The 69,739-nt window shown below is 39.4% G+C and overlaps 1 protein-coding gene across 2 annotated transcripts; it reads left to right on the forward strand.

Moving 5' to 3' along the window:
- Positions 1-501: 501 nt before the first annotated feature.
- LOC129555975 (cytochrome P450 2C18-like) lies at positions 502-32,913 on the forward strand. 2 transcript variants are annotated; one of them, XM_055425936.2, is made up of 9 exons: positions 502-791; positions 9,113-9,275; positions 9,449-9,598; positions 12,406-12,566; positions 15,057-15,233; positions 20,074-20,215; positions 22,639-22,826; positions 29,389-29,530; positions 31,263-32,913. In XM_055425936.2, the coding sequence occupies exons 1-9, from the start codon at positions 624-626 to the stop codon at positions 31,442-31,444; spliced, it is 1,473 nt and encodes a 490-aa protein (XP_055281911.2). In that variant the 5' UTR covers positions 502-623; the 3' UTR covers positions 31,445-32,913. The 2 variants fall into 2 exon arrangements, with proteins under 2 accessions (XP_055281911.2, XP_055281912.2); XM_055425937.2 differs by having other exon boundaries at positions 31,334-32,913.
- The last annotated feature ends 36,826 nt before the right edge of the window (positions 32,914-69,739 follow it).

Raw genomic sequence — 69,739 nt, forward strand, 5'->3', positions numbered from 1 at the left:
TAAATTTTTTTTCTTCTAGTGATATTTTTGAGGGGAGGACGAGGAGAATTTAATGGTAAAATGTGTAAATTTACTTTTAGCTAAGAACTTTACATGTTTAGACCTTCAAGATGTATGAGTTATATTACCTGGTTTATGTTTAAGAAGCTATAATGTTAGTAAAATATTTCAAAAGGCTTTCATTTTCAAGGACAAATATATTAGTATTTGATAAAGCATTAAAGGATAAGCATCTTGTAATATACAAGGTTTGCCCTCAAAGTCATAAATTCTCAACTGGTTACTAATCCAGAAAGTTGAGCAACTTTTTGATTAAATCATTTATTAGTTCACTAGTCGTCAGCCCCCTGGAGTGTTTAAAGAAAAGTCACCAGGTTGTTCTACCCCCGACTTGTTAAACTGGAATGCTCAGATGGGTCATTAAAAAAAAAAAACGGCAAGAGCAAAACAAACAGCACCGTATTTAATCTTTATCGCAGGGCTAAAGTCCCTTCAAAAGAGAGATTAAAGTAGACCTAGCTGTTCACTTTCTGAGTTGGAGGAACAAGTTGAATTAGCAGGGACTGTTATAAAAGCTTTAGCTTTCAGCCTCACAGTAGTCTGAGTAAGAAGAGAAGGTGTCAATGGATCTGGCTGTGGTCCTGGTGCTCTGTCTCTCCTGTCTGCTTCTCATCTCACTCTGGAAACAGAGCTCTGGGAAAGGGAAGCTCCCGCCGGGCCCCACTCCTCTCCCGATTCTTGGAAATATCCTACAGTTAGATGTTAAGGACATTGGCAAATCCTTAAGCAATGTAAGTAGGTTTTATGTTCCTCCAGTGGCTTGCAAAGGGTAAGTAAGTGAACGTCTACTTTAAAATATATATATTTAAATACATTACAATATCTTAAAATTACTAAAATATGTCATTTTAAAGCAAATACTCCCGTGGAGTATTACTTTTTGTCTGTCATTGTCAAGAAGAGTGGAAAGCATTTCTTGAGTAGAGAAACATTTAGGTCTCTGTATTTGTCTGTCATTGTCAAGAAGAGTGGAAAGCATTTCTTGAGTAGAGAAACATTTAGGTCTCTGTATAACTGAATCAAAATGATAATGTGGCAAACGATTGGAGTATTGCTTCTCTTCTTTGTTTCACCACATTTGCTATGACTTTTGGCTGAAGGTAAATGAAAGGGAAGTGTTTTGTGATTAGAGATGTCATTCAAGAAGTCATCTATTATATAAACTGCGTGTTTTGTTCAGAATAACCATGAAAATTTAACTTCTGTGAAGAAGCAAACTATGCGTGATGTTAAGGAAATAGCTTGGGATCAGGACAAGTATGAGTGAATGAAAGAAAAATGTCATTATTCAGAGCCAGCTGGGTGGTAACAAAATCCTTTTGGAGTCTACACAAAGCTGCTGTCTGCAAGACATGATGCTAGATGAAAGTAATTGTTCTTCCATGAGCTGCTGCATGTCCTGGCACTGACTCTGTGATGCTTGCTTACTTCCTGTCAGTAATAGCAGCGGATCTTAAATTGGGCTGGGCATTTGAGTCATTGAGGGTGGTTTTTCAAAATGTAGATTTCTAGTATATATTACTGCTGAGTCAGAATTCCCAGGGGATGAGCTTTACAAGTGATCTGGAAGCACTCAGTTGTATATTGGTTCTGAGGTAGGCATAGGGGTTACCGATGATTGTCTTAGGCACTTGGGGTCGACTAAGCAGTGTTGAAATTTGGGTCTTCTCTTTAGTAAAAATTTCTCCAAAGAAGACATACAGATGGCCACAGACACATGAAAAGATGCTCAGCATCACTATAAGAGAAATGCAAATCAAAACTACATAATAAATAATAAAATAATAAAAAGTCTACAAAATAACAAATGTTGGAGAGGATGTACAGAAAAGAGAACATTCCTACACTGTTGGTAGGAGTGTAAACTAATGCAGCCACTATGGAAAACAGTATGGAGGGTTCTCAGAAAACTAAAAATAGAACTACCATATGATCCAGCAAATCACTCCTGGACATACACCCAGAAAAACTATAGTTCAAAAAGATACATGCACCCCTATGTTCATAGCAGCACTATTCACAATAGCCAAAGCATGAAAACAACCTAAATGTCCATTGACAGAAGAATGGATAAAGAAGATATGCTACATATATACAATGGAACACTACTCAGCCATAAAAAAGAAGAAATTAAGGCCATTTGCTGGGGCTTCCCTGGTGGCTCAGAGGTTAAAGTGTCTGCCTACAATGCGGGAGACCTGAGTTTGATCCCTAGGTTGGGAAGATCCCCTGGAGAAGGAAATGGCAACCCACTCCAGTATTCTTGCCTGGAGAATCCCATGGACAGAGGAGCCTGGTGGGCTATAGTCAATGGGGTCGCAAAGAGTCGGACATGACTGAGCGACTTAACTAAGGCCATTTGCTACAGCAACATGGATGGGTCTAGAGATTATACTAAGTAAAATAAGTCAGAAAGAGAAAGACAAATACCATATAATTTCACTTATATGTGGAATCTAAAATGTGGCACAAATGAACCTATCTTCAAAACAGAAACAAGACTCATAGACATAGAGAGGAGACTTGCTGCCAAGGGAGGGGGCTGGTAAGGGAAGGATGGACTGGGCGTTTGGGATTGGCAGATGCAAACTATTATATGTAGAATGGATATACAACAAGGTCCTACTGTGTAGTCCAAGGAACTACATCCAATCTCCTGGGATAAATCACAATGTAAAAGAATACTAAAAAATATATATATGTGTAAAACTGAGTCACTCTGCTGTACAGCAAAGATTGGTACAACACTGTAAATCAACTATACTTCAATTAAAAAAAAGATATTTGGGTCATCTATTAACTGTAAGACACCAGAAATAAATAGGAGAGTCTCTGAGCCTTAATCTTTTTATCTATAAAGCAAGGTAAATAAACCTAGCTCATTGTATTGATATGATAATGAGGAATAATCTGAGTACCAATTGCTCAGGCCATGGCCTGGCACATCAAAGATGATATAATAATCACCATCATATTTTGTCTTTTATAACATTTTAATGAAGTACAGTTGATTTACAATATTGCATTAGTTTCAGATATACAGAAAACTCTTGCATTTTTTTGCAGTTTATATTCCATTATACATTATTACAAAATATTTTTAAATGAAAACAATGGTGGACCTTTTTATTTTAAGAAAAACATCTGGACACACATACACATATTCCTAAAGGTTTTCACGGGGTTGGGACTAAGGTTTAGAACATACACATTTTATTAAAATTCCCCAGGTGGTTCTTGACATGAATTACATAATAAATTTAAGATAAATTGTATATTGTAGATATTAAAAATTTTAAAGTTATGACATTTATGAAGGACTACTGGCAAGACAATATGACTGTGTCTGCTACATTTAGCTAAAGATACCCATTCACTAAGAAACAATAGGCTCAGCAACTGATCTCAAACAGAAAAAAACGGATTCAGTCTGATGTGGTAAAACTTTGAATCTGTCAGTAAGTAGTACCATCTTCATAGAATACCTGCTTCCAAAATGTTTGTTAGCACACTTTGAAATTACTCTGCCATCATTAAACAGAAATTTTGAAATTATAGCCATCCATGACTTACTTCCAATGAATATTCATTGGAAGGACTGATGCTGAAGCTGAAGCTCCAATACTTTGGCCACCTTGCGAAGAGCCAGCTCATTGGAAAAGACCCTAATGCTGCGAAAGATTAAGAGCAGGAGGAGAAGGGGACACAGAGGATGAGGTGGTTGGATGGCATCACCAACTCAATGGACATGAGTTTGAGCAAACTCCAGGAGATAGTGATGAATAGGGAAGGCTGGCGTGCTGCAGTCCATGTGGTCACAAAGAGTCGGACATGATTAAGCAACTGAAAAACAGCAAATGACTTAGTTCAGGTAGGTCAGATGACTACCATTCTATTCTAACTTTCTGAATTTGTAAGGGGGAAAAGCCTTGTAATGTACCTCTCTCTAGTATATCAAATAAATTTCAAATTGAAAACGTGACTTACTATGGTAACACATGTGTTACTACTACAAACCTTGTACAAAGAAAAACAGAGGCAAGATAGGTATGGAAAGAGAAAAACCTTCTTTTGTTGGCCCTCAAACTGAGTGAAGTTCTGAAATGCAGTGATGATCTCTGCATTTATAATAGATGTCTGTATGTTCTTACTATGTAAATAAAATGGCTGGTATGAAGCTACATTAAAGTTTGTTAACAAATGAATTCTTTCTAACTTTAACCCCAGAGGAAAGTCTGGATAAACTATATAACATTTAAATATGCTTTGGAATATAGCAATACAGCTTATACTATATGAAAGTTTTGACTTTTTTCCTGTTAGAATTTTGTAATTGACTCAAGTACTATTACATCTCCATTTCTGCATATGAAGATAGTGACTTGCTCCATGTAATTCCCAGGTAGTAAAACACCTAGAATTTGAACTCTAAAGCCATGCTTTGGTGCCTGTAAGATTTTCTAGAACAAATCTGATTGTAAACCATTTTGCGTTTATATTTCACTAGATCCTTAAGGGAAAAAGGGGTGCTTACCTTGATTTTTCAGATTTTAGAAATGTTTCCAGAGGATCAACTTGTCTAGTGAATGTAGAGCTTAATTTAACTAAAGTCTTGATTCCAAATCCTTTAAATCTGACCTAAAAATTCTTATCCCTTTTTATCTTTCAATATATGCATATGATTGTCCTCTATTCTATCTTGTTGGCTACTTTTCAGTTCATCTCAAATTGCAATCTGCCTGGGGACAGAATCTGAAACTTTAAATGTTTATAAATTTATAAAGCATTGCTACCTTTTTTACTAAGCAAAAAGAAAAAAAAAGTTAGGAGTACATTTAATTCTATGGAACCCAGGAAAGGGACTGGAAAACTGAATAAGAAACTTCCTGAAAAGTCAAGTACTGATTTTTGTTCTCTTCTTTGAAAGGAAACTATTAATATTTCTACCATAATTTCTAATGCCAACTATGGCTTCCTTTAACATTTCTCCTGTTTTAAGGAGAGCTATATTAGCTTCCTACGGAGAAGGCAATGGCAAGCCACTCCAGTACTCTTGCCTAGAAAATCCCATGGATGGAGGAGCCTGGTGGGCTGCAGTCCATGGGGTCGCTAAGGGTCGGATACGACTGAACGACTTCACTTTCACTTTTCACTTTCACACATTGGAGAAGGAGGTGGCAACCCACTCCGGTGTTCTTGCCTGGAGAATACCAGGGACGGGGGAGTCTGGTGGGCTTCCGTCTATGGGGTCGCACAGAGTCGGACACAACTGAACTGACTCAGCAACAGCAGCAGCATATTAGCTTCCTAAACAACAAAAAAATCCAGTGAGATATACACCTGATGTAAAAGTACCATAGTTTCTTATACTGCCTCTTTTTCATTGTTCTTGTCTTCAAAAAGAGAAAGAAGGACAGGACAGGAAAAATAGCAATTAGTTTTTAATGTAAAGTAATTGTTAAAAGAGATTAGCCCTGGAAATCATACTTCTCTGTGGTAGCCCTTAACGTTTAAGGATCAGGAAATAAAATATCCCACTATTACACGAACAGAACCAACTTATATAAATAATGAAATTACTCACCTGTAAGGCCTAGAGTATACTCCCTTCTCTATGGTTTGATTTACATAAGCGAAGAATGTAAGTTCTCTGTCTTGAGAATGAATGAAGGATACCTTTGTTTGAGCCACTGAAAGGATTTTTCTTAATGGCTGAAGCCATTTTATAATGTAGAAATCCCTTTTTCCTATTTTGAGTAACGAAAGTCCATTCTTGAGAATATGGTGTCCAACAACTAAAACAATCTGAGGATTTGTTACTTGTCTGTGATGTAAACTGACTCACCCTTCCGTTACCATCCGCTGCCCTGGGGGACCCTTTGGTAGGAGTTTGCTTTACAGCATGCAGGGACTTGCCCAGTGACTCAGTGGTAAAGAATCCACCTGCAATGAAGGAGTTGCAGGAGATGCCAGTTCGATCCCTGTGTGGGGAAGATCTCCTGGAGGAGGGCATGGCAATCCACTCTAGTATTCTTGCTGGGATAATACCCTGGACAGAGGAGCCTGGTGGGCTGCAGCCCATAGGGTCGCAAAGAGTCAGACACGCCTGAAGTAACTAAGTACAGAGCATGTATCTAGGACGCTTGTTCCTAGAAGTGGCTGCCCACTGCCTCTAGGAAGTCTACCAGGTGATGCTTCTGGTGCCAGGCCGAGTTGTCTGCCACAGCATAGCTGCTGGTGGTCCATTAGTGAGGAGCTGCTGGTGATCAGCCACCCGGGATGGGATTCCAGACGCAGGACGAGCATGTTGCTTTGCACTTGATCCACTTCCAGCGCCTCGTGCTCAGTAGTACCGCCGCTCAGGTGTCCCAGGCTCCTACTGGCGCCTTCTGCCAGTGTGATCGCTTTGTGGCCCAATCGGTGATGGGCACCGACATCTTCGTGGTGGCCTGTTACAAGTTCAGTTCAGTTCGGTTCAGTTCAGTCACTCAGTTGTGTCCAACTCTTTGCAACCCCATGAATCACAGCACGCCAGGCCTCCCTGTCCATCACCAACTCCCGGAGTTCACCCAAACTCACGTCCATCGAGTCGGTAATGCCATCCAGCCATCTCATCCTCTGTCATCCCCTTCTCCTCCTGCCCCCAATCCCTCCCAGCATCAGAGTCTTTTCCAGTGAGTCAACTCTTCGCATGAGGTGGCCAAAGTATTGGAGATTCTGTACAAGTTACTGAATGTAATTCCCTGTGCTGTAAGGTAAACCTTGTTGCTTTTCTGTCTCATGTATAGTAGTATGTATCTGTTAATCTTGTACCCCTAATTTGTCCCTCACCCACTTTGGTTACCCACAAACTTGTTTTATGTGTCTGTGAGTCTGTTTACAATTTGTATATAGATTAATTTGTATATTTTAAGGTTCTCTATATAAGCGATATCATGTAGAATTTCTCTTTTTCTGACTTAGTTCACTAAGCTTATTCTCTAGGCCTATCCATGTTGCTGCAACATTTTGTTGTTTTTTTAATGGCTTAGTAATATTCCATTGTATGTATATGCCACATATACTTAAGCCATTTATCTGTTAATGGGCACTTGGGTTGCTTCTATGTCTTGGCTATTGTAAGTAGTGCTGCTGTTAACATTGGGATACATTATCTTTTTGAATTAGAGTTTTCACATTTTTTTTCTGGGTATATACCCAAGAGTGAAATTACTGGATTATATGGTAGTTTTATTTTTATTTTTTAAAGGAATTTCCACGCTGTTCTCCTTAGTGACTATACCAATTTACATTCCCACCAACAGTGTAAGAGGCTTCCCTTTCCTCCACACCTTCTTCAGCATTTAGTACTTGTAGACATTTTGATGATAACCACAATGGTACCACATTGTGGTTTCGACACTTCTCTAATTGTTAGTGATTTTTTTTTAATTGTTAGTGATTTTAAGTATCTTTTCACTGCACGTTGCCCATCTGTATGTCTTCTTCGGAGAAAGGTCTATTTCTTTAGGTCTTCTGCTTTATTATGCTGAGATATGTTCCCTCTATACCCACTTTAGTGAGAGTGCTTTTTTTTTCTTCTCATGAATGGATGTTGAATTATCATACTTATAAATCACAAAGAAAGGCAATGCCAAAGAATGCTCAAACTACTACGTAATTGCACTCATCTCACACACTGGTAAAGTCATGCTCAAAATTCTCCAAGCCAGGCTTCAAGCCGTACATGAACTGTGAACTTCCAGATGTTCAAGATGGATTTAGAAACGGCAAAGGAACCAGAGATCAAATTGCCAACATCCACCAGATCATGGAAAAAGCAAGAATTCCAGAAAAACGTCTACTTCTGCTTTATTGACTATGACAAAGCCATTGACTGTGTGGATCACAATAAACTGTGGAAAATTCTTCAAGAGATGGGAATACCAGATCACCTGACCTGCCTCTTGAGAAATCTGTATGCAGGTCAAGAAGCAACAGTTAGAACTGGACATGGAACAACCGACTGGTTCCAAATCAGGAAAGGAGTATGTATATATTGTAACCCTGTTTATTTAACTTATATGCAGAATTCGTCATGAGAAGCACTGGACTAGATGAAGCACAAGGTGAAATCAAGGTTGCTGGGAGAAATGTCAATAACCTCAGATATGCAGATGACACCACCCTTATGGCAGAAAGCGAAGAAGAGCTAAAGAGCCTTTTGATGAAAGTGAAAGAGGAGAGTGAAAAAATTGGTTTAAAACTCAACATTCAGAAAACTAAGATTGTGGCATCTGGTCCCATCACTTCATGGGAAATAGATGGGGAAACAGTGCAAACAGTGACAGACTTTATTTTTTTGGGCTCCAAAATCACTGCAGATGGTGACTGCAGCCATGAAATTAAAAGATGCTTGCTCCTTGGAAGAAAAGTCATGACCAACCTAGACAGCATATTAAAAAACAATGACATTACTTTGCCAACAAAGGTCTGTCTAGTCAAGGCTCTGGTTTTTCCAGTGGTCATGTATGGATATGACAGTTAGACTATAAAGAAAGCTGAGGGCTAAAGAACTGATGCTTTTGAACTGTGATGTTGGAGAAGACTCTTGAGAGTCCTTTGGACTGCAAGGAGATCCAACCAGTCCATCCTAAAAGAGATCAGTCCTGAATATTTGTTGGAAACTCCAATACTTTGGCCACCTGATGCGAAGAACTGATTCATTGGAATATACCCTGATGGGAAAAGATTGAAGTAGAGAGGCAAAGGGGACGACAGAGGATGAGATGGTTGGATGGCATCACGGACTCAATGGACATGAGTTTGAGTAAACTCCGGGAGTTGGTGATGGACAGGGAGGCCTGGCCTGCTGCAGTCCATGGGGTTGCAAAGAGTTGGACACGACAGCGACTGAACTGATACTGATGTATAAGATCCAGAAAAGTTTGTAGTTATGTGTGGGAGAATAAATTATCTACAATATGATGATAATAACAGTCTTAATCATGAGCAAAATAGACCAAATCGTGACTTCTTTTGCTAATATTTGCATTTTCTTTCCATTTCCCAGCTCTCAAACACCTATGGCCCTGTGTTCACAGTGTATTTTGGCTTGAGGCCCACTGTTGTGTTGCATGGATATAAAGCAGTGAAAGAAGCCCTAATTGATCGAGGAGAAGAGTTTTCTGGAAGAGGCAATCTCCCAGTGTCTCAAAGAGTTAATAAAGGATATGGTAGGTGTGCATGTGCACGTGTCCAACATTGGTAATGGGGGTGGGGAGACTGGAAAAGAGGAATTTGAAGAGTCCCCTCAGCAGAGCTTGGTCCATCTCTGAGGCTGCCAAGTGTCAGCTCATTCCTCCTCCTCTAGGGCCTCCCTCCTAGTTTCTTTTTCCCTTCCTGGTAGGAATCCTCTTTAGCAATGGAAAGAGATGGAAGGAGATCCGACGCTTCTCCCTCATGACCTTGAGGAATTTTGGGATGGGGAAGAGGAGCATTGAGGATCGTGTTCAAGAGGAAGCCCACTGCCTGGTGGAGGAGTTGAGAAAAACCAATGGTGGGTGATTCTATGCTCTATAAGTCTGATCTTAACAGACTCCTGTCTTCTCCAGTGATGCCCGTGGAAATATTTCAGGGGCGGCCGCATCTTTCATATGGTTCATGGTTTTCAACCCTCCCATGGAGAAGAGAGAGAGAGAGGAGAGAGCCAAGAGGGCTTTTGTGTATCTATGTTTATTGTGTGTGTACACCCATGATGGTCCATATAGTGTGGATTAAAGGTCATTTAATCCTATTCTGTTTTGAAATTTTTGTTTTCGGATCATTAGGTCATGAAAGGAGGAGGTTTTGAGTCTCATTTTTCTGTGTGTGTGTGTGCGTTAGAGAGCAATTTTTCCCCCCATAGTGTCAATGTGGGTTATCTATTCCAGAACATTTCATCAGGGAATACTTATCAAGTGGACACGGTGGGAATGAATTCATCATGCCCCCCTGGAGGGTATGTGCTTTCACTTAATTGGCCTGTATTTGTATGGTCAACCTTACTCAGATGTCTGAGGGTTTCTTCAGACACTCATTGCCTAGAGTTCTAGCCAGTAATGATACTTTTCTATGGTTTTAATTACTTAGGTATCCTTCAGTGCAGGCCTCATCCATTGTGATTTCCTTGTAAACAACTGTTTTAAAATTATCAGCTTGGAGTTATTTAATGTTGCTTCTAGTTACAGTATTGTTTTATGAATTCTAAGAAATAGATGCTATAGAATAATCCTAAAATTTACATAAATACGAGGTTGTAAAATGATTTATTTAGATTTCAGCCTGCCTTCCCTATTAGTTGCTTCCAACTTTAACTTTCCCTTTACATTTATCTCCCCTCCCTTACTGGTAAAGAATCTGCCTGCAGTGTTGGAGACCCGGGTTCGATCCCTGGGTTCGGAAGAGCCCCTGGAGAAGGGAAAGGCTACCCACTCCAGTATTCTGGCCTAGAGAATTCCACGGACTGTATAGTCCATGGAGTTGCAAAAAGTCAGACATGACTGAGAGACTTTCACTTTCCCTTTCCCATGTTTTGTATTTTCTACATTTTATGATACCTTGACATCTTGGGAGGCCTTGCAGACCTGGGGAGCAACTGCCTCTCCCAGGATTAGTTAATCCTGAGATAGAGCATCACATCTTTTCTATGAGTGTGCCTCTGATTTTCAAGCCAACCATCCAGAGCCCACACCCTCTGGATACCTACTTTATGAAACCCTCACACACCAAGCCAATATTCTCCCTGCCCTAAATCAACCCAAGGCATTATGGGACAACCAGGGACCATCCCTACTGCCTAGCTGCTGCTGCTGCTAAGTCACTCCAGTCGTGTCCGACTATGTGTGACCCCATAGACGGCAGCCCACCAGGCTCCTCTGTCCCTGGGATTCTCCAGGCAAGAACGCTGGAGTGGGTTACCATTTCCTCCTCCAGTGTGTGAAAGTGAAAAGTGAAAGTGAAGCTGGTCAGTCATGTCTGACTCTTTGAGACCCCATGGACTGTAGCCTACCAGTCTCCTCCATCCATTGGATTCTCCAGGCAAGAGTACCGGAGTGGGTCGCCATTGCCTTCTCCCTATTGCCTAGAGCCCTCTGAAATTACCCAAACTATCCAATCCTAACGTTAGTTAGCATACTGACCCCACCTTGCTCATTTCTTCCATGAAAACCCTGTGAAAGCTCTGCTCCATGCTCTCTCCTGACCACTCTTGGTGCTTCCCCATGTGGCCCTGTGTGGGTACCCCCTCTTGGGAACAAACTATCTTCTCTATGGCTATCATCTCCTGATTTGTTGACCTCATCATGTGAATAAAATTAAAACTCCAAGTACATTTTAAAACAATTGGATTTGGGATTAGAACCCTTAGGGTAATTTTTCACCCCTACTGCTAGCTGTACTGATTTATGAAGTGCTTGTCACAATGAATCTTATTTTCAGTCTGGATTCCAAATTATCTGCTTTGTAAGTCTTCCTCTCCAGTGACGTGATGGGAATGATTAAAATTCAGATTTTAGTTGTGACACACAAGGACATTTTCACTTTAACCTTTCTTGTTTGCTTTGTGATTGAAGTTTGAAATGAATTCTTACTTTTATTTTAGGCAAACAAATCTTACAATTTGCAGTTTATTTGTATTATTTTTTCTTCTTATACAGTGTGGATGACTTTTACTTTTGCTCATTTTTCCATCAAATAGCTGAATTTTTCCATAATCTTTATCTCTTCCTTTCCTGATCCTATCAGTCATTCCTTCAACTATTTATTATATATAAAAGGTTCCCAGGTTCCTAAATATTTTTTCCTTCTTACATCAGTGCTCAATTTTCTAGCTTACCAGACAGATGTGATTCTGTACTGATAGATAACTTGAATTGTTTTTTACCGGATCTTTAAATTTTTTTTTCCATTCTTCAAAATAACCAGCAATTTGACTCAAGGCAGTGAAGTAAATGGAGATTTTGGAAACAAGTTATTAAACAAACTAGGATGGGGGAGTTCCTTGTTGGCCGAATGGTTAGGATTCTGGGCTCTCTCTGCCATGGGCCCAGGTTCACTTTGTAGTTGGTGAGCTGAAATCCCTCAAACTGTGCAGCCCAGCTAAGAAGTTAAAAACAAACAAACAAAAAGTCTGTTAAACAAGCAAGGATGGAATGGTCAATTCATGTTAAAGGCAATAGTGATGTATTTTAAGCATGCTTAAATTTTTGCTGATAAAGGAATTTCTATGTAGATGTTGATTCAGAGATTCTAAAATTATCTATTATCCACAGCAAAGTTTTATATTTATTTTTTAACAGTGTTTTATAAATCTTTTCCATTCTTTAGGGTCACCCTGTGATCCCACTTTCATCCTGGGCTGTGCTCCCTGTAATGTGATCTGCTCCATTATTTTCCAAAATCGGTTTGATTATACAGATCAGAATTTTCTTAACTTGCTAGACAAATTTAATGAAAATCTCCGGATTATGAGCTCCCCATGGATACAGGTGAGGTCAGGCTCCTTTTTTCCTGAGAAGTCATCTGTGTTCTTTTCTCTAACAAGTTCAGAATTCAGTATGGACCAAGCTGTGAAGAGAATGCTTGAAAACTGAACTTTTTGGATATTACAATGTGGCAGCTGGGAATCAGATTTTCCCCTCTTTGTTTTGTTTTTTAGTTTGATATAGTTTCTGTTTGTTTGTTTGACTTTTACAAGTTGTAGCTATTCATTTATTTAGTGACTTTTCTAAACTGTTTTGGCACAATCTCTTTTTTTTTTTTGTCTAGTGTGGTTGCTGAAATTTCTGTTCCTTTAGCTTATGTTCAGCTAGTGTTTGGATAGAGTTTTTTTATTTTTGGGTTTTTTTTTGCTTTTCTTTTTTAAAAATGGAATAAAATATTCTTTAAATTCTATAGTGCTTTACAGTTTTCAGAAGTTTCACACACAAGGTTTCGTATAATCCCATAAACCCCCCCTTTCCCCGCACTACCCTTGTATTGCCCCTCTCCTCTCCCTCTATAGCTTGTTTCCATTTCTGAGAGTCTGTGGATAGCAATGTCATTGAATGTGAGGATCCTAAGAAAAGAAAGGTGAGACAAAGAGATGGAGATGGAGATAGAGAGGAAGGGAGGAAAGAAAAAAGGGAGAAAGGGAGGAAACAAAGGGAAGGAAATGACTCTTCTAGATTTGTCCTTGCATGCTTAGTTGCTCAGTCATGTCCGACTCTGTGATCCCATGGACTGTACTTGCGAGGCTGCTTTGTCCATGGGATTTCTCAGGCTTTTCCCCGTATCCTGGCTTTTCCCAGGGTTTTCCCAGTACCCCAGGGATACTGTGGTGGGTTGCCATTTCCATCTCCAGGGGATCTTCCTGACCCAGGACTGAACTTTTGCATTGGCAGGTGGGTTCTGTTACCACTGAGCCACCTGGGAATCCCTTAGCCAGGTTATTTTCAATTCTGTCTTGGTCTTCGCTTATTACTTGCACTCAGCCTAGAGATCAGCCAGAAGTGAAAACTTAGTCTCTTCTTAGGTCTTTTCTTAGTAGGTGTCCTGCCCTGGGCATGTGTATAGCTTTCTAAATTCCTCAGTATACATGGGTGCTTTTGAATGTCCTAATTTCTTAAAGGCACTCCCTCGCCAGCTGTTCTTTCTGGAGTTTGGTGCTCTGTTGTGTGCCTTAACTGTAATCTTTTGCTCCAGGCAACTGTGGGTTTTTCATTAATCTGGCCAGGTCTTTGAGATATCCCTACTGTGTTTCCACCCTAAGTTCCAAGTCAGATGAAACAAAAACAAGTGCCTGTGTCAGTGCCTCAGGTGGCCCCAGACAGGTTAGAACACAGACACGCAGTTCTTTGTTAGTGAGGTCTGCTCTGGTACCAACAGTATAAGGAACCAGGCTCCCATACCACAAGCTGCCCTTGTTAAGACCACTGCCAAGGAAGGAGGTGGGACAAGGGGAAAAAACAATAACAGATCTTTTCTGCTGTTTTTAAGTTGTCTTTTCCTTGATTCAACATTTATGTGATTGCTGTTAACCTTGGTGCTCTAGGGTTCTGACAAATTGATTCTGATAGTTTTTGCTTAATTTTCTGACACTTTTAAAAGAGGGATAGGCCTTTTGAGTTGTCTGCTGAATCATTTTTGCTGATGTTATTCTAAGTGAATGTTCGAACGTAACAGTCCTGCCTTAGTGTCATAAAGTAAACATCTGGGAAAGGTGGCTGTGCCTTTATTTCACAAAGAAAAGAAATGCCTGAATATAAAGCTGGAATTCAAGACTCTTGACTCCCTGGCCAGTGGTTTTTTCCACTACTCCACCAAAACCCAGTTTCCATAAACTACTTGGTGACTGCACAGAAGCATGCCCACAGCGCTCAATGAACGTCCAGGCCCTTACTAGAAGGTTTCCATTGTGCCCAGGCTTGTCCTCCAATCACACTTAGTGATTTCCTCATCACATTACTTAGCAGAAATATCCTACTTTAGGAAGAAAGAGAATATCTCTTTCAAAGAGGAAGAAAGTTTGTGAACAGAGATGCCACCGGGAACACTGACCAGGGCAGGGGTGTTTGATGCTTTAGTTGGTATCCTAGCTGACCAGGTGATTGGGCTTGGAATGATAAAACTTCCAAACTTCCTTAACCTCTGTCTTCATCTATAAAATGTGCATCATAGTAATTCATCTTACTCTGTTTTTCAGGGTTGTAAAGAAGAATTAATTTAGAAAAAGAATTGACATGAAAATGCTTTAATAACATAATGTTGTTGTATGAATATAGGAAATTACTGTCAACTTTTATCACCTGGTCAGAGTTTTCTCCCTTAAATACCTCTATCAGCATAAAGAATTATTTTATATGTAGAATATAAAAAGCTCTCCCTGAAGATATAGACCATTTTTATTCACTTCAGTTTCTAACCAGGCCTTGGCATATGGTATATATGTCTTCAACATATATTTTTAATTTAATAAATACATATTTTTAATCTTTAAGGTCTGCAACAATTTCCCTATTCTCATCGACTATTTCCCAGGGAGTCATAACAAAGTACTTAAAAATTTTGCTTATGTAAAAAGCTATGTTTTGGAGAAAGTAGAAGAACATCAAGCAACTCTGGACATTAACAATCCTCGGGACTTCATCGACTGTTTCCTGATCAAAATGGAACAGGTAAAATGTTGATGACAGATTGGTTATCTGTATGCCTGAATTTTTTTGTTCATTAACTTGTTCTGTACTTATTAGGGATGTTTAATGGTTAGAGAAGAAATGCTTGATTAGCACTTTGGGTACTATTTGTGCATGGATCTGGATTGAGCATCATGGGAGATTTAAAATTGGATTGTTAAATGATTGGGATACATGGACCTTGTCTGTTGGGTACTATTAGGCTAGTTGAGAAGAAAGAGAACACACATCTCAGGTGAAATGGAAGTGCAGACAAATGAGAAATACAAAATACTGAGCCATAAAAGGAAGGTGGGTGTGATCATTTCACATAGTATGTTGGAGAGTGAGAAGGAAGGATTTAGCCTGCTTGGGTTTCCTGTAGGTCCTGAAGCTTGACGTATATCTTCAAATATTTGCAATAAGTCATTGGGAAGGGAATTTCAGATGGGTAGAATGATGTCATGAGAGGTTCAGAGGTGTTTGTGGTAGAGACTAGGTGGATAGAAGAGAGAAGACTTAACTGAGTATAACCAAAAATAATTCTGGACAGATATGGAGCTGGAGGTTGGTGTCCTTCAAATAAACGTGAAAGTTGGCATGAGAAATTTTGATTTTTATCAGGTAGATGTATGAACCAGAACAAGAGTAGAATGCAGATAATTACTGGGGAAGATTATCCTGGGAGTTCTGTAGAATGACCAGTACAATGAGAATGGAGTTCAAGGACCAGCTATGAGATTTTTAATTTCTTTGGATTTTGGCTGGATGAGAGTCTGGAACATGGAAATGCAGAGGATTCTGAAATAAAATCAATTGGTCCATCTTGTCATATAATCAGAGATCTAGAAATATTAGTTTTAGTTAGAAGAGAGGATGAGAGCCGAATTATAGGGACTGTCTGGGAAATCTCAGTAAAAAGATCAAATTTCTTATCTGAGAAGTTCAACCAAGGAGGGAAAAATTCAGATAGTAAATCTTAATAGTGAATATGATTCGTGGTAGGGTCAAGTTGGAAACTGTGGCAAGAGCAATATAAGTGCCATAAAAAATTTGTGTAGGTGCAAAGCCATTCTTGAACTGGGGAAAGGCAGAATCCAGTTAAAGCTGTAAAAAGCACTGTAGAAACTAATTCTAGAGAAAGCAATTTCTTCATCTGAGGCCATCATTATTTTATTCAACCACTTTGTAGCACTGGGCAGAAATGAGAAATCAGTTAGTAGGCTAAAATGGAAAGGAGTCAAAGATGCTGATGAAGATGACATTCGAAGAATTGTTCATGGATTTGAACTGGACTGCTCAAATCATGTGTTTTGAACAGAATGAAGGGAAGCACATGGAGTGGCTTAAAGAAATGGGAGGAAGGAAGAAGCAAATCTGCTCTCTGCTTTCTCTGGTGCTTGGGCAATGATTTTTGTCTTTCTGGGGCCCAGTTGATTTGAGAATCTGATTAGGAGTTAGGAAACTGTCCTAGAAAGATGCACCTATATGAGTTCCTGATATTTTGCACATAATTTGAGGGATTCTCATTAGGCTATGAAGTCTCTCCACTAATCCTGGGTTAAGGAGGCTCTAAGATGTCTGGTGGAGAAGGCAATGGCAAGCCACTCCAGTACTCTTGCCTAGAAAATCCCATGGATGGAGGAGCCTGGTAGGCTGCAGTCCGTGGGGTCGCTAAGGGTCAGACATGACTGAGCGACTTCACTTTCACTTTTCACTTTCACACATTGGAGAAGGAAATAGCAACCCTCTCCAGTGTTCTTGCCTGGAGAATCCCAGGGACGGGGGAGCCTGGTGGGCTTCCGTCTATGGGGTCACACAGAGTCGGACACGACTGAAGTGACTTAGCAGCAGCAGCAAGATGTCTGGTAATCCATTTAACAGTGGCTGTTTCATCAGTACTATGTTTAAAACCCTTATTGTTTCTCTGGACTTCACTGTTGTATTTATTTTTTATAGCATCTTTATTCAGTATAATTTATATACCATATCCCTCACACATTCAGTATACAATTCAGTATTTTCACAGAGTTGAACAACTACCACACAATCAATTTCTGAATATCTTTATCACCTTGAAAAGAAATCTTATATGCCTTTGGAGTCACCCTCATTCCTCCCCAATCTCCCCAGTTCTAGGCTTCACTAACTTATCTTCCATCTTTATAAGTTTGCTATTCTGTACATTTCATATTAATGGAATTATACAATATGTTTCTTTTGTGTCTAGTTTCTTTCACTTAATGCTTTTAGGGTTCATTGATGATGTAGCATACCTCAGCACTTCATTTCTTTAAATAATTAAATGGCATTTCAGTGTGGATATACCACATTTTATATATCTGTTTGTTGGTTGATAGACATTTTGGTTCTTTCTGTTTTGGTTTTTATGAGTTTGTGGACATTTGTGTACAAGTTTTATGTATGTGTATGTTTGTTAAGTTGCTTCAGTCATGTCCAGCTCTTTGCGACCCTATGGACTGTAGCCTATCAGCTCCTCTGTCCATGGGATTCTCCAGGCAAGAATACTGGAGTTGGTTGCCATAGCCAACCAACCAGGAGATCTTCCCAAACGAGGAACTGAACCCGTATCTCTTATACCTGCTATAATGGCGGGTGGACTCTTTACTACTAGCACCACCTGGGAAGCCCCACAACTTTTGTATACACATATGTTTTAATTTTTTTTGGATATATACCTAGTGATAGAATTGTTGGTGGGCTTCCCAGGTCGCACAGTGGCAAAGAATCCGCCTGCCAGTGCAAGAGACACAGGAGATGGGAGTTCAATCCCTGGGTCAGAAAGATCCCCTGGAATAGGAAAAGGCAACCCACTCCTGTATTCTTGCCTAGGAAGTTCCAAGGACAGAGGAGCCTGGTGGGCTGTAATGCATAGAGCCACAAAGAGTCGAACACAACTGAGCACAGCACAGAGAGATGATAACTTTATATTTAACCTTCGAAGGAAGTGCGGCAGATCAAAGTCTTAATGTAAGAACCGAAGCTATCAAACTCAAAGAAGAAAATTTACACGTAAAATTGACTGCTCCATTTTATATACTCACCAGCAGTGTATGAAAGTTACAGTTTATTCACATATTTGACAGTGCTTCTAATTATCTGTCTTTTTGATTCTAGCCGTCCTAGTAGAATCTGATCCATTTTCCCAAGGATCATGTTGCATCTGTAGGTCAGTTTAGGAGTAATGCCATCTTAACTATTCCAAGTCTTTCAATAGATGAACATGGGATGTATTTCTATTTATTTAGGTCTTCTTTCATTTCTTTCAGCAAGGTTTTGCATAGGCTAGCTTATTTTTGATAGACTATGTGTACATAACCACTGATTCTTCAAATTCACTTAAACAGATAGAAATAGCAATAACGATTTATAAGAACTCTATTCTCCTTCTTGGCCTCAGACTAATTTTGAGTTGACAAACTTGGAAACTGTGTGAAGTTGATGTTAAAAATGGGGATAACTACTTTTGTCTATCAGGTACAACTGTGACAGGGTTCAGTTCAGTTCAGTTCATTTCAGTCGCTCAGTCGTGTCCGACTCTCTGCGACCCCATGAATCACAGCACACCAGGCCTCCCTGTCCACCACCAACTCCCGGAGTTCACTCAAACTCATGTCCACAGAGTCGGTGATGCCATCCAGCCATCTCATTCTCGGTCGTCCCCTTCTCCTCCCGCCCCCAACCTTTCCCAGCATCAGAGTCTTTTCCAGTGATAGGGTTAAGTCTATCTTAATGGTGTTGGATTATATAATATTGGGCATGCCACAGGTCACTTGGGGATTATAAGAGCCTTATTAAATTAATGCTAGCCTAGAGGACTGGATAGGAGGAAATGGCTATTTTTGGTATGTTCATGACCTCTGTAGTCAGTATTTCAGATTGTTCCATTCTTATTATCAATTTCATGTCACATATGTCCCTCCTCCAAACCTACATTAGTTGTCCTTGTGAAGGGCTTTTGCTTTCCCAACTTCCAGTTTGTGAGAGCTTTATTCATCAATTCCTTATTCTGAGCATCTGCACTCATTTCCTCGACCAAGCTGCCTATTGCCTCACATCTTGGAATACAGTAGTGGCTGGCCCCATTTTGTCTTTGTATGTGGGATAAATAAAATCACTATTTCTTTAAACCACTGTTAACTTTTTATTGGTAGGCAAACACAACCTTAATTGATAGAAATGAGCAAATTAGAGCCATATCTTGAAAAATGTTATAAACCAGAATCAAGAGTTTGCAATTCTCTTTTCCTTTTAAACCATTTTACCTGGACTCTGCCTAAGGACCCATGAAGAAGTTGAAAATGTGCAAAAGCTAACATAGCAGCCCATCCTAGAATAGATTACAAATAAAAGAATGGATTCACAGAGACTGTTATGTTGGGAAGTCCAGGGCTAGCCATGAAGTACATTGAACTCGAGTGCCTTCCATTTTCCTCCAGCATATTTAAGTATGTAGGTTTCATCTTCATGCTCAGATACTCATGTTTCAAAATGATGACTACACCACTTCTACCTCTGTATCTGTGTTTTGACTATGAAGAAAGAAAGAGAGAAACTGGCATCAGCAAGCTCTTTGGTATGAAGTAGGTTGCTTGACCAGTGTACCTGCAACAGAGGCTTGGAATGAAGTTTTTAGGCAAGCCAGGGATGAGGAGTAGGAAATCAAGACTTCATCAGCCCAGTCCACACACTTTGCAGTTGTTGTAGTACTGCCCTCGAGTGTCTAGGTTTGTTTAGCTTTGTAATAGTGTGTGTTATTTTGGATTGATTTTAATTATTTATGCTGGCAAACTACCAGATAATTACATCAAATAACTCCTAGGAAAAGCACAATCAAGAGATGGAGTTTACTTTTGAAAACTTGGTAGCAACTGTGTCTGATTTGTTTGGCGCTGGGACAGAGACGACAAGCACCACGCTGAGATATGGGCTCCTCCTGCTGCTGAAGCACCCAGAGGTCACAGGTATGCTAACATGGTGGGCAGGGTGAGTTTCGGGGAAGATATTGGGTCTTCTGTCTTATAATTTCTCTTAGAGAAGCTTTAGTTTTGAAATTTCTATGCCACCAGCTATAAGCTGCCCCAATATTTTTTTAAACAAAGGTGAAAGTAAGACAAATTTGTATAGTAGGGAGGATTGCTGAGAAAAATGAAGGCAGTATGAGCAGTAGCAAAGGCAATAAAGCTATGGAGTTCATCAATAAAAAATTCTGGTCAAGTATCTGGACTTCATAGGAAGTGATTTGCAGCAGGCCCAACCAGGATAAATTGGCCTACAATGGACTATTAGTTTTCTTAAGAAGTGGCCACTTTGAATGGTAGATATGTTTTTACCTAAATCTTTCCCTGTTCTAAATATGCAGCATTATAATGCTAGGGTAGGGAAGATGGGAGCTATATTATTGAAGTATAGCAGAAATTCTAGAAATTTGGTGAGAAAGCCTGAGAAATTTTCACAGTCTGAGAAGTACTTTAAAAGGTTAGATTTAGAAAAAGATATATACTATTTGGACAGAAGATTATACCTAAAAGGCCACCTGATATGAAGAGCTGACTCATTGGAAAGAACCCTGATGCTGGGAAAGATTGAAGGCGGGAGAAGAAGGGGAAGACGGAGGATAAGATGATTGGATGGCATCACTGACTCAATGGACATGGGTTTGGGTGGACTCCGGAAGTTGGTGATGGGCAGGGAAGCCTGGTATGCTGCGGTTCATGGGGTCGCAAAGAGTTGGACATGACTGAACGGAACTGAACTGTACCTAAAATAATTTTTTCCCTTTTTAAACATTAAATAAGATAGCATTTCAAGTTGCAAATAAATACACACACAATACATATACAAATTGCAAACCATACATACATCAGTTACAGAATTTGATTTTTAAAACATCATATATTATTTTGATATGAAAATAATATTTGATTCCTGTTTTTCTCTCTGTGATTGTCGAGACCAGTTCGACAAGCAGTTTCAGAAAGCGCGATACAGTGAGAGAATGAGAAACGAGACACAAGAATTTATAGAAAAGCGAGGATCAGGGGACCAACACCGCTCCAAGGTGAAGGTGCCAAAACTAAATCCAAGCCAGCTTTATTATACTTTCAGCCGTGAATGAAAGAATATGTGGGGAGTTAAACTATAACTCATGTATCATTCAGGGCCAAAGAACAAAATGATCATTAACCATTTAGTAATTAGGAAACAGTAATCAATAACAAATCAGTAGCTAAGACTAATATTCTTATCTATTGATTTTCCACTAGATATGTAAAACATGTGACTCTGAGACGCCAGTTGAGAAACAGTCTGGGGTCAGTTTTCCAACCCCAGGATCATATCTTGTTTTCAAGATTATAAACTGTTCCCTCTACTTGTTCCAAGAGTCTTATGCCTTATAGCATCCAGTTTATCAATAATTATAAATTTCTTTTTCGGCCCTTGTTGGGGCCTGCTTTTCTTTTATTCTTCCTGTCTCCTACATGTGATGACAGAAATTTCTTGAGTTAATAATATACTGTTTGTGTTTAAAGTGTTTCATCATTTCTATTTTTTATTAATGATCCTCTAGCATCACCGACTGGATGGAGGTGAGTTTAAGTGAACTCCGGGAGTTGGTAATGGACAGGGAGGCCTGGCGTGCTGTGATTCATGGGGTCGCAAAGAGTCGGACACGACTGAACAACTGAACTGAACTGAACTGATGCTAATATATGAGCTTCCCCGGTGGCGCTAGTGATAAAGAACCTGCCTGCCAGTACAGAAGATGTAAGAGAGGCGGGTTCAATCCCTGTGTCCAGAAGAGCCCCTGAAGGAAGGCATAGCAACTCACCCCAGTATTCTTGCAGGGAGAATCCCATGGACAGAGGAACCTGGCGAGATACAATTCATAGGGTTGAAAAGAGTTGGACATGACTGAAGCGACTTAGCATGCATGCATGCTAATATATAGGCTTCCCTGGTGGTTCAGATGGTAAAGAATCTGCCTGCGATGCAGAAGACAAGGGTTGGGAAGATCCTCTGGAGGAGGGCATGGCAATCCACTCCAGTATTCTTGCCTGGAGAATTCCATGGACAGAGGAGCCTGGTGGGCTATTAGTCCACAGGGTCAGGAAGAGTCAGACACGACTGAGTGACTAACACTTTTTTCACTTTTCATGCTAATATATAGGTGTGCACAGATTTATCTCAAAGCCTAGCTTGTATAAGTGTCATTTGTACCTGTATTATGAAAACTCTCTAAATCTAGGTGTACTTCTGGACATGTAATTGATGTTTATAAAGATGTTGGAACACCTTTACAGAGTTTTATGTCACCCTGATTTGATATGAAAATGTGGCATGTGTTTTCCTCTTTTTTCCAATAGTCTTACTTGTGTCTTATCAGCTAAAGTCCAGGAAGAGATTGACCATGTGATTGGCAGACACCGGAGGCCCTGCATGCAGGACAGAAGCCACATGCCCTACATGGATGCTGTGGTTCACGAGATCCAGAGATATATTGACCTTGTCCCCACCAGTCTGCCCCACGCGGTGACCCGTGACATTAAATTCAGAAACTACTTCATCCCCAAGGTAAAATTGCTTCTCTTACAGTGACCTCAGCACTCTTGAAGTTCCCATATTCACAGTATGATTTCAGTCCTCAAGATGAGAGAATTGGAAAAATCATACATGTGGCAGCTTGATGGGGTTTGTGTTGTTTCTAATTTGTGGCTATAAATCTTTGTGGCAGATCTCAATATCTGGCTAAGTCTCCCAAATTTGTTCTGCTTCTTTAATATTGTTTTGGCTACTCTTAGCTGTTTACATTTCCAGATAAATTTTGGTATTCATTTGTCAATTACCCAAAACACTCAGCTGTGATTTTTTTCGTGGTAATATCAAATCAATTTGGAAATTAACATCTTGACAGGTTGATGCTTTCAATTCACAGATACAGTTAATTTGGACTATCTTTAATTTCTTTGATACTGTTTTGTTTTTAGTACAGTAACTTGCACATCTGTTATGTTTTTCTCAGATAAGAAATATTCTTGATCTTATTATACATATTATCATTTTAAAATTGCTTTTTTCATTTTTTTGGTATAAGGAAATATAATTGATTTTATTATCTTGATGCCCTTATATCTAACAACCTTTCCAAATTCATATATCATTGTTAATAATTTGTTTGTAGATTTATTTGTAATATCTATATGCACCACAATTCTGCCATCTGTTTTATTCTTTATTTTCCAATTCTCATGACTTTGATTTACTTTATTGCATTATCACACTTGCAGGATTTCAAGGATAATATTGAACAAGGTGTTGATAGTGGCTGTTGTTTCATTTATGATATCCTGGAAGAGGTGAGGGCTATATATCTCATCACTGAGAATGACATTTTATGTACATTTTTGTAAATATTAAAAAAAACAGATTAGGGAAATACTTTCTAATCCTATTTTTGTATTATTTGGGGGATAAACTTTATTTTTTACAGCAGTTTTAGGTTCACAGCAATTTTAAGCTGAAGATATAGTGATTTCCCATATACTTCCTCCTCCACACATGCATTGCGTCACCCATTATCAATATCCTCTACCACACAGGTACACTTTTTTAGAATTGATGAGCCTATACTGACCATCATTAGCATCCAAAGTTCATCATTTACATTAGGGCTCACTCTTGTACATTCTGTGAGTTTGAGCAAGAGTCTAATGATATGTATCCATCATAGTAGTATCATATAGAGTAGTTTCATGGCTCTAAAAATCCTCTGTGCTCTGTCTATTCATTCCTCTCTCCCTCAAACCCTTGGCAACCATTTTATGCCCATTGATTAGGAACTCCCTATTTTCCCCTCTCCCTTGATGTTCACAATCTGTCTAATTTTTTCCACAAATGTGTGTATAATTTGATCAAATGGATTCTCTACATTTGTTTATGTGGTATATATTTTGTTCCATCTATCTCTGTCTCCCTCATGTATAAAAAGCTGAATGTGGTTTGCTGCATTTTATTGAGGACATTTGTATTTATATTTGTTAAGAGGCTGGTCTACAATTATCCTTTCTCAAAACATTTTTGTCAGACTTCTGATATCAAGGTGATGCTGGCCTCATAAAATAGGTGGGAAATTTTCCATACTGTGGGTATATTTTTATTATGTATATATATTTCTTTTGGGTGTTCAATTAGTTTTGCCTTTTCTGTGCCTAATAAATTTGGCTTAATCTCAGATATTATATAAGAAAAAAACGGTCTTAGGTGATGTTTATCTTCTCCCAGAAAGTGTTCATCTTTCCTCCACTAGACAGAATTACATAACACCTCCTATTTCAGAATTGTATATGTACACAGTCAAAAATTGACTGCAGATGCCAATTTGCCTTTCCAAGTTTCTTTCATCTGGAATCTGGAGACCAATTTTTGTCAGCAGTTTTCCAGTGCTTTCTAACACATGATTTCTGTTTTTATTCAGACTTTCTAGTTGGCATCCTACAAGCTATTCTATTTTGAAGACCGCATATGTTACTATTATACATAAAAATAAGATAACTAAAAATTCTGCTTTGAGGAGAAAAGGGTTGTGAGTTTCTTAAGGTTGAAATTATTACTGCTATCTTCTGGGAAAGATGGAATTCTGAATATCTGTGTGCCCCTTATGACAACCACTAGCCACATGTGCCCAGTGGATGCCTGAAATGTGATTAATGCAACTGAGGAACTGAACTTTAAGTTTTATTTACCTTTGACTGGCTTTAAGTATAAGTAATGCAAAAAAGCAAAATGGCTGTCTGAGGAGGCTTTACAAATAGCTGTGAAAAGAAGAGAAGCGAAAAGCAAAGGAAAAAAGGAACGATATAAGCATCTGAATGCAGAGCTCCAAAAATAGCAAGGAGAGATAAGAAAGCCTTCCTCAGCGATCAATGCAAAGAAATAGAGGAAAACAACAGAATGGGAAAGACTAGAGATCTCTTCAAGAAAATTAGAGATACCAAGGGAACATTTCATGCAAAGATGGGCTCAATAAAGGACAGAAATGGTATGGTCCTAACAGAAGCAGAAGATATTAAGAAGAGGTGGCAAGAATACACAGAAGAACTGTACAAAAAAGATCTTCATGACCAAGATAATCACGATGGTGCGATCACTCACCTAGAGCCAGACATCCTGGAATGTGAAGTCAAGTGGGTCTTAGAAAGTATCACTACGAACAAAGCTAGTGGAGGTGATGGAATTCCAGTTGAGCTATTTCAAATCCTGAAAGATGATGCTGTGAAAGTGCTGCACTCAATATGCCAGCAAATTTGGAAAACTCAGCAGTGACCACAGGACTGGAAAAGGTCAGTCTTCATTACAATCCCAAAGAAAGGTAACACCAAAGAATGCTCAAATTACCGCACAATTGCACTCATCTTACACGCTAGAAAAGTCATGCTCAAAATTCTCCAAACCAGGCTTCAGCAATACGTGAGCCATGAACTCCCAGATGTTCAAGCTGGTTTTAGAAAAGGCAGAGGAACCAGAGATCAAATTGCCAACACCTGCTGGATCATTGAAAAAGCAAGAGAGTTCCAAAAAACCATCTATTTCTGCTTTATTGACTATGCCAAAGCCTTTGACTGTGTGGATCACAAGAAACTATGGAAAATTCTGAAAGAGATGGGAATACCAGACTACCTGACCTGCCTCTTGAGAAACCTATATGCAGGCCAGGCAGCACCAGTTAGAACTGGACATGGAAAAGGACTATATACGTCAAGGCTGTATATTGTCACCCTGCTTATTTAACTTGTATGCAGAGTACATCATGAGGAACGCTGGGCTAGAAGAAGCACAAGCTGGAATCAAGATTGCCAGGAGAAATATCAATAACCTCAGATATGCAGATGACACCACCCTTATGGCAGAAAGTGAAGAGGAACTAAAAAGCCTCTTGATGAAAGTGAAAGAGGAGAGTGAAAAGGTTGGCTTGAAGCTCAACATTCAGAAAACTAAGATCATGACATCTGGTTCCATCACTTCATGGGAAATAGATGGACAAACAGTGGAAACGGTGTCAGACTTTATTTTTTTGGGCTCCAAAATCACTGCAGATGGTGATTGCAGCCATGAAATTAAAAGACGCTTACTCCTTGGAAGGAAAGTTATGACCAACCTAGATAGCATATTTTTTTTTTTTTTTTTGCAGTACGTAATTATTTATATTTTCCAGCATATATACACATGTGCTTTTTTTTTTCTTTTATTCACACGCTCTTTCTCTACCACGTTTCCTTTTTTTTTTTTTAATTTTATATCTAAAAAAGAATTTTATTAAAAAAGCACAAATGCAAAGAAATGAACAGAGGAAAATTTATGCGTCGAACCTGGACTGGTCACTTATGATAATATACATGCTACAATTCCATTCTCTCCAATCATTCCACCTTCACCCTCTCCCACAGAGTCCCAAAGACTGTTCTAAATGCCTATGTCTCTTTTGCAGTCTCTTATACAGGGTTCAGGTTACCATTTTTCTAAATTCCATATATATGCGTTAATACACGGCATTGATGTTCTTCTTTCTGGCTTACTTCACTCTGTACAATTGGCTCCAATTTCATCCACCTCACCAAAACTGATTCAAATGCATTCTTTCTGATGGCTGAGAAATACTCCATTATGTATATGTACCAAAGCTTTCTTATCCATTCATCTGCAGATGGACATCTAGGTTGCTTCCATGTCCTGGCTATTATAAACAGTGCTGCAATGAACATTGGAGTACATGTGTCTCTTTCAATTCTGGTTTCCTCGGTATGTATGCCCAGGAGTGCGATCGCTGGATCATATGGCAGTTCTATTTCCAGTTTTCTGAGGAATCTCCACACTGTTCTCCATAGTGGCTGTACTAGTTTGCATTCCCACCAACAGTGCAAGAGGGTTCCCTTCTCTCCACACCCTCTCCAGCACTCATTGCATGTAGACCTTTGGATAGCAGCCATTCTGACTGGTGTGAAATGGTATCTCATTGCGGTTTTGATTTGCATTTCTCTGATGATGAGGGATGTTGAGCATTTTTTCATGTGTTTATTAGCCATCTTTATGTCTTCTTTGGAGAAATGTCTGTTTAGTTCTTTGGCCCATTTTTTGATTGGGTCACTTAGTTTTCTGGAATTAAGCTGCAGGAGCTGCTTGTATAATTTGGAGATTAATCCTTTATCAATTGCTTCATTTGCTATTATTGTCTCCCATTCTGAAGGTTGTCTTCTCACCTTGCTTAGAGTTTCCTTTGCTGTGCAGAAGTCTTTGATTTTAATTAGGTCCCATTTGTTTATTTTTGCTTTTATTTCCAATATTCTGGGAGGTGGGTCTTGGAGGATCCTGCTGTGATTTATGTCAGAGAGTGTTTTGCCTACGTTCTCCTCTAGGAGTTTTATAGTTTCTGGTCTTACATTTAGATCTTTAATCCATTTTGAGTTTATTTTGGTGTATGGTGTTAGGAAGTGTTCTAGTTTCATTCTTTTACAAGTGGCTGACCAGTTTTCCCAGCACCACTTGTTAAAGAGACTGTCTTTTCTCCATTTTATATTCTTGCCTCCTTTGTCGAAGATAAGGTGTCCATAGGAGCGTGGGTTTATCTCTGGGCTTTCTATTTTGTTCCATTGATCTATATTTCTGTCTTTATGCCAGTACCATACTGTCTTGATGACTGTGGCTTTGTAATAGAGCCTGAAGTCCGGCAGGTTAATTCCCCCAGTTCCATTCTTCTTCCTCAAGATTGCTTTGGCTATTCGAGGTTTTTTGTATTTCCATACAAATTGTGAGATTATTTGTTCTAGTTCTGTGAAAAATATTGTTGGTAGCTTGATAGGGATTGCATTGAATGTATAAATTACTTTGGGTAGTATACTCATTTTTACAATATTTATTCTTCCAATCCATGAACATGGTATATTTCTCCATCTATTCATGTCCTCTTTGATTACTAGATAGCATATTAAAAAGCAGAGACGTTACTTTGCCAAAAAGGTCTGTCTAGTCAAGGCAATGGTTTTTCCCGTGGTCATGTATGGATGTGAGAGTTGGACTGTGAAGAAAGCTGATCGCCGAAGAATTGATGCTTTTGAACTGTGGTGTTGGAGAAGACTCGAGAGTTCCTCGGACTGCAAGGAGATCCAACCAGTCCATCCTAAAGGAGATCAGTCCTGGGTGTTTATTGAAAGGACTGATGCTGAAGCTGAAACTCCACTCCTTTGGCCACCTAATGCGAAGAGCTGACTCATTGGAAAAGACCCTGATTTTGGGAAAGATTGAGGGCAGGAGGAGAAGGGGACGACAGAGGATGAGATGGTTGGATGGCATCACTGACTCAATGGACATGGGTTTGGGTGAACTCCAGGAGTTGGTGATGGACAGGGAGGCCTGGCGTGCTGCGGTTCATGGCGTCACAAAGAGTCAGACACGACTGAATGACTGAACTGAACTGAAAATAAGTTATAATGTAAAAATTACCATTTTAACTATTTTAAAGTGAGCAATTCAGTGAAATTTAGTACATCCACAATGTTGTGCAACCATAGCTACTATCTAGTTCAGAACATTTTCATCACTCCAAAAAGAAACCCAACCTATCCATTAAGCAGTCATTGCCCATTCCTCCCTCCCTCCGGCCCCTGACAACCACTAACCTGTTTCTATCTGTTTGGATTTGCCAGATGTCATTTTTAATCATATCAGACTTCTATTTTTGAAAAGCCCTATAAACAGGTTCCAAATACATCTGACTTTTCAAGAGTCATCAGAGGTTTACATTTTAAAACATAATCCACATATGAGATGTATGAAAATGAAATGATGAAATTGAGCAAAACGAACAGCAGTGTCTAAACACCGTGATAAGTAAAGGGGATTCAGAAACCAAGTAACCAAGTAGTCAGTACTTCAGATGTTGTTGGAGGCCACTTAGTAACATCACTGCCATTGATTTTAAACCCATCCGTGCTTATTGCTTGGTCTGTCTCTCTGGAATTGCCACTGCCCTTCTTTGGCTCTGGGGCTCTTCATCTATAGATCAAAGACTGGACTAAATGATTTGCAACATTTCTTTTGTTCCATGATTTCTTATAACTCAGTTGATCTTCATCTTTCATTCCAGGGCACGACTATAGTAACATCACTGAGTTCTGTGCTACATGATGACAAAGAATTCCCCAACCCAGAGGTATTTGACCCTGCCCACTTCCTGGATGAGAGCGGCAACTTTAAGAAGAGTGACTACTTCATGGCTTTCTCAGCAGGTAATAAAAGTTAATTTCCTTAAGTACTTAGGGAACAAGGTACCTTTCTGGAGTTGGTTGGAACTTAATGATGCCCTCTCTGGGGCTGGTAGAAGTGCTTTTTGTCCACAATCACAAGCACCATTCTCAATGCCCTTGTGTTTCCTCCCCTCACCACACATTCCCAGTATTGGAACTTCAGGGAGGTGACCCAGTTCTTCCAAAGTAAGAAAGCTAGAAAACAGGTTAATTGAATTATGCCTATAGCATAATTCAATAATAATCTTAGGTAGCACTGAGCTACCTGTGAGCTCCTCTTAGCAGGTGAAACTTTTAGACTTTCCTTGCCTGCCATGAGAAAGGTACATAAGTCCATAAGTTTGCGTATTTACCATGTGATATCCCTCACTCCCTAGGCTGAGTTCTGGGGTTAAAAGTACAGAATGGGCACCAACGTGGGCTCACAATCTAGTTAGGGAAGCAGATTACTAAAGAGAACATTGAATAGTGTTGTGAGAGAGGAAAGCACAGGCTGCTCATGAGACCAGAAGGAGAAACCCTGTTTTCTGGTCACTCATACACCACAGTGAGACATAAACTGGAATAAGGAACATTCTTACAGAAGAAAGGGAATTTGAACTGCCTCACAGGAACGAAGTGAGAAGAGACGTCAGGGCAGTTTTACAGGAGCAGGACATTTTTTTAGATTGAGAAAGTCAGAACCTGCCAACTAACTGCAGTGTCAGCAAGTCCTTGGAAATGCGGCAGGAGACCCTGCAGTGGTTGCAGAGCACTGTGATCATCTTCCACTGATGATCATAGATCTTGAAACTGGGTCTCCACAACTACAGTGTGTGCTGAGTCTCTGGCTGCAGACTCACCTCCATGTATTTGACAGCTTTTGATGCCTGTTTTGTGTCTTGCTCTGTATATACCAAGATGTTAAGGACTGAGCCTTCCCTTCAAAAGCACACATTTTAGCATAGCAGAAGAACCAGAATTATGATTTAAGGTGATTCATGCTTCAACTGAAGCAATGAATGTGGTATTGAGGAAACTCAGAGAAGGCAAGATTCTACTGTCTGTGAATATCGCAAAGACCATAAGGAGGAAATGACATGGGACGCAGGTCCTGAAGGAAGTGTCAGAGAACTGCATCTTGACCTAATGAAACATCATGAGACAAAAGTAGAGGTTTCATGGTGTATTGGAGGTTGATGAAGAGTGATAGATATGGCTAGCGCTAAGAGTAGAGGGTGTGAAGAATGGAAAGAAGGATATCGAACATCATGCTGGGAACAAAGTATGAAGGGCCAGCTCAACTCATTTGGACCTCATAACAGATGGGAGAGACATTTAATATTTTCAAGTGGGAGACTGACACATTTAGACATGTACTTTTGAAAGCACATGGAGGAAAAATATCTTTAGCTGAATTTTGTGCCAGAAGTAGAAAGGAAGCACATATATACAAGTTCCCTCCTCTCAGGGCTTCTAATAGAAACTGGAAGTGGAAAAGAGCAGTTAAAATGTGGGAATACACGATGAAGTGCTTGACACAGAGCTGACAATCAATATTTACTGAATGAAAAATTCCTATGAAGATATTAGGTGAATAGCGAGTGTGTCTCTCCTGTTTATCTGTCTCTAAACATCTTTCCAGGCCTCCATCTGTTCAATCATTCATACATTTTGTGACAATTCAAAATGTAATAATGTTCAAGGAACAAATCCCCCCTGTGTGTATTTTCAGGAAAACGAAATTGTGTGGGAGAAGGCCTGGCCCTCATGGAGCTGTTTTTATTTTTGACCACCATTTTACAGAAATTTACCCTGGAATCTGTGGTTGACCCAAAGGACCTCGACACCACCCCAATTTCTAGTGGGTTTGGCCATGTGCCGCCCCCGTACCAGCTCTGCTTCACTCCTGTGTGATGAAGGGCAGTCCATCAGCTGCTGCTGTGCTGTTGTCTGTGATTAACTCTCATCTGGGGCATCATTCACCTCCTTCTTACTACCAGGGATACTCTTTCTGACCGCTCATCTCATACCGCCACAATTTTCTCAGTATCCAGTGAATATCCAACTTCCATGAAAGGAAAGTCTCTTGAGTTTTACTGCACAAATGTATTTGCTGTCTTCATATTCTGTAACACTTATATTGACTACCACATATGCTAATACTTCTTAAGAGTCAGTACCATGTTATCACTGTAAAACAGAGTGGAATTGTTGGTATAAGCCAACGCACAGCCATTTGCTTTCCAGATGTTCTAAATAAAAAGCAGCAGTATTTGCTGAGCCAGTCTCAGACTTTCCTTCTTTTGTACATAATGCAGGTAAGAAATGAATGAAAGTAAGCGTCTGAAGAGGCCGTGCTTGTGCTCATAATGATAACACAGAGAGGGACAAAGGGGAAGAGGGCAGGAAAACTCTTTGCTGAGTATCACCTGGGCTTACTTGAGGATTGGATTTGGAAATGAGAGAAATTGTGTCCAAGAGCTGCCGGGAGCCAGCGAGGGAAATCCTACCTGTGGCAAAGGTTAATTGGGGAAGAGGCCTGACGGGCAAAGGCTAATCAGGACTCGAGGAACCCCCTGGACTTACCCGAGCATCTACCCCAAAGAAAACTGGAGTCTGACTGCCTTACTATCTTACGCCTCTTACCAAGTCCTGTAATACTTACGGGGGCTTCCCCCCAACCACCTTTCTCTGAAAACATTAATTCAGAGCTGTTGTTAAAAAGTTCTCCTCGGCTTAGTAGCAGTGTTCCAATCCAAGCCCCTCTGATAGTTTTCTAACTTGCCTGACAAGTTTGTCCGGGCTTTTACAACTACGAATGTGACTGTTTACAGCCTCCCAGCCATGCAAGGACAGAAAGCCTAATATTCTAAAATACAGGAATTTGTTGAAGAAGTTAAAATCATTAGAATAGTACTAAAAAAGATTTCATTGTTGAATCAATGCTTGCTGCAAAGTTTCCATATTTTCTATTTATTGTATCCTTGGAAATATATTAATCACATATAGAGAAAATAAGTAGCCTTTGATTTAACCACATCAGATCTTAAGTTAATAAATTCTTTTCTTGTAGCTCACTACACCCTTGCCTTATCGGAATGTAACCTTGTCATGTGTCTTTGGAGAATAGCGCCTGACTTTAGGTAAATCACCTTGAAAGAATATAAGTCTTTTTCTAGCTGACTAACCTTTGTTAGGAGAGAGGGCCATAAACTGTTAGCAGGCCTCCTGGCCAGAAGATGATGTAAACCACCTAAAACTTTTGTATATCACGAGACATACAAAAATAAGCCCTGATCCTGATAAGGGTCAAGATTGCTGACCCCGCGTGATTTTGGTGTGACTCTATACCTCCCTTTCTCTATTTTTTATGTGCACAACTTAGGGTATAAAAGAAGCACTGGAAAATAAAGTTTTGGGCCTTGCTCACTGAAGCTTGGTCTCCCCATGTCGTTTTTTCTCTTTTTCTCTATTCTCCTTTTTCTGGTTGAGATCCTTGAAGCACTGGGCCCTCTGCGTTTACTTATCTGCCTGGGCTTCTAAGACCCACTCGAGGGGGTGCCCTGGTGGGGTGCCTCCAGTGATTCGAGAGGGCGCCTGCGGCCTACGTAAACAGAGCAAAACCCATGCTGGGGTCTTATTGTTTTCCTGCGTAAACCAAGGAATTATCAGCCTCTGTCTGTCTGTCTGTCTGTCTCTCTCTCTCTCGCTGACACTGACACCGTTCATCCCAAGGATACCCTGGGTCCATATCGAGGCGGGTCCCTGATAAAGAGCAGCTCCAGCCTGTAGGGAAATAGTGAGAAAATCAGCAATTGGGAGGACTGAAAATAAGTGTTGGAATTCATTCCTCTGGTTGGCGCTACTGTGAACACTAAAAGAAGATATGAAATGTTCACATTACTTTGTGTTTCAAATTTATAGTCAAATATTTACCTATGTTTCTGTATTTCTAATCATGTACTCTAAGTGTTATTCTTTTCTCTCTGAGCAAGAACAAAATCCCTAGAAGGTGTCACCAGATTCTATTTTTTCCTACTTTCCATCACATTGTTTTATATGTAACATCAGTGGTGGCAATATGATATTATAATCCTGAACTTTTTAGTCTCAAGACGTCTCTGAAATATAGACAGCTGAGAGATAAAGAATATCTTTGGGACTTATCCCTGAAACACTAATGGAAATGAGAATTAGAAATTCCTGTTGAAAGTTTTATTAATATAATAGTTATATAGAAAATTTGACTTCTTTTAAGGAAACATGTACTAAAATAATTCAGGTCTTTGATACCAAGACCAGGTATCAAGTCAGCAGTTTACACGCACTCTGGTTCAGAGTAAAAATTCTTAGCACATGCTACCAAATTTTTTCTCTGACACTTGCATTTGTTTTAAAAATGTATGAAGCCAACTATTAGCTTATATCCCAATAAACTAGTTTTTCACATATGAATACTTAGTATTGCCATTGGACATCTGAAAAAGTGCTCAGCAACATTAAGCTTTACAGAAATGCAAATTTAAATTTTAATGAGATATCCTTAGATAGCCATCAGAATGGTTAAAATGAAAAAAAATTATACTAAGTTTTGGCTAGAAAGTGAAGCAACCGGCATTCTCAGAGTAATACTATAAATTGGTTCAAGCATTTGGACAACTATTTGGCCATTTTTATTGAAAGTAAAAACATGAATGTCCAGCAGTTTCACTTGTAGGTATGTACTGAACAGAAATGCAATACTTTGGGATATGAACAAGACATGTTTAGGAATGCACATAACAGCACCAATCAAAATAACCCCACATAGGAAGAATCTGAAATGTCTATAACAGTACAATGGGAAACATAAATTATGCAATTCTTTTTCATGATTTGTGTCTTGATTATACAGAAATATTCACCCTGTGTTAGTGTGTTGGCATGAACATTTAGAACCTGCATATTTTCTCTGTGGATGTTATCCTTCAGTTAAAACATTTATTTAAAAGCAAACGGATCTACAGAAGAAATATTTGAGCAGTAATTTCAAAGAATTTCCCAAAATTAATGTTAGATACTATGCCACACGTTCAGGAAACTCTAAGAACATCAGGTTGGAAAAATACCCTGAAGTCTACATGTAGGTACATCATATTCAAACATAGAATATAAAAACAAAGAAAATATCTGAAAGAAGCCAGAGAAAGAAAGAAATCTTACCTTTAGAGGAACAAAATAAGAATTACATTGGGATTTTCTTCAAAATCTGTGCAAGCAGAAAGATTGGAGTGAAATATTTAAAAGAAAAAAAAATGCACCAACTTTGATTTCTGTATACAGTGAAACTGGCTTTTAAAGAAGAGATAAGGACCCTCAAACAAACAAAACTGAGAGAATTTGAATCCAGTCCTTGACTGGCAAGAGGGTACCTACATGTGAAACACATGCACATAGAATCTACATGCAGATCTTACACCCTTTACAAAAATTAACTAAAAATGGATCATAGAACTTAATACAGAGTGCAAAATTTTAATTCCTAGGAGATCACATGACAGAAAATATAGATTACCTTGACTAGGTGATGACTTTTAAAATTTATCTCTGAAGCATAATCCACAAAAATAATTGATAATTCGGAGTTCATTAAAATTAAAACTTTCTACTCTGTGATACATACTGTCAATGGAAGGAAGAGACAAGCAACAGACTGGGATAAAGTATTTGCAAAAGGCTTATCTGGTGAAGGACTGTTACCCAGAATAAACAAAGAGCTCTTAATTAAAACTCAACAGTCAGAAATATAACAACCTGATTTTTAAAATGTGCAAAATATCTGAACAGAAACATTAGCAAAGAAGATATCCAAGGCCCAAATAGGCAGGTGAAAAGTGCTCAACATCATATGTAATTAGAGACTTGGAACTAGATACCGCTACACACATTATGTGTGTGTGTGTGCTCAGTTGTATCTAGTTCTTTGCAGCTCCATAGACTGTAGCCCACTGGGCTCCTCTGCCCATGGAATTTTCCAGGCAAGAATACTGAAGTTGGTTGCCATTTTCTTCTCCAGGGGATCTTCCCAACTCAGGGATGAAACCCATGTCTCTTGTGTCATGAATTGGCAGGCGGATTCTTTACCACTTGTGCCACCTGGGAAGCACACGTTATAAAATGGCTAAAGTTCAAATCATTGATAAAACCAAATATTGACAAGGATGTGGAGCTGCAAGGTTTGTTAGTCTTTACTGGTGGGATGTAAAGTGGTATAACCACTTTGGAAGAGTTCAGTTCAGTTCAGTAGCTCAGGCGGGTCCGACTCTTTGTGACCCCATGAAAGAGTTAGCAGTTCCTTAAAAAATGAAACATATACTTACCATATGATACAGCAGTCATACTCCTTGGCATTTACTCAAATGAGTTGAGAACTTACATCTGCACATTAATGTTTTTAGTTACTTTTTTCATAAAAACATGTTTATTCATAAAATTAATTTTTATAGTTGCTTTATTCATAAATTTATGTCAAAACTTGGGAGCAGTCTAGATGTACTTCAGTTGTTGAAGTATAAACAATGATATATCAATTGAATGGAATATTATTCATTGTTTAAAAAAAAGGTAGCAAGCCATGAAAAGAACCCTAAGCACATTACTAAGTGAAAGAAACCAATTTGAATGCTACATATTGTGTAATTCTAACTCTGTAACATTCTAGAGAATTATGGAGACAATACAAGATCAGTGGTTTCCAGGGACTTGGGAAGGAGGGACAGATAGATGGAGCGCAGAGAACTTTCAGGTCAGTGAAATCATTTTGTATAATACTTTAATGGTGGATACATGCTATGCTACATTTGTCAAAATCCATAGAACGTACAAAATTAAGAATGAATTCTAATATAATCTGTGAACTTTGATTTATCACGTGTTGGTGTTATATCATTAATAGTAATAAGTGTACCACACTGGTGAGGGTTGCTGGTGGTGGGATAGGCTGTGTGTGTGAGTATGTGTGGCCACTGTGTACTTTCTGCTTAGTTTTACTGTGAACCTAAAACTGCTGTAAAAAATAAATTCTATTCTTTATAAAGAAAACCCCTAACCCACAACTCCAGCCAACCTGAAGTTTGCATTACTCTGTGACAGCGGAGGACTTAATATTTATGCTCTCAAGAAATAGAGGAAAACAACAGAATAGGAAAAACAAGAGATCTTTTCAAGAAAATTAGAGATATCAAAGGAACATTTCATGCAAAGATGGGCTTGATAAAGGATGGAAATGGTATGGACCTAACAGAAGCAGAAGATATTAAGAAGAGGTGGCAAGAATACACAGAAGAACTGTACAAAAAAGATCTTCACGACGAAGATAATCACAATGGTGTGATCACTCACCTGGAACCAGACATCTTGGAATGTGAAGTCAAGTGGGCCTTAGAGAGTATCACGACGAACAAAGCTAGTGGAGGTGATGGAATTCCAGTTGAGCTATTTCAAATCCTGAAAGATGATGCTGTGAAAGTGCTGCACTCAAGATGTCAGCAAATTTGGAAAACTCAGCAATGGCCACAGGACTGGAAAAGGTCAGTCTTCATTCCAATCCCAAAGAAAGGCAATGCCAAAGAATGCTCAAACTATCACACAATTGCACTCATCTCACACACTAGTAAAGTCATGCTCAAAGTTCTCCAAGCTAGGCTTCAGCAATATGTGAATCGTGAACTTCCAGATGTTCAAGCAGGTTTTAGAAAAGGCAGAAGCACCAGAAATCAAATTGCCAACATCTGCTGGATTATGGAGAAAGCAAGAGAGTTCCAGAAAAACATCTATTTCTGCTTCAGTGACTATGCCAAGGCCTTTGACTGTGTGGATCACAATAAACTGTGGATCATTCTGAAAGAGATGGGAATACCAGACCACCTGACCTGCCTCTTGAGAAACCGGTATGCAGGTCAGGAAGCAACAGTTAGAACTGGACATGGAACAACAGACTGGTTCCAAATAGGAAAAGGAGTATGTCAAGGCTGTATATTGTCACCTTGCTTATTTAACTTACATGCAGAGTATATCATGAAGAACGCTGGGCTGGAAGAAGCACAAGCTGGAATCAAGATTGCCGGGAGAAATATCAATAACCTCAGATATGCAGATAACACCACCCTTATTGCAGAAAGTGAAGAGGAACTCAAAGGCCTCTTGATGAAAGTGAAAGAGGAGAGTGAAAAGGTTGGCTTGAAGCTCAACATTCAGAAAACGAAGATCATGGCATCTGGTCCCATCACTTCATGGGAAATAGATGGGGAAACAGTGGAAACAATGTCAGACTTTATTTTTTTGGGCTCCAAAATCCCTGCAGATGCTGATTGCAGCCATGAAATTAAAAGATGCTTACTCCTTGAAAGGAAAGTTATGACCAGCCTAGATAGCATATTAAAAAGCAGAGACATTACTTTTCCAACCAAGGTCCGTCTAGTCAAGGTTATGGTTTTTCCCAAGGTCATGATGGATCTGAGAGTTGGACTGTGAAGAAAGCTGATCGCCGAAGAATGGATGCTTTTGAACTGTGGTGCTGGAGAAGACTCTTGAGAGTCCCTTGGACTGCAAGGAGATCCAACCAGTCCATTCTAAAGGAGATCAATCCTGGGTGTTCATTGGAAGGACTTATGCTAAAGCTGAAACTCCAATATTTTGGCCACCTCATGCGACGAGTTGACTCACTGGAAAAGACTCTGATGCTGGGAGCGATTGAGGGTAGGAGGAGACGGGGACGACAGAGAATGAGATGGCTGGATGGCATCACCGACTCGATGGACATGAGTTTGAGTGAACTCCGGGAGTTGGTGATGAACAGGGAGGCCTGGCGTGCTGTGGTTCATGGGGTCGCTAAGAGTCGGACATGACTGAGCGACTGAACTGAACTGAACTGAATCATTTGGACAACAGGAATGCTATTTGATGTGAGATGTCATTGAACTGGGAGTTGAAAAACAGATTCTAACTGAAGGCCTTGTAAGAATGTAGTGAGGACACTTTATCCACTGTCATTAATTGCTCATTAAAATAAAGGCTAGATTAACTGATCTCAGAGATACTTTCAGCTTTTAAATTATCTTTGACTCTTTCACTCTATAAGAAGAAATGGCTTTAACAGAAGGAATGTTAAGCAGAGCAAGCACATTGATTTCTCAAGGAATAAAATTGCTCTAAAGAAAGTGACTGAATTTATTTCATCCAAAATTAGGTAGAGTTTAGGCTTCTGTAAGTTAGGCAGCAAGCTACTACTTCTCCTTCTTTTCTAGTTGAAAGGTACACCATGTCTTGTACTCATTCAAGTTTATAGGTTACAAAACTAAACTTTCCTGACCCCCACTTTAATCAGCTGGTGCAGTAATGATTAACTCAGTTGGCATATTTGAAAATTCATTGACTAGGATGAGTCACAGAATATTGAATCATGGTACATATGCAGTAAGTGCGGTGACCCTGGTGAACTGAATGTTTGCTTGGAGATGTGGGTTCCAGTCTCAACTCGACCACCTGCAGGTGCTGTGTCCTTAGCACAGGAACTGAATCTCCAAGGCCCATCCATGAATTGGAAATAATTTTACCTTTGGGAAAGGTAATTGAGATAATCATGAGATATTATGGTGTGAAAATTCTCTGTTTAATGTGAATAAGATATGAATCCATGTAAACATGAGGAATAAAACATTTTGTAATTAGCTCGAGGTGGTTTAGTCGTTAAGTTGTGTTCAACTCTTGAGATCCCATGGACTGTAGCCCACCAAGCTTCTCTGTCCATGGGATTTCCCAGGCAAGTATACTGGAGTAAGTTGCCATTTCCTTCTCTAGGGGATCTTACTGACCCAGGGATCAAACCTGGGTCTCCTGTACTGCAGGCAGATTCTTTATCGACTGAGCTACGAGGGAATTCCCAGGTATTAGCAAAAACTTGTTTTTCCTTACTAAAAGAGCTTAAGAATAACTTCACTAATCAATTTTGAACAAATGTGATGATATGTTGTAGAATACGTTTTTAAAGCATTGTCATTGTGATCTAGTGCTGTTTACCTTTCCAGTGATATTTAGATCTTCATGACAACTGTCATCTCCTGGTCTGGTCTGCATGTTATAGTGGTTCCATGCTATAGGTCTGTTTAATGAAGTCCTTGCCTCTCATCCTCCACTGAATCCATATGTGTTGTTCTGTGTAAAATCTCCCTTCCTTGCTGTTGATGACAAATTGAAATTATAATGGAGTAATCACAGGATTCCCAGGTGACTTAGTGGTAAAGAATCCATCTCCCAATGCAGGAAATGCAGGAGACACAGGTTCAATCCCTGGTTCAGGAAGACCCCCTGGAGGAGGAAATGGCAACCTATTCCAATATTTTTGCCTGGGAAATCCCATGGACAGAGGAGCCTGGTGGGCTGCAGTCCATGGGGTCACGAAAGAGTTAGACATGACTGAGCGACTGAACACAATCACAGTTCAGGCATACAAAAACAGGAGGCAATTGAGGATCTCGTCTCCAACATGTCTCTGCACCTCTGAGAACTTGACATCCCTTTGACCTGTATCAGACCCAAGGACAGGATCAGCCCTGTTCATAGCAACACCTGCCAGCTGTCCTCTTATGTTCTAAAGGTCTTCCTTTGCAACTGTGTAACTGTTTCTGAGCCCAACCAATGTTTATGTAACAGAAATTTTTCAGTTCAGTTCAGTTCAGTCACTGAGTCGTGTCCGACTCTTTGCGACCCATTGCCATATCCAATTATGGTTCTTGATGAGTAACTCGTGTGTCTAACCATACTCTTGCAAACTTCCCTTTTATAAGTCTCCACCATATTGTAGTGCAGTGGAACACAATTCAGGTGCTTCTTGAGTCTGTGTCTTCTGGGCTACAGTCCGAACAAACCCTCAGTGAACACCTTTTTATTTCAATCAGGTCTTTTCTAAAATGTTGGTTAGCACTGTGCAAACTTCATTCTGTTGTTTCTGACAAAGACAGACTTCAAAAGGCAACAGAAGTAATTGTGTCTGGAAGCAGCTGGGAGGCTGGAGTCACAGTTTCTCAAGCTTTCCCTACTAAATTCTTGAGATTGGCTCTTCTGTCAATTACTTGAGTAAGTTTTACCTCTGCAATGATGGAGATGGGAGAATACTCTGACTCTGAGCCAGTTTTAGTCAAGCAAAATTGACATCTATACCACAGAGAGAGCTTCTCAGTAGCTCTGAAAAATAGCTCTAGGGAAGCATGGTTTTCAGTACAGTTTTACAACTTATCAGAAAAAAGAATGCACATCAAACATGACATGGGAACATTCCTTCAAAGTTTCAAAAGAGACAGATCAGCACATGCCCAGAGAGTTAGTATGACTTTGGCATCTAGGAAGAGAATCTGTGACCCTTTTTTCCTTGGAATCAAGTAGGAGACATCTGTTTAATGTGAAGCCTGTTATTTATATTCAGAGTAATGTATCTGGGGGTGGTGGAAGAAACTTTCACATATTCAGGTATGGGGAAGTCATTCTGGCTTATACATGAACTTTATGATAACTAGAACAGCCTGTCTTATGGTCTGTTTTCATACCTTGTATATCTAATTCCAAGATATTTTTATCACTCCAGAAAGAAATACTGCCCATTAAGCAGACACTGTCCATATATTGTTTTGAAAATGGCTAGTGGTATCCTTGAGTTTGACACAGTTCTGAAAATTCAGATTCTTGGATATGCAGAAATATGTCTGAAACCACATCCACAATGGCTACCCATTTCCATTCTGGTGGCCAGGACCATAGTTAACTTCATTTTGATTTTTAAATTATCTTAACTATGTCATCATTAGCTGTTTTATGTATAGGCAGCTATAATGTTAGTATAGTGCATTAAAATATTAAAAAATCTTTAATATTCAAGTACAATTAAATTTTAGATACATGTGTATATTAGATAGTGTTAGATATAACATTAAAAGATACTCTTTTTAAAATATAATAGACATAGAATACGCTGATATTCCTCAAAATCATAAATTCCCAACTGGTTGTTGACTCCAGTCCAGAGTTTTGAGCCTTTTTTGGTATCAAACTATTTATGTTAATAATTCTTAATCCTGGTTGTGTGTTCAGTTCAGTTAATTTTTTAATTAGCAATACCTGGATCTCAACCGAGTACAAATAAACCAGAATCTCTAGAGTCATCACTGGACACAGAGAAAACAAGACTAAAGAACAGTTTGTTTTTGTTTTTGTCAGAGTGGCAAAGTCCCAGAGAATAGAGTACAGTTCAGTTCAGTTCAGTCGATCAACTGTGTCTGACTCTTTGCGACTCCATGAATCACAGCAGGCCAGGCCTCCCTATCCATCACCAACTCCTGGAGTTCACTCAAACTCATGTCCATCGAGTCGGTGATGCCATCCAGCCATCTCATTCTCTGTCATCCCCTTCTCCTGCCCGCAGTCCCTCCCAGCATCAGAGTCTTTTCCAGTGAGTCAACTCTTCGCATCAGGTGGCCAAAGTATTGGAGTTTCAGCTTTAGCATCAGTCCTTCCAACGAACACCCAGGATTGATCTCCTTTAGAATGGACTGGTTGGATCTCCTTGCAGTCCAAGGGACTCTCAAGAGTCTTCTCCAGCACCACAGATCAAAAGCATCAACTCTGCAGTGATCAGCTTTCTTTACAGTCCAACTCTCACATTCATACATGACCACGGGAAAAACCATAGCCTTAACCTGACGGACCTTTGTTGGCAAAGTAATGTCTCAGCTCTTTAATATGGTATCTAGGTTGGTCATAAATTTCCTTCCAAGGAGTAAGCATCTTTTAATTTCATGGCTGCAATCAGCCTCCGCAGTGACTTTGGAGCCCCAGAAAATAAAGTCTGACACTGTTTCCACTGTTTGTCTGTCTACTTCCCATGAAGTGATGGGACCAGATGCCATGATCTTCGTTTTCTGAATGTTGAGCTTTAAGCCAAATTTTTCACTCTCCTCTTTCACTTTCATCAAGAGGCTTTTTAGTTCCTCTTCACTTTCTGCCATAAGGGTGGTGTCGTCTGCATATCTGAGGTTATTGATATTTCTCCTGGCAATCTTGATTCCAGCTTGTGCTTCTTCCAGCCCAGTGTTCCTCATGATATACTCTGCATATAAGTTAAATAAGCAAGGTGACAATATACAGCCTTGACATACTCCTTTTCCTATTTGGAACCAGTCTGTTGTTCCATGTCCAGTTCTAACTGTTGCTGCCTGGCCTGCATATAGGTTTCTCAAGGGGCAGGTCAGGTAGTCTGGTATTCCCATCTCTTTCAGAATTTTCCACAGTTTATTGTGATCCACACAAAGGCCTTGGCATAGTCAATGAAGCAGAAATAGATGTTTTTCTGGAACTCTCTTGCTTTCTCCATGATCCAACAGATGTTGGCAATTTGTTCTCTGTTTCCTCTGCCTTTTTAAATCCAGCTTGAACATCTGGAAGTTCACGGTTCACGTATTGCTGAAGCCTGGTTTGGAGAATTTTGAGCATGACTTTACTAGCGTGTGAGATGAGTGCAATTGTGCGGTAGTTTGAGCATTCTTTGGCATTGCCTTTCTTTGGGATTGGAATGAAGACTGACCTTTTCCAGTCCTGTGGCCACTGCTGAGTTTTCCAAATTTGCTGGCATATTGAGTGCAGCACTTTCACAGCATCATCTTTCAGGATTTGAAATAGCTCAACTGGAATTCCATCAGCTCCACTAGCTTTGTTCGTATTGATGCTTTCTAAGGCTCACTTGACTTCACATTCCAAGATGTCTGGCTCTAGGTGAGTGATCACACCATTGTGACTATCTTGGTTGTGAAGATCTTTTTTGTACAGTTCTTCTGTGTTTCTTGCCACCTCTTCTTAATACCTTCTGTTAGGTCCATACCATTTCTGTCCTTTATCGAGCCCATCTTTGCATGAAATGTTCCCTTGGTATCTCTAATTTTCTTGAAGAGATCTCTAGATGGTGTTGTAGAGTACAAAGTGGGTATAATTGATTGATCTCTTTACACCTAAGACAGTTGCAAATTGAATTAGTAGGGACTGTTATAAAAGCTTTAGATTTCGTTTAAAAAAGAGAACTTCAGGCCAATATCACTGATGAACATAGATGCAAAAATCCTTAACAAAATTCTAGCAATCAGAATCCAACAACACATTAAAAAGATCATACATCATGACCAAGTGGGCTTTATCCCAGGGATGCAAGGATTCTTCAATATCTGCAAATCAATCAATATAATACACCACATTAACAAATTGAAAAATAAAAACCATATGATTATCTCAACAGATGCAGAGAAAGCCTTTGACAAAATTCAACATTTATGATCAAAACCCTCCAGAAGGCGGGAATAGAAGGAACATTCCTCAACATAATAAAAGCTATATATGACAAACCCACAGCAAACATTATCCTCAATGGTGAAAAATTGAAAGTGTTTCCCCTAAAGTCAGGAACAAGACAAGGGTACCCACTCTCACCACTACTATTCAACATAGTTCTAGAAGTTTTGGCCACAGCAATCAGAGCAGAAAAAGACATAAAAGGAATCCAAATTGGAAAAGAAGAAGTAAAACTCTCACTGTTTGCAGATGACATGATCCTCTACACAGAAAACCCTAAAGATTCTATCAGAATATTACTAGGGCTAATCAATGAATATAGTAAAGTTGCAGGATATAAAATCAACACACAGAAATTCCTTGCATTCCTATACACTAATAATGAGAAAATAGAAAGAGAAATTAAGGAAACAATTCCATTCACCATTGCAACGAAAAGAATAAAATACTTAGGAATATATCTACCTAAAGAAACAAAAGACCTATATATAGAAAACTATAAAACATTGGTGGAAGAAATCAGAGAGGACCCTAATAGATGGAGAAATATACTGTGTTCATGGATTGGAAAAATAAATATTGTGAAAATGAATATATTACCCAAAGTAATTTATAAGTTCAATGCAATCCCTATCAAACTACCAACGGTGTTTTTCACAGAGCTAGAACAAATAATTTCACAGTTTGTATGGAAATACAAAAAACCTTGAATAGAAAAAAATAAATAAAAGCTTTAGATTTCAGGCTCACAATCTTCAGAGTGAGAAGAGAAGGTGTCGATGGTCCTGAGGTTCTGGTGCTCTATCTTTCCTGTCTGCTTCTCCTGTTACTCTGGAAACAGAGCTCTGGGAAAGGGAAGCTCCCACCCGGACCTACTCCTCTCCCAATTCTTGGAAATACCCTACAGTTAGATGTAATGACATCAGCAAATCCTTAAGCAATGTAAGTAGGTTTTATGCTCCTCCAGTGGCTTGCAAACAGTAAGTAAATTAAGCCCAGTTATGACACTAATGGGCTTCCCTGGGGTTTCTCAGGTGGTGCTAGTGGTAAAGAACCTGCCTGTCAATGCAGGAGACTTAAGAGACTCAGGTTTGATCCCTGGGTCGGGAAGATCCCCTGGAAGAAGGTACCACAACCCACTCCAGTGTTCTTGCCTGGAGAATCCCATGGACAGAGGAGCCTGGCAGGCTACAGTCCATATGGTTACAAAGAATTGGACACGACTCAAGCAACCTAGCATGCACACATTGTGTCTCAGAGAGTAAAGACTTTGCCTAAAATGTGAGAGACCAGGGTTTGACCCCATCCCTGGGTCAGGAAGATCCCCTGAAGAAGGGAATGGCTACCCATCCCAGTATTCTTGTCAGGAGAATTCCATGGACCGAGGAGCTTGGCAGGCTATAGTCCATAGGGTTGCAAAGGGTTGGTCATGACTGACTAATACACCAGTCAATCCAAAAGGAAATCAGTCCTGAATATTCATTGGAAGGACTGATGCTGAAGCTGAAATTCCAATACTTTGGCCACCTGATGTGAAGAACTGACTCATTGAAAAAGACCCTGATGCTGGGAAAGATTGAAGGCAGGAGGAGAACGGGACGACAGAGAATGAGATGGGTTGAATGGCATCACCAACTTGATGGACATGAGTTTGAGCAAGCTCTGGGAGTTGCTGATGGACAGGGAAGCCTGGTGTGCTGTAGTCCTTGGGGTCGCAAAGAATCGGACACAACTGAGCGACTGAACTGAACTAACACACACACATGATACTAATACATATTTCTGGGGGCACATGGTCAAAATAGGTCCTTGTGTAGCAAATTAGTCCGTGTAAATACTGTTACTTCTCTTGCCTTTTCAGGTATGTCATTGTCATAAATAGAGGAACAAAGTAGAGTTCTGTGAATAGTATTGCTTCCCTTCTTTGTTTCATAGCCATTTGCTATGATTTGGGACAGAAGGTAAATGGTAAGTGAAGTGTTTTGTGATTCAAGATTTTCTTCCAGAAGTCATATACTATATAAGCTATGTGTTTCCTTCAGATGGCCAGGAAAATAGGACTTTTCTGAAAAAGGGCATTGTACCTGAGGTTAAGGAATTAGCTTGGAATCAGAACCAGCGTGAGTGAATGAAAGAAAAAGTCGTCAGTCAGGGCCCAGTTGGTGGCAACAGCATTCATTTACATTCTGCAGGAAGCTGGTGTCTGAAACCTGTGAATGCTGTAGTCTCGAAGGAGTTGTTCTTCCATGAGATGCTGCATGTCTTGGCACTGCCTCTATGATGCTTCTATTCTTTCTGTTTTACTAATACCAGTGGATCTCAAACTGCGCTGGGCATTAGAGTTATCTGCACTTATTTTTTAAAATACAGATTTCTAATATTCATTTTTGGGCTATAGAATCAGAATTCTCATGACTGCCCTGGGGTGATTGTGAAGCAGGCAGGTTGCCGTTGGTTTAAAAGTGGGCCTGGAGGGTTGATACATTGCTCAAGGATCAGAGATTGAGTAAGAAGGGTTTCAAATTTGAATCTTCTATATATAGCCATGGAACACTGGAAATGAATTGAAATCCTCAACCTCAGTTTCCTTATTTATAAATTGGGGCAAATAAACCTGCTGAGGTGCTGATATGTGGATTAATTATGATCTGTGTACCAGTTACTTGAGTCCCATCTATAAAGTGGAAACTGTAAGAATTACTATAATACTTATATATTCAGAAATATTTTGGGCTGTTTGTAGAAGAATAGAAATGTAAAAGTGTGATAATAATATATTCTGAGTCAGGTATTATATTTTCATCAAGTTGTGATCTATTTTGTTATTACATGCATCTCTTTTCCCAGCTCTCAGAAGTCTATGGCCCTTTGTTCACTGTGTAATTTGGCATGAAGCCCACCATGGTGTTGTATGGATATGAAGCAGTGAAGGAAACTCAGATTTGGGAAAAGAGTTTTCTGGAAGAGGCAGTCTCCCATTGCCTGAAAGAATTAGTAAAGGCCATGGTAGGTGTGCTTGTGTGTGTGTTCAGCATTGGCATTGGGGATGGAGAGGGTAGATTAGAGGAATTTGAAGAACCTGGCAGCAGATCTTGGTCTGCCTAAAAGGCTGCCAACTGTAAGCTCACTCCTCTTTGCGTAGGGCCTCCCTCCTGTTAATAGTTTCTGTTTTTCCTCCTGGTAGGAATCCTCTTTAGCAATGGCAAGATATGGAAGGAGACCCGGTGCTTCACCCTCACAACCCTGCAGAATTTTGGGATGGGGAAGAGGAGCACTGAGGACCGTGTTCAAGAGGAAGCCCACTGCCTGGTGGAGGAGTTGAGAAAAACCAATGGTGGGTGATGCTGTATTCTCTAAGCCTGACCTTAAAAGCCCCCTCTCTTCTCTGCTGACATCCTTGGAAACATTTCAGGAGAGGCCACATCTTTCACATGGGTTGTAATTGTCAGCCCTTCTGTGGAGGGGGAGAGTGTGAAGAAGAGAGAGCCAAGGGAGCTTTTGTGTACCTGTGCTTGTCGTATGTGTTCTCCCATAATTGTGTGTGCAGTGTGGATATTGGTTATTTAATTGTAATCCTGAACTTCTTTTCAAGTCAGAAGTCCCAAGGAATGGTTTTGAATTACTTCCTGAAAGCATTAGAAAACATTGTTTTTCCATAGCATAAATGTGGTTGTCTATTTTAGAGCATTTCAGCAAGGAATATTTGTTAGCTGGACAGGGTTGGAATGACTTCATCATGCCCTTATGTAGCATGAAACATGTGACTTGTATGTTATGTAACTGAACTATATTTACATATTAAGCCTCACAGACACTTCTGAGGGCCCAGGCCTGTAGTTCTGACCAAGAGTAATACTATCTATGGTTTTATTTTTTTAGGTATATCTTAGTACAGTTCTTATCAATTTTGATTTCTCTGTGCAGACAGTACCATTTAAAAATATCAGCTTTCATTATTTCTTGTTACTTAATACTTAATGTATTGATTTATATAAATAGTTATTTATAAACTTTGAATAAATACTTGCTGCATCATAATTCTGCAAAATACACAAATACCAAGTTAGAAAATGTTTGGTTTAACTAGACTTTAGGATTATCAGTAACTGCTACCCTGTCCTCTCTGAATGAAATTTGGCTTTTCTTTCAGTTTGCTAAACATTGCCCCCTCTTTACTGAATTTTGGTAACAAATGTATGGTAATTATTTACTTCCCACTACTAGGTATAATGACCTGTACAATGGTTATCACAAGGACTCTGATTTTCAGCTCATATTTCAAATTATTCTGTTTTAAAATTCTTTCTTCTATATTAAATGGAAGACTTGAATTGGATTTACTGTGAATCACATATTGACAAAGAAATGCCCAAGGGTTTCAAAATTACCCTTTATCTATCTAGCCAAAATAAAGTTGTTTTAAACTTAGATCTCTGTAATTTAAAAGGAACCTGGTGTAGAAGCTTCTTAAAGAAGCCTGGCATAGTTCCATACCTTTACCATTTGTTCCCAACACTTTACAAAAGTTTGTAGTAAAAAAACTATATAACATGAGATCTATGATCTTAACAAATTCGGTGTACATGATAACTATGGATGGAGGTTTGTAACATTACACAAGAGACAGTGACCAAAATCATACCAAAGGAAAAGAAATGCAAGAAGGCAAAGTGGTTGTTTGAGGAGGCTTTCAAAATAGCTGAGGAAAGAAAAGAAGTGAAAGGCAAGGGAGAAAGGGAAAGATAGACCCAACTAAATGCAGAGTTCCAGAGAACAGCAAGGGGAAATAAAGGGCCTTCTTGAATGAACAATGCAAAGAAAGAGAGGAAAATAAGAAGATCTCCTCAAGGAAATTGGAGATGACGAGGGAACATTTCATGCAAAGATAGGTACAATAAAGGACAGAAATGGTAAGGACCTAACAGAAGCAGATTAAGAAGTGGTAGCAAGAATACACAGAAGAACTGTACAAAACAGGTCTTAATGACCTGAATAACCACAATGGTGTGGCCACTCACCTAGAGCCAGACATCCTGGAGTGTGAAGTCAAGTGGGCCTTAGGAAGTTCAGTTCAGTTCAGTTCAGTCGCTCAGTCGTGTCTGACTCTTTGCGACCCCATGAATCACAGCATGCCAGGCCTCCCTTTCCATCACCAACTCCCGGAGTTCACTCAAACTCATGTCCATTGAGTTGGTGATGCCATCCAGCCATATCATTCTCTGTCGTCCCCTTCTCCTCCTGCCCTCAATCCTTCCCAGCATCACTACAAAGTTAATGGAGTTAAGAGAATTCCAGCTAAGCTATTTAAAATCCTAAAAGATGATGCTGTTAAAGTGCTGCACTAAGTAAATCATTAAATTTGGAAATCTCAGCAGTGGCCACAGGATTGGAAAAGGTCAGTTTTCATTCCAACCCCAAAGAAAGGCAATGCCAGAGAATGTTCAGACTTCCATACACTTTCACATGTTACCAAGATGATGCACAAAATCCTTCAAGCTAGGCTTCAGCAGTATGTGAGCTGAGAACTTTCAGATGTACAAGTTGGGTTTTGAAGAGGCAGAGGAAGGCAATCTGAAACAGATTAGATTGCCAACATTTTTTGGATCATGGAGAAGGAAGGAAGTTCCAGAAAAACATCCACTTCTTCTTTATTGAGTACACTAAAGCCTTTGACTGTGTGGATCACAACAAACTATGGAAAGTTCTTAAAGAGATGGTAATACTTTGCCAACCAAGGTCCGTCTAGTCAAGGCAATGGTTTTTCCTGTGGTCATGTATGGATGTGAGAGTTGGACTGTGAAGAAAGCTGATCACCGAAGAATCGATGCTTTTGAACTGTGGTGTTGGAGAAGACTCTTGAGAGTCCCTTGGACTGCAAGAAGATCCAACCAGTCCATTCTAAAGGAGATCAATCCTGGATGTTCATTGGAGGGACTGATGCTAAAGCTGAAACTGCAATACTTTGGCCACCTCATGCGACGAGTTGACTCACTGGAAAAGACTCTGATGCTGGGAAAGGTTGGGGGCGGGAGGAGAAGGGGACGACGGAGAATGAGATGGCTGGATGGCATCACCGACTCTGTGGACATGAGTTTGAGTGTACTCCGGGAGTTGGTGATGGACAGGGAGGCCTGGTGTGCTGTAATTCATGGGGTCGCGGAGAGTCGGACACGACTGAGCGACTGAACTGAACTGAATACCAGACCACCTTACTTGTCTCCTGAGAGACCTGTATATAGGTCAAGAAGCAATGATTAGAAGCGGACATGGAACATGGACTGTTAAAAATTGGGAAAGGAGTACAACAAAGCTGTATATTGTCACCCTGCTTATTTAACTTCTATGCAGAGATCGGGATTCCCTGGTGTGAATTGCCAGGCTGGGTGAATCACAATCTGGAATCAAGATTGCCAGGAGAAATAACAACAACCTCATATATACAGATGATACCACTCTAATGGTAGAGGGTGAATTTTTGTGTAGCTATCTGAATATTGAAGATGGAAGAAAATGCAACTTTTTTGGCATGTAATGCTTTATTATTTCAAGAAAGGTAAAAATGTAACTGAAGCACAAAAAGGATTTGTGCAGTGTTTGGAGAAGGTGCTATAACAGATCGAACATGTGAAAAGTGGTTTGCAAAGTTTCATATTGGAGATTTCTCTCTGGAAGATAATTCCTGATCAGGTAGATTGACTGAAGTTGATAGTGATCAATTATTGAGAACAGTACAGGTGGAAGATAGCCAACATACTCAAAATATCCAAATTAAGTATTGAAAATCATTTGCACCAGCTTGGTTATGTTAATCACATAGATGATTTGGTTCCACATAAGGTATGGTCACAAAGAGTCAGACACAACTGAGCGACTGAACGGAACGGAACGGAAGGTATGGGAAAAAAACCTTGACTGTATTTCCACATGCAACTCTCTACTTAAACGTAATAAAAACATTCATTTTTAAAACAAATTGTGATGAATGATGAAAAGTGGATACTGAAAAATAATGTGGAATGGAAGAGATCATGAAGCAAGCAAAATGAATCACCACCAACCACACCAAAGGCTGGTCTTCATGCAAAGAAGGTAATGTTATGTTTATGGTGAAACTCTATTATGAGCTCCTTCTGGAAAACCAAATTATTAATTCCTACAAGTACTCCTTCCAGTTAGCACTTGATGAAAAATGTCTGGAATTAATCAACTGAAAATGCATAAATCTCCATGTGGATAATGCAAAACCACATGTTTCTTTGATGACCAGGCAGAAACTTCTACAGCTTGGCTGGGAAGTTCTGATTCAGCTGCCATACTCACTGGACATTGCACCTTCGGATATCAATTTATTTTGGTTTTTACAAAATTCTCTTAATGAAAAAATTTTCAGTTCCCTGGAAGAATGTAAAAGACACCTGGAACATTTCTTTGCTCAAAACCAAAAACTTTAGTAAGATGGAAGTATGAAGTTGCGTGAAAAATTGCAGAAGGTAGGGGAACAAACGGTGAATATGTTGTTCAATAAAGCTCTTGGTGAAAATGAAAGATGTCTTTTCTTTTTACGTCAACAAAGGAAATTTTTGGCCAAATGGATAATTTTTGTTTCTGTAAATTTGGCTCATTTAGATACTTCGTTTAAGGGGAATCATGAATCCTTTATCCTACTGTGATTGGCTTTTTCCACTTAGTACAGTTTGCTCAAGGTTCATTTATGTTGTATAATGTGGGAAGATTTGTTTCATTTTTATGGCTGCATACTATTCCAGTGTATTATTTATTTTTTCATTAATCATTGGGGGATATTTAGGTTGTTTTACTTCAACTTTTAAGGTTCAGTTCAGTTCAGTCGCTCAGTTATGGAAGTACAAATTTCACTTTGAAAGTTTGAGTCAGTTCTTTTGAATAGAAACTCAGAAAGGGGATTGCTGGTAATATGGTAATTCTAGTCTTAATTATTTGGGAAACCATCCTAGTGTTTTCCATAGGAGCTTCTGGTAGTAGTATTCTACCTCCCCACCCTCACCAACAGTTGTTATTTTCTTTTCCACTCCCTCCCTCTCCTTCCTGCTATCCCTTCATCCTTCTTTCTTTCTTGTTTTTTTTGGATAGTGCCTGTTCTAACAGATGGAATAGGTGAAATCTCTTGCTTCTGATTTGCATTTTCTAATGTGGAGTATATATAAATCTTGACAATTTTCCAACTGTTTTGTAATTCAAGTGTTTGATTTGATCTTTGATGGCTGAGGCATCCATTTCAAAGGGGCATCCAAAGCTGACTGTCTCAGATAAACAGCCACAGGACTAGATAAAGATCTGCTCTACCTCCCCCAACTGAGTCTCCTTTGTTTTAGAGATCTTGCTTGATTTCAGTGACTGACTTTTTGAGTTATGTTTTTTCCTTTTCTCTTCCTGTGCTTTAAATTCCCACACATATATATTAGGTTCACCAATAAAGACTATTGAATCACATTTTCAGTTGTACACCTTTAATATATTGTAACTCAGCTATACTTCAGATAAAAAAAAAAGTGAGCCCTTCATTGGAAATATGATTAACTTGATTTAAATGATGGGGAAAAAATGAGAATTTATTAAAACATGCTGTGAAATGAAATATTTCCTGCCATATTGGAGGGCAAGAAATGTCACAGCCTTCAGAGATTTTGGGCCTCCAAATGTGAGGGCTCTCAAAAGGGGCCACAATGCCTGCCATCCAGCAGATGCCGCCACTCCCCACGGTGATTGCTGAGGAGCTGGGAGTGTGGTGGGGAAGGGGTGGATGCAAGAAGCAGCCATTTGCCACATCTGCCACCCCTGACTGTAAACCAGGAATTAAGGATGTAAACAATCAAGAAACCAGATTTGGCTCTAGATAGCTAAAGGTGCATATGAAAGGAATGAATTCAATGAGGCCAGAGGCTTGAACCTTATGAACCACAATCTCTCTCATGTTAGCTTCCCCTCTTCTGATTCTACATGTGATTCTTTCAGCCGTTCATTAAGCAAAAAATATTTTGAGGTCCCTAATTATTCTCCTTTGTATAGCAGTGCTTAATTTCCTACAGGCTTTCCAGACAGATGATATTCAGCACTCATAATTTCAGTTATTAAATGGTATTTTTAAATGACCTCTTTAATTTTCACCATTTTCTCTTCAAGTTAACAGGCATCTTGGGTGAAAAGGGTACAAGAAAAGGCAGCGGAAGTGAATTGAATAATAAAAACCAACCCATTATTTAATTACCTATGCTGAAATCTACTCATTTTAAGTTAAAAGTGAAGTGTTGATTTTTTGAATATAATATTTGTTAAGGGAATTTGTAGATACGATATTGTTTAAAGTTTCTAAAACAACTTTCACATGTTATCACAAACACTAATTGTTTCATTTGTATACTTCAATGGTGTCCTAAAATTGTTTCTGATTTTTTAGCCTCACCCTGCGATCCCACTTTCATCCTGTGCTGTGCTCCCTGCAATGTGATCTGCTCCATTATTTTCCAGAACCGTTTTGATTATAAAGATCAGACTTCTCTAAATCTAATGGAAAAATTGAATGAAAACTTCAGGATTCTGAGCTCTCCATAGGTTCAGGTGAGGCCAAGTTCCTTTCTTGAGGAATTGTTGCAGGAGGGGGACCCTTCCAGGGCCTGAAACTGGGCTCTTGTCAAACACTTGGAAATGAATTGTCTGAGGAGACACATGTGCTGACAAAGCAAGAGATTTTATTGGGAAAGGGCACCCGGGTGGAGAGCAGTAGGGTAAGGGAACCCAGGAGAACTGCTCTGTCAAATGGCTTGCAGTCTCAGGTTTTATGGTGTTGGGATTAGTTTCCAGGTTGTCCTTAGCCAATCATTCTGACTCAGAGTCCTTCCTGGTGGTGCACGCCTTGCTCAGCCAAGATAGATGCCAGAGAGAAGGATTCTGGGAGGTGGTCGGACAGGTGGTGTCTTCTTTTGACCTTTCCTAAGTGACTATTTCGGAGAAGGCAATGGCAAGCCACTCCAGTACTCTTGCCTAGAAAATCCCATGGATGGAAGAGCCTGGTAGGCTGCAGTCCGTGGGGTCGCTAAGGGTCGACAGGACTGAGCGACTTCACTTTCACACATTGGAAAAGGAAATGGCAACCCACTTCAGTGTTCTTGCCTGGAGAATCCCAGGGACGGGGGACCCTGGTGGGCTTCTGTCTATGGGGTCATACAGAGTCGGACACGACTGAAGTGACGCAGCAGCAGCAGCAGCAAACTCTTCTCGTTGGTGGAGGCTTATTAGTTCCCTGTTCCTTACCAGGACCTCCTGTTATAAAACAACTCATGCAAATGGTTACTATGGTGCCTGGCCAGGGTGGGCTGTTCCCCACCCTGAGGGTGTGCTTCCCCAACAGAATAATTTCTGCTGTTTTCTCCATGAGGTCCAGATCTCTATACACCAAGCTGTGAGGTGAAAGTGTGAAGCGCACGGTCCTGCCTAGAGCTTAGCATCATGGAGTGCTCATCTGGGGCTGATGGTTGAGCCCTTTGATGATAGACAAGAAAATGCATGCCCAGAAAACAGAACTGCAGTTAGGTCCTGTGCACGGTTCAGTGGTTTTTCACACCAATTTCCAGAAACTACTTTGGTAACTTCTCCAAAGGGATGCCTACAGCAATTGAAGGAGTTCTAGGTCCTTCTGGAAAGGCTCCCATTACTCACAAGTCTTGTCATTCAATCTCCACTGTTGACTAAAAATATAGTCGTATCCTGAAAGTGGAGAGTTATTTTATTTGGTGGGAATGGTTAGGATTCCGAGTGTGGGTGACCACATCTCAGTAGCTCTGAGAGAACTGTTCCAAGGAGGCAGGAGGGGGAGTCAGGCTATATATAAGTTTGCAACAAAGGGAGCAAACAGTCTGAACATCAAAGATCAGATATCAAGTTAAGCAATTTAGTGTTCTGTGTATGAGAAGATGCAAGCCTCTTGGCTTATTGAATTCATTCCTTTCATATGCACCTCAGCTCTCTGGGGCCAAATCCGGTTTCCTTGTTCTCTTGGAGGAATGCAGCCTCCTTAAGTTTCTTCTTGCCTTCCGCCGGCTCCTCAGCAGTCATCTTGGGGGGTGGCAGCGTCTGTCAGATCTCAGTTTTGGGAGCCCTCATTCACATTTGGAGGCCAGAAATCACTAATGGCTATGACATTTCTTGTTTATTGATGTGGAAGGAGATACTTTAATTTCACACCACTTAGTTGCTATTTAGGGCTTTCCCGGTGGCTCATGGGTAAAGAATCCATCTGCAATGCAGGAGATGTGAGAGATGCAGGTTCCATCCCTGGGTCAGGAAGGAAGGAATGGCAACCCACTCCAGTATTCTCGCCTGGAGAATCCCATGGACAGAGGAGCCTGGTAGGCTACAGTTCATGGGGTCACAAAGTGTCAGACACGACTGATATAACTTAGCACACCCACCCACACACAGTTGCTACTTAAGCACATGAGTTGACAGAAATGTCTGCATTTAGTAAGAAGGAGAATATCTCCTTCAAAGTGGAGAGTGCTGCCAGGGGGACAACTAGGATAGGAGGGAAATCTTGATCCTTCATTTGGCATCTTAACCTACAAGGTAATTGCTTTGGGAATGACAAAATGATTGTTTTTTTGTGTGTAAGAAACATAAACAAACATTACAGGTGTACTCTGCGCTAAGCTATGTTCTACCCTCTTCCTAAGAGACATCACAGAAATCACTTAATTCCTCTGGTGCCCAGTTACTTCATCCTTAAAATATTGGTTGTGTTTCATGGTTCTTTAGGATCCTTTCAGCCCTAAAATATTGATTTTATGTTTCAGTGTATGAGACAGAAGTAGAAACATCAAGGACCAGTTCTGTGTTCTTTTCAGGTTGTTTAAATTCTCTTGTCATCTACAAATGTAAATCATAGTATTTCTTTTTTTTTTTTTTCCAATTTTATTTATTTTTTTCAAGTTGAACAGACTAAATTTCTTTAAACAAACTTACTTATACTCCAGAGTCCTTTAAAAACTTAATAGCATTTATACATTGAAGGTATTTGATTTTCTTGTAACTAGCACTTCAAATGCAACAAGCATTTGAAGCAACAAGCATTTGACCCAACAAGTAAAACTTTCTACAGTTCATAACTTTTATAAATAAAATAAATTAAACGTACAGTGAATAAGTTCTCTGAAATATTTCAATATTTCTGCAGGTTTAGTAACATCGTAAAATACATTTCAACTAAAATTCACAAATCTAAAAACCTGTTAGGCATTTTTAGGCGTTTTAAGATGGAAATGAAGACCAATGTTACATCGTAATATGCCAATTACAAATAGTACTTCAAATAGCAAATACTACAGTTTGTCCCAAACTTTAAAAACTATTCATGAACTCAACACTGAACTATTGATGGCTATGAGAATTGTTTCCTAGCCTTTTTGAAAATTTCAACCCATTTACGTTTAAGGTAATTATTGATAAGTACGATCCCGTAGCCATTTTCTTTATTGCTTTGGGTTCAAGTTTATATACTCTTCCTGTGTATCCTGTCTATAGAAGATCCTTTAGCATTTGTTGGAGAGCTGGTTTGGTGATGCTGAATTCCCTCAGCTTTTGCTTGTCTGTAAAGCTTTTGATTTCTCCTTCATATTTGAATGAGATCCTTGCTGGGTATAGTAATCTGGGCTGTAGGGTATTTTCTTTCATCACTTTAAGTATGTCTTGCCACTCCCTTCTGGCCTGAAGAGTTTCTGTTGAAAGATCAGCTGTTATCCTTATGGGAATCCCCTTATGCGTTATTTGCTGCTTTTCCCTTGCTGCTTTTAATATTTGTTCTTTGTGTTTGATCTTTGTTAATTTGATTAATATGTGTCTTGGAGTATTTCGCCTTGGGTTTATCCTGTTGGGGACTCTCTGGGTTTCTTGGACTTGGGTGATTATTTCTTTCCCCATTTTAGGGAAGTTTTCAACTATTATCTCCTCAAGTATTCTCTCATGGTCTTTCTTTTTGTCTTCTTCTTCTGGGACTCCTATGATTCGAATGTTGGAGCATTTAACATTGTCCCAGAGGACTCTAATATTGTCCTCATTTCTTTTAATTCGTTTTTCTTTTTTCCTCTCTGTTTCATTTATTTCTACAATTCTATCTTCTAGTTCGCTTATCCTGTCTTCTGCCTCTGTTATTCTACTGTTTGTTCCCTCCAGAGTGTTTCTGATCTCATCTATTGCATTATTCATTGTATATTGACTCTTTTTTATTTCTTCTAAGTCCTTATTAAATCTTTCTTCCATCTTCTCAATCCTTTTCTCCAGGTTATTTATCTGTAACTCCATTTTGCTTTCAAGATTTTGAATCATTTTCACCATCAAAATTTGAAATTCTTTATCAGGTAAATTCCCTATATCTTGTTCTTTTGTTTGTGTTGGTGGGCAATTATCTTGTTCCTTTACTTGCTGGGTATTTCTCTGCCTCTTCATCTTGCTTATATTGCTTTGCTTGGGGTGGCCTTTCCCTCTTCTTGCAGTTTGTGAAGTTCTCTTTATTACGTAGTTTCTTCGCTGTGTGTGGGGTTGGACGGGTGACTTGTCCGGGTTCCCTGGTTAGGGAAGCATGTGTCAGTGTTCTGGTGGGTGGAGCTGGATTTCTTCTCTCTCCTTTAGAAGACAATGGGCTGCTTTTCTGGGAGGCTGATGTCCTCTGCCAGTATTCAGAAGTTGTTTTGTGGACTTTACTCCGCGTTCAAATGTTCTTTTGATGAATTTGTGGGGGAGAAAGTGGTCTTGCCAGCTTATCCCTCCGCCATCTTGTTCCTTCCTCCCCAGAACACTGGATCCTTATATTCCACTTGGTCGTGGAGTATCTCTTCCCAGCTGCTCCAGCAAGGCGCAGCCGCTGTACCTTACCTTGGACTAGGGGTCTAAATCATAGTATTTCATGTCATTCTATATATCATGATGGTAAGGAAGAATTGAGGTAAAATATGAGAGAACTGAGATAAAAGTGCATTTATGCTATTAACATGATATATGAGTATAGGAAAAAATTATCATATTTGATCCAGGGTCATAATTTTCTCCCTCAAATACATCAGTCAACACAGAAAATTATGTATTTGTGAAGTGAAAATTTCTCTCAATACAGAGACCATATTATATTAATATTTATACCACAGTTGTTAACCAGGGCTTGGCATATTAAGTAAGTCTTCACTAAATGTTTTTTATTTAAGAAACTACTGTTTTCTCTTCTAGATCTGCAGTACTTTCCCTGCTCTCCTAGATTGTTTCTCGGGGAGTCATAACAGAGTACTTAAAAATGCTGCTCATTTACAAAATTATTTTTTGGTGCAAACAAGGAAACACCAAGCATCCCTGGATATTAACAATCCTCGAGAATTTATTGACTGTTTTCTGATCAAAATGGAGCAGTTAAAATGTTAATGACAGTTCAGTTCTTTGATTGCTTGTGCATTTTGTGATTGATTGAATAATTTTGAATTTACTAAGAATGTTTCAGTGGTCAAGTAAGTAATGCCAACATACATTTTAAGTGTCTATGGTGTGCATATATTATATACACTAAGCATTATGAAAGATACAGTATTTAACTTTTAAATAAGTAGAAAAATTGATCTTGCTTTTTGGGTACTAGTAGTCTACCCAAGAAGAGTCAGAATGACTCCTCAGGTGAAAAATAAATAATTACAAACAAGGTATAAAATACAAATATCATAGTATAATATGAAGATGGGCACGATCTCTGCACACACTGAGGGAGTGGAAGAGAATGGCTTAATCTAGCTGGACTTCTGCATGTCAGGTTGTTGAAAATAAATTTACTATGTTTGCATGAAGGAGAACTCACTGGAAAAGACTCTGATGCTGGGAGGGATTGGGGGCAGGAGGAGAAGGGGATGACAGAGGATGAGATGGCTGGATGGCATCACCGACTCGATGGACATGAGTTTGAGTGAACTCCAGGAGTTGGTGATGGACAGGGAGACCTGGTGTGCTGTGATTCATGGGGTCGCAAAGAGTCGGACACGACTGAGCAACTGAACTGAACTGACCTGAACTGATGAAGGGGAAGAAAAGGAATTCAGATGGGTGAATAGTGTATGTATAGGTGCAAAGGTGTATGATGGGAAAAAGTAGGTGAATGAAAGACAGAAGCCTTAATTGAGTGTAAAATAAAATGAATTGTCATAGATATGGAGTTCGAGGCTGGTATCCGAGACTCTGAACGCTGCACCATTAGTTGAAAAGACTGTTTTCCCCACACGAACCATCATGGCACCCTTGTCAAAAATCAGTTGACTTAATCAGTGGAAGGATTTATTTGTGTAATCTCAAATCTTTTCCAATAGTCTATATGAAAACCTTATACCATAACACATTATCTGTTCTTCTTAATTACTAGCATTGTATTATAGTTAGTTTTGAAATTGAGAAGTGTGAGTCCCCTAACTTTGTTGTTAATTTTTAGGAGTATTTTGGCTATTCTCAGTGCCCTGAATTTTCAGACTAATTATCAGATAAACTCATCAATTTTTGCCAGGAAGACAGTAGTGATTTTGGTAGGGATTGTAGGAAATCTGTAGATCAGTTTGTGGAGTAATGTCACTTAAAAAAATAGGATGAAATTCACATACCATAAATTATCCATTTAAAGTGTAAAATTTAGTGGTGTTTATTGCACTCACAATATTATGTGATTATTTGCTCTCTCTAATTTCAAAACTTTTCCATCACTCTGCAGAACCATACCCTCCCAGTAAATGATCACTAACACATCTTGTGTTAACCTGTTATCTGCTTTATATCTCTATGAATTTGCCTATTATGTATATATCATATGAAAGGTCGCATAGCATTGTCCCTTTTGTTTCTAGCTCTTTCACCTAATATAGTATTTAGGAGCTTAATCTAAGTTGCATGTATCAGTACTTTGTTACTTTCTTTTATGGATGAATAATATTCCATTTTTGCACACATTATAATTTTTTTAATCCATTCATCTATGTTGTTTCTGTCTTTGAGTCTTATGAACAGTGTTACTGTAAACATTTGTGTACAAGTTTTAGATGGACATTTTTTCATTTTTGTGGGGTGTATTTATAGGAGTAGAATTGATGAGATATGTGGCAATTTTTTTTTGTTTTGTTTTTTTTGGTAATTATTTTTTATTGGAGGCAAATTATTTTACAATATTATATTGGTTGGTTTTGCCATACATTGACATGAATTCACCCCGGGTTTATATAAGTTCCCCCTCCTGAACCCCCCTCCCACCTCCCTCCTCCCTTTATCCTCCCTCTGGGTCATCCCCGCATGCCAGCCCCGAGCATCCTATAACATGCATTGACCCTGAACTAGTGATTCGTTTCACATGTGACAACATACGTGTTTCAATGTCATTCTCCCAAATCCTCCCACCCTCACCCTCTCCCATAGAGTCCCAAAGACTGTTCTATACATCTGAGTCTCTTTTGCTGTCTCGTATACAGGGTTATCATTTGCATCTTTCTCAATTCCATATATATGCGTTAGTATACTGTATTGGTGTTTTTCTTTCTGGCTTACTTCACTCTGTATAATAGGCTCCAGTTTCATCCACCTCATTAGAACTGATTCAAATGTATTCTTTTTAATGGCTGAATAATACTCCATTGTGTATATGTACCAAAGCTTTCTTATCCATTCGTCTGCAGATGGACATCTAGGTTGCTTCCATGTCCTGGCTATTATAAACAGTGCTGCAGTGAACATTGGAGTACATGTGTCTCTTTCAATTCTGGTTTCCTCGGTGTATATGCCCAGGAGTGCGATTGCTGGATCATATGGCAGTTCTATTTCCAGTTTTTTGAGGAATCTCCACACTGTTCTCCATAGTGGCTGTACTAGTTTGCATTCCCACCAACAGTGTAAGAGTTTTTCTTTCTCTCCACATCCTCTCCAGCATTTATTGCATGTAGACTTTTGGATAGCAGCCATTCTGACTGGTGTGAAATGGTATCTCATTGTGGTTTTGATTTGCATCTCTCTGATTATGAGGGATGTTGAGCATTTTTTCATGTGTTTGTTAGCCATCTTTATGTCTTCTTTGGAGAAATGTCTGTTTAGTTCTTTGGCCCATTTCTTGATTGGGTCATTTATTTTTCTGGAATTGAGCTACAGGAGCTGCTTGTATATTTTGGAGATTAATCCTTTATCCGTTGCTTCATTTGCTATTATTTTCTCCCATTCTGAAGGCTGTCTTTTCACCTTACTAATAGTTTCCTTTGCTGTGCAGAAGCTTTTGATTTTAATTAGGTCCCATTTGTTTATTTTTGCTTTTATTTCCAATATTTTGGGAGGTGGGTCATGGAGGATCCTGCTGTGATTTATGTCGGAGAGTGTTTTGCCTACGTTCTCCTCTAGGAGTTTTATAGTTTCTGGTCTTACATTTAGCTCTCTAATCCATTTTGAATTTATTTTTGTATATGGTGTTAGGAAGTGTTCTAGTTTCATTCTTTTACAGGTGGCTGACCAGTTTTCCCAGCACCACTTGTTAAAGAGACTGTCTTTTCTCCATTTTATATTCTTGCCTCCTTTGTCAAAGATGAGGTGTCCATAGGTGCGTGGATTTATCTCTGGGCTTTCTATTTTGTTCCATTGATCTATATATCTGTCTTTATGCCAGTACCATATTGTCTTGATGACTGTGGCTTTGTAGTAGAGCCTGAAGTCCGGCAGGTTAATTCCCCCAGTTCCATTTTTCTTCCTCAAGATTGCTTTGGCTATTCGAGGTTTTTTGTATTTCCATATAAATTGTGAGATTATTTGTTCTAGTTCTGTGAAAAATATCGTAGGTAGCTTGATAGGGATTGCATTGAATGTATAAATTACTTTGGGTAGTATACTCATTTTTACAATATTTATTCTTCCAATCCATGAACATGGTATATTTCTCCATCTATTAGTGTCCTCTTTGATTGCTTTCAGTAGTGTTTTATAGTTTTCTATGTACAAGTCTTTTGTTTCCTTAGGTAGATATATTCCTAAGTATTTAATTCTTTTCGTTGCAACAGTGAATGGAATAGTTTCCTTAATTTCTCTTTCTATTTTCTCATTATTAGTGTATAGGAATGCAAGGGATTTCTGTGTGTTGATTTTATATCCTGAAACGTTACTGTAATCATTGATTAGCTCTAGTAGTTTTCTGGTGGAGTCTCTAGGGTTTTCTGTGTAGAGGATCATGTCATCAGCGAACAGTGAAAGTTTTACTTCTTCTTTTCCAATTTGGATTCATTTTATGTCTTTTTCGGCTCTGATTGCTGTGGCCAAAACTTCCAGAACTATGTTGAATAGTAGTGGTGAGAGTGGGCACCCTTGTCTTGTTCCTGACTTTAGGGGAAATGCTTTCAGTTTTTCACCACTGAGGATAATGTTTGCTGTGGGTTTGTCATATATAGCTTTTATTATGTTGAGATATGTCCCTTCTATTCCCACTTTCTGGAGGGTTTTTATCATAAATGGATGTTGAATTTTGTCAAAGGCTTTCTCTGCATCTATTGAGATAATCATATGATTTTTATTTTTCAGTTTGTTAATGTGGTGTATTACGTTGATTGATTTGCGGATATTGAAGAATCCTTGCATTCCTGGGATAAAGCCCACTTGGTCATGATGTATGATCTTCTTAATATGTTGTTGGATTCTGATTGCTAGAATTTTGTTAAGGATTTTTGCATCTATGTTCATCAGTGATATTGGCCTGTAGTTTTCTTTTTTTGTGGGGTCTTTACCAGGTTTTGGGATTAGGGTGATGGTGGCCTCATAGAATGAGTTTGGAAGTTTCCCTTCCTCAGCAATATTCTGGAAGAGTTTGAGTAGAATAGGTGTTAGCTCTTCTCTAAATTTTTGGTAGAATTTGGCTGTGAAGCCGTCTGGACCTGGGCTTTTGTTTGCTGGAAGATTCTTGATTACAGCCTCTAGTTCCGTGCTTGTGATGGGTCTGTTCAGATTTTCTATTTCTTCCTGGTTCATTTTTGGAAAGTTGTACTTTTCTAGGAATTTGTCCATTTCTTCCAGGTTATTCATTTTATTGCCATATAATTGCTGATAGTATTCTCTAATAATCCTTTGTATTTCTGTGTTGTCAGTTGTGATCTCTCCATTTTCATTTCTAATTGTATTGATTTGGTTCTTCTCCCTTTGTTTCTTGATAAGTCTGGCTAGTGGTTTGTCAATTTTATTTACCTTCTCAAAGAACCAGCTTTTGGCTTTGTTGATTTTTGCTATGGTCTCTTTTGTTTCTTTTGCATTTATCTCTGCCCTAATTTTTACGATTTCTTTCCTTCTACTGACCCTGGGGTTCTTCATTTCTTCCTTTTCTAGTTGCTTTAGATGTAGAGTTAGGTTATTTAGTTGACTTTTTTCTTGTTTCTTGAGGTGTGCCCGTATTGCTATGAACTTCCCCCTTAGCACTGCTTTTACAGTGTCCCAGAGGTTTTGGGTTGTTGTGTTTTCATTTTCATTCATTTCTATGCATATTTTGATTTCTCTTTTGATTTCTTCTATGATTTGTTCATTATTCAGCAGCGTGATGTTCAGCCTCCATATGTTGGCATTTTTAATAGTTTTTCTCCCGTAATTGAGATCTAATCTTACTGCATTGTGGTCAGAAAAGATGCATGGAATGATTTCAACTTTTTTGAATTTACCAAGGCTAGATTTATGGCCCAGGATGTGATCTATCCTGGAAAAGGTTCCGTGTGCACTTGAGAAAAAGGTGAAATTCATTGTTTTGGGATGAAATGTCCTATAGATATCTATTAGGTCTAACTGGTCTATTGTATCATTTAAAGTTTGTGTTTCCTTGTTAATTTTCTGTTTAGTTGATCTATCCATAGATGTAAGTGGGGTATTAAAATCTCCCACTATTATTGCATTATTGTTAATTTCCCCTTTCATACTTGTTAGTAATTGTCTTACATATTGCAGTGCTCCTATGTTGGGTGCATAAATATTTATAATTGTTATATCTTCATCTTGGATTGATCCTTTGATCATTATGTAGTTTCCTTCTTTGTCTCTTTTCACAGCCTTTGTTTTAAAGTCTATTTTATCTGATATGAGTATTGCTACTCCTGCTTTCTTTTGGTCTCTATTTGCATGGAATATCTTTTTCCAGCCCTTTACTTTCAGTCTGTATGTGTCCCTCGTTTTGAGGTGGGTCTCTTGCAGACAACATATATGGGGGTCTTGTTTTTGTATCCATTCAGCCAGCCTTTGTCTTTTGGTTGGGGCATTCAACCCATTTACGTTTAAGGTAATTATTGATAAGTACGATCCCGTAGCCATTTTCTTTATTGCCTTGGTTTCGAGTTTATACACCCTTTCTGTGTTTCCTGTCTAGAAAAGATCCTTTAGCATTTGTTGGAGAGCTGGTTTGGTAATGCTGAATTCTCTCAGCTTTTGCTTTTCTGTAAAGCTTTTGATTTCTCCTTCATATTTGAATGAGATCCTTGCTGGGTACAGTAATCTGGGCTGTAGGTTATTTTCTTTCATCATTTTAAGTATGTCTTGCCATTCCCTCCTGGCCTGAAGAGTTTCTGTTGAAAGATCAGCTGTTATCCTTATGGGAATCCCCTTGTGTGTTATTTGCTGTTTTTCCCTTGCTGCTTTTAATATTTGTTCTTTGTGTTTGATCTTTGTTAATTTGATTAATATGTGTCTTGGAGTATTTCGCCTTGGGTTTATCCTGTTGGGGACTCTCTGGGTTTCTTGGACTTGGGTGATTATTTATTTCCCTATTTTAGGGAATTTTTCAACTATTATCTCCTCAAGTATTCTTTCATGGTCTTTCTTTTTGTCTTCTTCTTCTGGGACTCCTATGATTCGAATGTTGGAGCGTTTAACATTGTCCCAGAGGTCTCTAATATTGTTCTCATTTCTTTTAATTTGTTTTTCTTTTTTCCTCTCTGTTTCATTTATTTCTACAATTCTATCTTCTAGCTCGCTTATCCTGTCTTCTGCCTCTGTTATTCTACTGTTTGTTCCCTCCAGAGTGTTTCTGATCTCATCTATTGCATTACTCATTGTATATTGACTCTTTTTTATTTCCTCTAAGTCCTTCTTAAACCTTTATTCCATCTTCTCAATCCTTTTCTCCAGGTTATTTATCTGTAATTCCATTTTGCTTTCAAGATTTTGAATCATTTTCACCACCAAAATTCGAAATTCTTTATCAGGTAGATTCCCTATATCTTCCTCTTTTGTTTGTGTTGGTGGGCATTTATCTTGTTCCTTTACTTGCTGGGTATTTCTTTGCCTCTTCATCTTTCTTATAATTCTTTGCTTGGGGTGGCCTTTCCCTCTTCTGGCCGTTTTGTGGAGATCTCTTTATTATGTAGTTTCCTCTCTGTGTGTGGGGTTGGACAGGTGACTTGTCAAAGTTCCCTGGTTATGGAAGCTTGTGTCGGTGTTCTGGTGGGTGGAGCTGGATTTGTTCTCTCTGGAGTGCAATGAAGTGTCCAGTAATGAGTTATGAGATGTCAGTGGGTTTGGAGTGACTTTGGGCAGCCTGTATATTGAAGCTCAGGGCTAGTTTCCTGTGTTACTGGAGAATATGCGTGGTATGTCTTGTTCTGGAACTTGTTGACCCTTGGGTGGTGCTTGGTTTTAGTGTAGGTATGGAGACGTTTGATGAGCTCCTATCGATTAATGTTCCCTGGAGTCAGGAGTTCTCTGGTGTTCTCAGGATTCGGCTTAAGCCTCTTGCCTCTGGTTTTTGGTCTTATTCTTGGAGTAGCCTCTAGACGTCTCTATCTGTCATTTCCAAGGTGGTTCCCTCTGTTTTAGCTTCTGTTTGCTGGTCTCTTCAGTGTCTAATTTCCGCCCTGATACTAGGGGGCGGGTGGACACTTTTTAAGGCTCAGTTATTCAGTCCTGTTCTGGGAAGGGAGGAACGCTGCAGTCGAATATCTCTGGCGTCTGTGGGGAGTGCTTGCAGCATCTTGGCCACACTGGGTTTGCCCCCGCTCACAGCACGTATGCTGTCCCAGTCTATACTGCACAGTCTCTAGGTTGCTCTGCCGGGAACTGTCTGAGGCCGGCGCCGGGTTGTATGCACTTCCCAGGTCTGAGCGGCTCAAGTTCAGGTTCTCAGGTACTCCACAAAGGTGCAGACTTGGTTGGGCCTGCGTTTTGTGCCTTCCCCGGTCCGAGCAGCTCAGGGCACCAGGTGTTTGGCGAGCGCGGTCTCTGCGACTTATCGCCTCCCCAGTCCCCGCCACTCAGTTTTCTGGGTGTACAACCGGCGCACCTTCTCAGGGGGATATCGCCCGGCCCGAGCCCAAGAAGTCCTGAATAGCAACAAGCCTGTCTGCAGTTTGTATCAGATGCCTTTCTGGGGCCGCGGTTGCCCGCTCCGGCTCTGGCTGCACTCCCTGCCTGTCTCGGCGGGGGATGGCGGATGGGCCAGCCGTAGCCGGCTCACTCTGCTCAGTCCTTTATTCTGTGAGCAGGGCTGGCCGAGTCGTAGGTTAGAGCTTTCCGCCTTTTCGTGGGGAAGCTATCCCACAGTCTGCTTTGCTCTCCCCAGTTCTCTCAAATTGTTCTCGCAGCATTCAAGCCCAGTCCTCTCTCTAAGCAGTTCAGCCGGCTCCTCCCTGCCCAGCCCCCACTTGCTAATGGTGTATGCAGGCGTCTGCGCTGCTTCTCCGCTGGGAGTTACCATTTGGCGGGTAATCTGTGGGTTTTTAAAAAATCTTAAAAAAAAAAAGAGGGTTATGTGGCCCTCTGAGCTTCCAAGGCTCGCCACAGATTCGCCAGTGAGAGTGTTTCCTGGTGTTTGGAAAGTTCTCTCTTTTTAAAGCCTCCCTTCCCGGGACGGAGCTCTGTCCTTACTTCTTTTGTCTCGCTTTTTATCTTTTATGTTTTTTCCTACCTCCTTTCGAAGACAATGGTCTGCTTTTCTGGGTGCCTGACGTCCTCTGCCAGCATTCAGAAGTAGTTTTGTGGACTTTACTCTGCGTTCAAATGTTCTTTTGATGAATTTGTGGGGGAGAGAGTGGTCTCGCTATCCTATTCCTCCGCCATCTTGTTCCTTCTATGTCTAATTTTGAGTAACTGCCAACCTTTTCCACAGTGACTACAGCAGTCATGTTCCCACGAGCAATGTACAGGCGTCCTGTTTACCCATATAGTGGCCAATATGTATTTTATAATTTTTTGTAATTATTAAAGCTAGCCTAGTTAATGTGAATACTGGCCAGAATACTGGAGTGGGTAGCCATTCCCTTTTCCAGGGATCTTCTCAACCTAAGGATCGAACCCAGATCTCCCTCATTGCAGGCAGATTCTTTACCAGCTGAGCTATCAGAGAAGCCCAGTTGGTCTGGATAGTTCTTCTATTTCAATTAAATAATTTTTTACCTGTCAATTATACCTCAGTAATACTTGGAAATTTTTTATGTATTTAATGTGTGTGTGCCTCCATGCTCAATCACTTTAGTTGTATACAACTCTTTGGGACCCTATGGACTGTAACCCACCAGGCTTCTCTCTCCATGGGATTCTCCAGGTAAGAATACTGGAGTGGGTTGCCATGCCCTCCTCAAGGGGATCTCCCAGACCCAGGGATCAAACCTGTGTCTACTGTGTTGCAGGCAGATTCTTTACCACTGAGCCACTGGAGAAGCCCATTTAATGTGTACAATACGCTGTTTTGATACATGTATGCTGGAGGCTATGCTTAGGAGTTGAATGGGATTTTGAACTTGCTTCTCTGCCAGACTGGGCCATAAGATGTACTCTGTACTTCCTGGGTACTCCTGGCTAGGATTACTGGTAGGAAAAAATATTGTATTTTTGCTTGTTTTTCCTATGCTGTTGGTATCATATTGAACAAATCATTGCCCAGACCAATATAAAGAAGGTTTCCCTTTATGCTTTCTTCTAGGTGTTTCATGGCTTTAGGTCTTATGTTTATGTCTTTAGTCCATTTTGAGGTGATGTTTTGTATGTTGTAAGATAATGATTTAAATTCTTTTTTTTTTGCAGGTGGTGATCTAGTTTTCCCAGCACTCTATTTTTGAGAGATTGTGCTTTCCACATTATGTGTCTTGAGATCAGTTGATCATAAATTTGTTCATTTATTTCTGGGTTCTTTATTCTTTTATATTGGTCTGTGAGGCTGTTTTTATACTATTTTGATAATTATAGCTGTAATATAGTTTGAAATTAAAAACTGCAATTCCTCCACCCTTGTTCTTTTTTAGTATTGCAGTGGCTATGCAGGATCCTTTGTTGTTCCATATGAATTAAAAAAATTTAATTATTGACTTTTGACTGCGCTGGATCTTCATTCCTCTGCAGGCTTTCTCTAGCTGTGGCAAATAGGAGCTATTCTCTAGTTGTGGTGCATGGACTTCTCACTGTGGTGGCTTCTTTTGTGGCAGAGCATAAGCTCTAGGGTGCCTGGACTTAGTAGTTGTGGTGCATGGGCTTAGTTGCCTCATGGCATGTGGGATCTTCCTGGATCAGAGACTGAACCCATGTCCACTGCATTGGTAGGCAGATTCTTAGCTACTGGACCACCAGAGAAATCCTTGCATATGAATTTTAATTTTTTTTCTATTTCTGTGAAAACTTCTATTTTGGTATGTATTTCATTGAATCTGTAGATTGATTTTGGTAATATAGACATTTTAACAATATTAATTCTTCTTATTCATATACATGGGCTATCTTTCATTAATTGATCTTCTTTGTTTTCTTTTTTATAGTTTCTAGTGTACAGATCTTTCACCTCCTTGATTAAATTTAAGTATTAGGAGATCCAACCAGTCCATCCTAAAGAAAATCAATCCTGGGTATTCATTGGAAGGACTGATGTTGAAGCTGAAACTCCAATACTTTGGCCACCTGATGTGAAGAGCTACTCATTGGAAAAGACCCTGATGTTGGGAAAGATTGAAGGCAGGAGGAGAAGGGGATGACAGAGGATGAGATGGTTAGATGGCATTACAGACTCAATGGACATGAGTTTGGGTAAACTCCAGCAGTTGGTGATGGACAGGGAGGCCTGGCATGCTGTGGTTCACGGGGTCGCAAAGGGTCTGACACAACTGAGTGAGTGAACTGAACTGACCCGAACTGAAGTGTTTTATTAATTTTGTTTCTATTTCTTGAAGTTCTGTCAGTTTTGCCTCACATATTTAAATGCTCTGATGCACTTGCAAATAACACCATTCCACTTTACAGTTAATGTCTCTTATGATAAAAAATAATTATACTTCTTCCTTTCCATCCTTTGTATCGTTGTGGTTCATTCCACTTATATATAAGCATATGTATATTTATATATATATATATCCATAACCATTACATAATCAAATATATTGTTACTATTTTCTGCAAATTTTTATCTGTTAAAGCAATAAAGTAAATAAGCAAAACTTTTTATTTTACTGTCACTCATTCTTTCTTTATAACACTTTCTTTATGTAGATGTGTTTCTGACCTATATGATTTTCCTTCTCTCTAAAGATTTTTAAAACATTCTTTGCAAGCCAGTCAACTGGCAACAAATTCCCTCAATTTTGTTTGCTTGTTTGCTCAGAAAGTCTTCAATTCTCCTTCACTTTTTAAGGAAATTTTGAAGGGTACAGAATTTAGATTGTTGGTTTGACCATCTGTATGAATTCTTTGGAGAAATGTCTGGTTAGGTCTTCTACCTGTTTATCAACTGGGTTGTTTATTTTTGTGTTGTTGAGTTGTATGAGCTGTATATTTTGAAAATTAAGCACTCGTTGATCACATCATTTGCAAATACTTTTCTCCCATTCTGTAGGTTGTCTTTTC

The sequence above is a fragment of the Moschus berezovskii genome, chromosome 12, assembly GCF_049115385.1.
Source record: "Moschus berezovskii isolate FMDL1 chromosome 12, NW_MosBer_1.0, whole genome shotgun sequence".
Taxonomy (NCBI): domain Eukaryota; kingdom Metazoa; phylum Chordata; class Mammalia; order Artiodactyla; family Moschidae; genus Moschus; species Moschus berezovskii.

Excerpts from the sequence above, each read along its gene's own strand:
- LOC129555975 (XM_055425936.2), top strand. The coding sequence starts at position 624 with ATGGATCTGGCTGTGGTCCTGGTGCTCTGTCTCTCCTGTCTGCTTCTC. Across the intron at positions 20,216-22,638 it reads GAAGCACCCAGAGGTCACAG|CTAAAGTCCAGGAAGAGATT; the intron begins GTATGCTAACAT and ends GTGTCTTATCAG. Across the intron at positions 22,827-29,388 it reads GAAACTACTTCATCCCCAAG|GGCACGACTATAGTAACATC; the intron begins GTAAAATTGCTT and ends CTTTCATTCCAG.